The sequence below is a fragment of the Ixodes scapularis genome, unplaced genomic scaffold (assembly GCF_016920785.2).
Source record: "Ixodes scapularis isolate PalLabHiFi unplaced genomic scaffold, ASM1692078v2 PGA_scaffold0__279_contigs__length_252992795, whole genome shotgun sequence".
NCBI classification, from domain to species: Eukaryota; Metazoa; Arthropoda; class Arachnida; order Ixodida; family Ixodidae; genus Ixodes; species Ixodes scapularis.
Window position 1 is genome coordinate 62,929,273 of NW_024609835.1, and position 72,089 is coordinate 63,001,361.

General features: G+C 44.8%; 1 pseudogene; it reads right to left on the minus strand.

The window, feature by feature from the left end:
• Positions 1-23,027: 23,027 nt before the first annotated feature.
• Positions 23,028-51,481, minus strand: LOC120840575 (annotated as a pseudogene).
• Between the last annotated feature and the right edge of the window lie 20,608 nt (positions 51,482-72,089).

Here is a 72,089-nt window from a genome sequence, read left to right on the forward strand (position 1 = left end):
ATTTCAGAGTTCTCGAACTGAACTAAAAGCCGGAGTACCACAGGGGTCTATTCTATCACCTCTTTTGTTTAACATCTTTGTCAATGACATCGCCACCATGGTACCGGGATGTAAGCTATATCAATACGCGGACGACACTGTAATTATGACCCAACACATCAACTATGCCAATTCCATCAGCCAGTTACAATCTCAAGCAATAGCAATTATGGACTGGTTCAAAAAAAACCTTCTTGATATTAATGTTAAAAAGACAAAACTAGTATGCTTCTGTAATCCACACAAAGCAGTCACTCTCAACATTCCATTAGTTCTGCACTCTTCTTTCTGCCATCAATGCAACTGCATTCCGGTTGAGTATACAGATAGCGTGAAGTATCTAGGCATATATTTTGATAGTGGTCTGAAATGGAATGTTCATTTTACATACATCTGTAAAAAACTGAGAAGCATTAGTTGCCTATTATATAATACAAAACATTTTTTTCCTGTATCTGTTCGAAGAATGATTGCCCATTCGCTTGCATATAGCGTCCTTCGCTACTCGATCACCGTTTTCGGCCATTCTTCTGACTATTGGAAAACCAAGGTGGACTGCATCCTGAAAGCTATCCTGAAAAGTATCTCTTATAAACTTAAAATACCTGACAACGCTAATCTTTTCGAATATTTGCAACTACCCAACTTCCAAACCCTTTATGTTCACTCAGTGGTATTGCGGCACTTTTGGAATTCTGATTTCAAAATCTTAAGCCCACCCACACGTGATCTTCGACATACTCACCCTTTTCACATACCTTTTTCCCGCACTCGTTATGGCGAAAGTACGCGTGCGTTTTATGTGCCATATATTTTTTCTCACTTACCACCTGAACTTCTAAACCAAACATCCCTGGGCAAAGTTAAAAAGATGCTTAGAGGTATTTCGTTTTAATAGCGAACTATTGGTTTCGTTTTAGTAGCGAACTATCGCAGACTCATTTTGCTAAGTAATGTGTGCCAATATTAAGCGCCTGCCTTTCTGGAACATTAATGAATATTTTGCTGTTTGTAGGACATTTTAACAGAAGACCTTCCGTGATTTTTTTTGTGCATATTTTCCAGTTTTGTGGTATTTCATTTTGCTTTGACATTGCTATTGATTTCCGTTTTAGTCTGTACATAATATCTTTTCGCGTAAAATCTTCAAGTTATAACTAGAGTGACTAACTTCATGGAATTATGTTTAAATTTTTTTTGTCTGTTTTATATTATTGTATTTTGAGTAACTACCCATGCTACATATCGTTTTTTTTTTTTTTTGGGGGGGGGGGATGGCGTCGCACAAGCCACGTGTTGGCTTTGATGCATCCGCAATACCAAACTTTTCTATGATGGTAGCAATAAACACTTATTATTATTATTATTATTATCAGGAGACGAGATGCCGACCTTCCCTCTATACAGTATGATACAACGGCAATCAACACACCCACAATGGAGCATGTGGCAACCAGCACACTCCTGGGAGAGCAAAGGCTACATATAATCAACAGTTACTGGCTACCTAACCAACCTACTGCACGCCTCCCGCCCCTGGACATGAAACTAGGACCCAACAAAGATAAGGACACGGTGGTAACGCTGGGAGATTTCAATTGTCAACACCCATCCTGGGGATATGCGGTCACGTCGCCACTAGGAAGAAAGCTACAGAACTTCTCAACCAATCAAGGTATGACCCTCCTAAATGATACGACGCAGCCAACGCGCACTGGTGGACCGCACCAAACGGACACCTCTCCGGACTTAACGTGGATTCAGGGCCCACTCAGGGCGACGTGGGAGAACACAGGAGACGCGCTCGGCAGCGATCACCAAATAATAGAAATAAAAATCACTCCAAGGAAGAGGGGACGGAAAGAACGTCTCAGAACGACGAAGCTGACGGCATGGCACAAGGTCAGAGAGGAACTTCAAGGGGTGGATTGGAAGCACCTCGGATGCAAAGATTGGACAGAAGCGATCCAAGAGACGGTCAACCGTCACACCAAACACATTGCGAACACAGAAGACCACCCAACGGTCGATCAACACCTAATGACTCTATGGACCAAGCGACGAAACCTCACAAAACGCCTCAAAAAGAGAAAGAACAACAGAACCCTCAAGGCGAGAATACTGGCCTTAACTCAGGAGAGCCAGGAATACGCGGAAAAATTGGCCAGCCAAAACTGGATGCAACTCTGCGATGACATGAACGGTCAATTACACACGGTCAGAGCCTGGCACATATTACGCGCGATCATGGGGCACCGTAAACCCAGGAACACGCTCAAGAAACTTATGCTGAGCACAGGAGCCACCGTGAAGGACCTCATAGGAGAAATCAGGGACACATTCTACCCAAACGAAACGCAGACAATGGCACAGCAATTACCAACGGCAGAAACCCGCTTAGATCGAGAAGTCCAAACCGCGCAAGAAAGCGAAGAGATCAAAGGGATAGACTCGGACTTCACCGATGCAGAACTACAAACGGCCTTATTCCAGCTGAAGCGCAACACGGCGCCGGGGCCGGACAAAATAACATACGGAATGCTCAGAAACATCCCTGACAACAAGCTCGACGAGCTCCTACGACACATCAACGAGGTGTGGGCAACGGGAGAGCTACCAGAAGAATGGAAAGAAGCGCACGTAATCATGCTTCCCAAACCAGGCAAACTTCCCAACACGCCAGCAAATCTCCGACCCATATCCAAGACGTCATGCATGGGGAAACTAATGGAAAAGATGGCATTAAACAGGCTAGAATGGCACTTGGAAGCCACGAATCAGCTGGCGCACACCCTAGTGGGGTTCAGAAAGCACGTCAGTACACAAGACGTAGCAAAAATGATCAAAGAACAGGTGTACGACAACCCCAGCACGGTTCAACAGCGCACCATAGTTGCGGTGGACCTAAAAAGAGCCTTCGATAACGTCACGCACGAGGCTATCCTCAGAAACCTTCGCGAAACGAACCCTGGAAATAGAATGCACAGATACGTAAAGAACTTCCTCAAGGACAGAACGGTGAGAATACTGGATCCTGAGGGTCAACCCTCTGAACCGTATCCCCTATGTAGAGGAACACCACAGGGCTCCATACTATCGCCGATGCTCTTTAATATAACAATGAAGAACCTCCCGGCTAAACTCAACGCCATCCCAAATCTCCACCACGCTATATACGCGGATGACATTTCCATCTGGTGTACGACAGGCAACCCGGGACAACAAGAAGAAACAATACAAACGGGGCTAAACATCATCCACGAACACGCAAACGCCATAGGGCTCCAGTGCTCACCGGACAAATCGGAATATGTTGTAGTCATAAACCACCCACGACAGAAAATGGCAGAGGAACAGCGTAAACTTATGAGCCTCCACATAGGAGGCACGTTAATACCCCGTCGGCCAACTATAAAAATACTAGGATTTATCTGGCAACAGGACGGCAAAAGCACGGAGTGGACCGCAAAGACGGTAAAACAACTCAATCAGATCTACAACATGATAGCACGTATCACGCGCTACAATCGCGGAATGAAGGAGCACGAACTCAGGAAAATAGTTGAAGCGACGGCGTACTCCAGAGTCATGTACTCTTATCCATACACACAACTAACCCAAACGCAAAAGAGGAAGATTAAAGCAGTGCTGCGGAAATGTCACCGTCTAGAACTAGGAACGCCCAAGTACGCAGCAACTGCACTAGTGAATGCCACAGCTATCCACAACACCCTTGAGGAAAAGTCCGAAATCCAACAAGAGGCTCAGAGACGCAGACTGACCACATCCCAACAAGGGCGGAAAATCTTGAGCAGTCTTGGATACTCAACTGAGCGACTCCCAGAGATCCCCACCCCGCCACCACCGTGGGAGTCCATCCCACATCTTACAGTACGCCCCATCCCCAAACATATGCACCCAGAAGTAGACTCAGAAAGAAGAAAGAGCAGAGCGACGCATCTAAAAGACCCTTGCCATGACATCTACTACACGGACGCAAGCTTCACGAACAGTAATGCCACCACCGCATCGGTGGGTCCCAAAGGCCACGTCGTCAGGCGTCATGCCAACGTCCCATCGGTGACAGCAGCCGAAATACAGGCGATCGCCGAAGCCGCAACCCTCCACTCACACACAACGAATGAGCTCACGATTAGAACGGACAGCCAGGACGCGCTCAGGGCTTACGCTAAAAACGACTTACCTGAACACATATTAGGACTCCTCACCCAATACATGACCAATCACCCCCACTTGCGCATCTACCTCGAGTGGGTACCAGGCCACCAGGCAATCGAAGGGAACGAAAGGGCGCACGCCCTGTCTCGAGATAACACAGAACCGAGCATACCAATCGGTTGGCCGCAGGCCTACGACCCAAGAGAAGACAGAGCGGAGCAGAGAAAAAAACGAAGGACCTTCCTCAAGGAGATGAGAGAGGAGCAGCGCAAATTTCCCACTCCACTACACAGTACACCGCGCAGACAAGCCACGTTCATACGGCAAGCACAAACAAACTCACTCCCGTGTGACATGACGCTACACTACATACACAACCTCGGAGGACTGCCCAGATGTCAAGTGTGCGGAGCACAACCTCCCGATAACAGGCATACATACTGGGAGTGCCCGAGGGCACAGAACTCGCCATATATTCTTGAAGAAACTCAGCTACCACTCCACATCCCCCACACGTGGGAGAGCTGGGCAGCACCGCCACAGGACCTGCAAGCTACCTTATGGAAACAACTGCAGAACCATGTCGAACATGTCCTCGGATTAACATCATGCAACAACAACGAGCATGCAAGCTAGGACGGACACTTCTCGTAACCTGACTACAAACACCATATAGAAGCGGTAAAACCAAAAAACGCGGCTCGGACCATGAGCTGCTGTAAATAAAGTATGTTCCTTCCTTCCTTCCCATTTAAATGATCTACCGGAAGGTACGTGGGCTATACACGACACAAACAATTATTTTTTTTTGGCCCAGATATCCAAACTTAGAAATATACTAATTTTTTCTACTGCTGTCGCACAAATAGGTGGCTTAATTTCAACTGCAGCCCGTCCACCACGGGAGGGGCGGTCTCGGCGAAACACGTGATAGGAATAGGGAAACATTTCACCACCAGACACAATATTATTAAGCCAGGTTTCTGTGATCACTGGAACATGAAGCTCATGATTCAATAAAACTAGTTCGAGCCAATATGCATTATTGACAATACTGCGTGCGTCCATGTTCATAGACGCAACTGTTTATCCGTGGGTGACGACTCCTGCCAAGGATCGGCAGGGTTTCATTTGACGAAGATAACACGGACATTTTTAGATTTGCTCCATTCATAGAGATGATTACCCACTCGAAGTTTGTCGTTCACAAGAACACTTTTAACTTATTTGCTCTCACGTCGCGTTCGCTGTTCCACAGTGACTTTCTATTTTTAAGTGTTTCTTATAATAATCGTTTTGAATATAATTGTCTGCACCGTTAAGTTTTTTGGTATTCCATAGAATAGCTGCATTTTCATTGAAATCCTTAAAGTATGAAATAAACGACCACTTTTCTAAGTGTATTCCAAGGCGATGAATTCACGCGGTGGAGTGTCACACTGTTAGCAAAAATAACACGCCCAGACGTGTAAACCGTTGTCCCATAGCGGACACGTCGAAACGTGTTCGTTTTGCACGAGGCCATCTGTGTTTTTCGTCTACACATGAGGTGCTGTGTAAACTTAACACGCCACACCGTGTCTGCCTTCCGCAAAACCGTTTCGAGCGTGTTCCTTATGAAACATGGCGGCCAGCGGCCGAGAACAGGCGAGAGACGAGCCCAGCGAGCCGCGCGCCTTTCAGCCGAATTGAAAGCACACAGGGCGCGTTAGTTCTCGTTCGATGTATTTTATACACAGTAAAGTCTCCAAGCGGCGGACGTAACTACTTGCAAAGGTACGTACGTGCGTTGTCGGCGGTCGGCAGCGTCGGTAGCTTCAACAAACCGCTAGACAAAAAAAAAAAAAAAAAAAAAAAAAAAAAAAAAAAAAAAAACACGAATGCCGAACTTACATGGATAAATAACTTGAGCAAACTATTTAGAATCGGGCGGTAACTTGCGCCACCTATTGAGATTTCTAGAAGCCTGTTTAAAAAAAAAAAAAGACGAGTCTGTTAACAGTGCGAATGACCACACAGCAACCCTACATACAACGCAGGCAACACAGCACACAGCCACACAGCACCGACGTGTATACAAACACAACAACCGACACAACGCCGGACACTTCCTACTCGATATCCACGTCTCCCCGCGTCGCATATAAGCTTGACATGTGCGGGTGTGCTCTTTGGTCGCTGACCATTACAGATTTATAGAAGAATACACAAAACACGGCGCAATGGACAGCCGTGTGTTAGAACTGTTTGCATTTAAAAGGTATGGAGGCAAAATCTATAATGTTAGTCCGTTGCAATAAATAACGATATGTTAACAATAAATCTTAAACCGGTCATGAAAAAGTTCAAATTTTTGTTATTTTCTTGCTTGACCAGTGTTATGAGCAGTGCGACTAGCTTGAATCAGATAGGAAAACAAATTATTGGGATTTTGTCATTACGTATACAATAATAAATGAAAATGATCCTTGCGCAAAGCATTTTTTATATATTTTTGTGAAGGACATCTGGACATCCGCCCAACACTTCACTTCCGCTAGTTGCAGCAGTTGCAGTACGGGAGCAGACGCCTTCACTTTTGGGGAGTTTTGATGCAGTTGGTTGTCGTATGTCGTGTCGGTGTCGAGAAGAGCCGGAAGAGCGGTGGGGCTTGGGAGTTTGTGACCGGTGTTATTCGTGAACACTGGTGTGGGGCGCTGATGCGTCTTTTTTTTATACTGCCACCACCCCGAACTTTGAAGATACACGGGCACGTAGCAGTGCGTTATGCTGAATCGCGAGCTCCTTCTCTGTTGACGTCGCTTTCCTGGTACCACTCATGGATACTGCAAGCGTTTAAACAGTGTGCACTGTCTCGCCTACATCCCCGGTGACGTACTCGACCTGTTGAAACTTATTGCTTCCGTCATTTTAGAGTACGCAAGGCAGTTATCTCGTTGGTCTGGTTTCGGTTATAAAAGCAAGGCAAAACGCTCGTAGTTCCCGCCCTCAGTACACGTTGGACATCTTCCACACTTTGACACCGGATAACTGAATGAACGAGGATTTACATTCACTTCCGAGGTTACTCTCGCCGCTTCCTCACCGTTGAGCAGCAGGATGAGCTGGTGACAAACCGCGGATGAAAGGCTTGAGCATCAACAGCCCAAGCGCACTCGGTGCCGATGCGGGCAACGCGGGTTTCGGTCAACCGGGAGGCCAGCACAAACCGTGACCGTTCCAGCTCTTCGTCATGACACGGTGTTGCAGAGAGCAGGGTAAAATACAGCTACACGGATCACCGAAGCAAACGACTGCTATCTTAAATCTTGGCTTGTGATTGCGCCTTTGTAGTAGATCATCTTATTTGTTTTGCTGGAGAGACGCAAACGACGGGCATAACAAAATCGCTTGCATATTCCGCATATCTCACAAAAGCATTTACCCTGTCACCTTGCGAAAAGCGCGAAACACGGAGTCCGCACCGTCCTAAGCTTCCCGTTTTTTACCTGCTTTAGAGCAGTTTGTACCTGCTAGTAGATATGCCTACTGAAACTGAAACAGGGCAGTGCCAGAGAGAAAGAGACAAAGTTGGGAAAGCTTGCTCGCTCTCCAATTTCTCAACCCTCAAGTGATTGTATCATAATAAATGCACCAACGCGTCTTCCAAAATAAAGAAAGAGCACTACGTTCACAACATAAAAAAATGGTCTCAGTACATGCATCTGTGGGCAGGTAGGAAACCTTGCCCTAATTTATTCACGCCGCATGATTGGCGCAACAAACTCGTTGCAGGACCGAATCATCTACTCGAGCGGTGTGCGTCGCTATGCAAACGCAGTCCAACACGAAGCATAAAAAACGGCAGATTTAAGACAACAATCCGGAGTCCATTATTCAATTAAAACAACGTAATTTTGCTGAAAACGCCCGCTGCTTCTTACTCACGGTATGTGTCGGGATACTTCCACAGTTTGAAACGGAACGAAGGAAGATTTACTCATAAAAACGCTCGCTGCGTCCTCCCGGACCAGCTGGACCGGATCAGCTGACGACGACGGGACTGTACCCGTTGAACCTCCACCACGGAACAAACAATTTGCGCTCCGTGTTAAAAGCGTGGTTCAAACAGACCCGGAATACAAAGCACCGCACCACACACGACGAATGTTTCAGCTCTTTTTCGCATCGCTGGGTTGCACGAAACAGAACGAGATCGCCGAAGTCAACGCCGCGCTGTCGTGAACCTTGGCTTGTGGTTGCGAACTCGTGGACCCTGTGACTCCCTTCGCTTTCAAAGCACACAGGACGATTACGAATGCTACTTTCCGTCTTCCAGGAACATCACCGGGGCACTTCTCCGGTCACGTCTTCACTATGTACTCGCAAACTCCGAAGCTCTATGCGAAGCTTCTCGCGTCCCGTCAAACCAAAACAGTAGCGGCGCCATGCGTACTTGCCAGATTTTCTCCGGTCAAACAAAAACAACAAAAGCCAACCGGCGCTTGCTTCCAGCGTACATCGGCGTTGCGCTTGCGCTGTGGCCAGATCGCTTGCAGTTGAAGGTTGAAGCAAACACGAAACCAACTGCAATGTCACGTGTTCACATCGAGGACACGCTTTTTATATTCATTTTAACTGTTTGGAAAGAATAATTAGACCCATGACTTTATTTGTGGTGTCTAAGAAACTGTTATCAGGACCCCTAAACTAAATACAAACATGGGCGACATGAGGGAAGCCGCATTGGCCGCATTGCCATCGACAAGAAGATGGCGGCGAGCACGGTAAGCGCGGGTTTCGCCGACGTCCTGCGACATGGCGCAATTGCTTCTGATGCATATCTGTCTCCTAGACATGTTTCTTTCCGCGGCATTTGTCTCGACGGTCCTTTCTAAGTGTGTCCCCAAGCATTCCGGTGCTTCGATAGCCGGGAATGCCGCGGTCGTCGCCGGAGGCGATGCGTGTTATCGAGGTCGGCTACACGGTTATGCGTGTATGACCGAACCAAAACACGTTTTTTACAACCTCGCATGATTTCTGAACGAGTTATCCGTTACTCATCGTGTAAATTTATGGTAATTTGTGTAAATAGCGTGTTTTTCACCCAAAATATTCGCCAAATACACGGGACTTGCTAACAGTGCAGGAAATACCCATCTGACACACAGAAATATTATTTACTTCGTCTCTCAATTCTCGCTCAAACTCCGCAGCTGCGTCGGGTATTCCGAAAATGACGAGATTGGAACGCCTACTCCGGTCTTCTATATTAGCCAACTTGGAGGTTTGTCTATTGTCTGCTCGAGTGTGTGGACTGTTTTTTTTTAAGAGTATCAATATCAAGGGATTTAGCACTTAACTCAAACAAGTCTTTGTCTACTCCTGTGAATATTGACAAAACTTCAGCAATTGATTTCTCGGTTTCGGACTGCTTGAATACTAAATCAGATACCTCCCTTTGGATTTGAACTTGACCTTCCATTATCGACTAAAATTTTTTTTTATAGGTCCCCGGATGTCTCAATGTCACAACATACTAACAGCTCACATACACTGGCACAATGAGCAGCAATTTCACAGTGTGCGTGGGCCAAGCACAACGGCAAGAAAATTAAAATCACTTTTAAAGCGTGATACAGAATGACTAACTTGTACAAAAAAAAGATGGTAAATTACATGCTCTCGATGGCTTCGCCGCGGCCACTGCAGTAGTAGTTTTGAATATCCCCTTTATAGACGATAAAGAAGTTGACGGCACGAACCCGGACTCTCTTCTACTTGCGTTTCAAGGTTTTTCTTCATGCTCAAAGCTAACGTCACACGTCACTGAGGCATATATTTTTATTACCAGTACCCGCAATACTACACCATAAATATGTGACGAATAAAACTAAGTCAACATTTGGTTAGCTGCTTACTGTCTTAAAAGGTAACTCTTGAGTACATTCCAGACATCATATAACAGTTAATTCTTGCTTTTTTTATAAAAAGGTCCAAATGCAAAGCTTGTGATCGTGCAAATAATATGTATGTTATTAGATGGACCTTTAAGTTACGGTTTTAGAAGAGAATAACATACAGGACGAAAACCGGACGACACGTCCTCTATAATATTTTCCTCTAACACCGTAACTTAACCAGAATGCTCCATTTTTACAAAGCTTTAAGTCCCTGCAGAAGATTCCAGTAAAAAAAAAAGAGATGTTTCTAGAAATCTTTAATACTCTTTCCAGGAGCGAAACTCAAACAAGTTCAAACTACAGAGTTCAATCAGTGCCGAAGTCCCGTTATCCCGCGTGCGACGCACGCCAGAAACAAGAAAGCTCGTCAATTTCTGGCTGTGCTCTCCCTGTGTCTCGAACCATGTCCTTCCCACGAGCAGAAAAAAGAGCTTCAGCTTGCGCAGACCAACGGCCACAGTTTTCTGGAAAGGGTTCTGATTGGAAAGCCTTCCATTGTTTGCACGCATCGAGCGCACTTTCTCGCAAAGGCCGTGAACACCCGGTGTTGGAGATGGATACCCGGGCATGATGAGCGCGTAAGCCGCGTCGTTCTGCAATCCACCGTCCCGGGCTGCTCTCACGCACCGCTTGCTTCGGCTCCCGCAGCTGTTGCCTGCCAGATTTAGCATAACAATGCGCAAGTTTCGGAGCAATTCAAGGAAAGCCGGGATGCAGCTTTGTTCGCGATTAAACCACGCCGAATGGAGAAGAAAGGAAAAGTGACGGCTGGTGAAAGTTGGCCCGGTTTTGTTTGTGCGTTGTGAAAATTCAAAACATTTTACGAAGAATTCAATGGCGTGCAGAAAACAAAAATAGAATAAATCAATGACGTACAAGGCGAAAAATTTTGATTCAAAGTTACACACAAATGAACAAAAATATAATTTGAAAGACGAACACAAAACACACAATTCACGTGAAAGGGCGTACTGGTGTATACAATGATTCTGATTTGTCTTCTTTTCTAAACAAGTTTTGTCTGTCTAACTTTTTGTAAACAGTTTTAAATAAGTAAATGTAAAGGATTACACTTCAGGTCATCCACAAGCCCTAAAATAATAGACGTATGAATTGGCCATTTACCTTGTAAGAGGTGCGCGGTGGTGAATGGTACCTGAAAAGTTTTAAACAGAAGATGAATTGAAATAAATACAGGATTAACTTTGCACAAAAATATATTTTTAATTCCAAACAGCTTTGTCGCAGCGGCGGACTGCAGTGCGCAACTAGTAATTAGCGAATTCATGAAACATTTACAGGGTGATTCAAGGAGACGCCAGGCTCTTTAAATCGACCGGAAAATTCGGTTTCTTAACCTATCGCGCTACGACTTTGTGCAGCGTTGCCCACAGATGGTGCATTTTTTTTTTGTAAAATTTGCAAAGAGCGAACTTACTTGAGGAAAAAGTAAAGAAAGAAAAAGGCTTAGCTCCTATGGAAACGCAGCGACGCCACCGGTCTGCAAACAACACGGCACCGTTTCGTACGGGAGACAAGAGATAGCGCAAGGAACGCCGCCAACAAACGAGCATACGGGCGCCGAGAGCCGGCCTCTTTAGCAGACGATCTTTTCGACTCAGAAGCGGCGAGTGTTCCGCAGGTGGTGACAGTCGCAGAAACAAAAAACAGGCGCGGCTATTGGCGTCGTATGCTCGTTCGTTGGCGGCAGTTGGCGTCGCGACCGCCTGCACCATCTCTTGTCTCCCGTGCGAAACAGCGCTGTGTTGTTTGCAGACCGGTGGCGTCGCTGCGTTTCCATAAGAGCTAAGCCTTTTTCTTTCTTTACTTTTTTTTAGGTAAATTCGCTCCTTGCAAATTTTACAAAAAAAAAAAAAAAAGCACCATCTGTGGGCAACGCTGTACAAAGTCGTAGCGCGACAGGTTAAGAAACCGAATATTGCGGTCGATTTAAAGAGCCTGGCGTCTCCTTGAATCACCCTCTACTAGTTAACGGTTGAATTATTTCTCCTAGCTCGTATGTTTTCTGACGTGTCGTCAAAATAGTGACAGTAGTCGTTATGTTAAAAAAAAAGAGATTACGCCTTGTGCCGCTTAAGTTTGGCTCATAATGCTTACACCATCACACAAAAGACGGTCTACATACAGATTCGAACATGAGTTGCCGCGAGATCCGTGCATCGAATGCCGCATTGGAATGAGTTCAAGGAGAAAACTTAGCATTTGGCTTTTGAACCACGGATATTGCTGTGACTCGTGTCTGGAGACTGTATTTTTGTGCGATTTATGAGCAGTGTGACCCTGGCTATAGGGTCGAATTAACGTCACTCCGCACAGCATGAACATTTTTATTTCTGCGAGCCCGTACAGAAATATTTATCCGCAGTCGAATACGTTTGTTGTCAAGCTATATAGCTACGCCAGCTGCGCTAGCAAACAGAAACACAGACTGTATTTAAATGGCATGGAGTGGGTTTGTTATAGTGCAGCGATACTAGAGAGTTTTAGTAGACCGTTCCGATAACTCCAATAGCGAGACCCGATACTCTATTGATGCCTTTGCACAAGCAAAATACCGTTATGGGATATCCTTACCCGAGTTATTTGAACTATCTACTAAAACTCTTTACTAGCAAACGTGAAAAATGGAATATACAGCTTAATTGCAAAAGCACAAAGGACAAGGCCAGAACATGGTTACAAATAGGGATGTCGCGAACCAGCCTAGGCTCGATTTCGAAAGGTTTCGATATTTTCGAAGCGAACTGAGGTTCGAAATCGAAAATCTTCGATATTTCCGTACCGACTGAGGTTCGAAATCGAAACATTCGCAACTTTCGATCACAGTGGAGTTTCGAATTAAAAAAATTTGAAGCTTTCGCGGTTTCTAAAATTTCGGGTTCGAATATTCGAATATGTTTTTTACTTGAGGTTCGATAAATTCGAAGTTTTCGAACATTCCGAACTTGAAAAGTCGAGATATTCGAATATTTCGGATTTCCTCGGATCTTAAAAATCAAAAAAAATCGGACATTTCGAAATTCTTTGGATATAAAATTCGAAAAATTCGAACGCTTCGAATTTGTATAAACATAAAGTTCGACAAATATGATTAGTTCGAACTGCTGTCTACATTAAGTTCGAAAAGTTCATAGGTCTCGATTCTTTTTTAACGCTAAATTAAAAAAAAAATTTGAAGGTTTTGAATTTCTTTTGGGTCCAAGTTTTCAAAGTTTGAAGTCCTGTTTTCATGTTCCTCCACAGTTTCAGTTTCAAATAATGTTTTCACGACTCACTGTTTTTCACGAAATCAGGTTTAGAAAAGATAGAGTGTAATATTTATACTCCGCGAAGTTGGGTCAGGCAATTAAATGAGAGGACGAGTGTCCCGGATGTGCTGGAATATTTGCTAGTGCAGATGCAGAGTGACGTGTGACCATAGATCAACAATTGTGACTGCCAGCCCCAGGGGGGGGGGGGGGGGGGGGAGGGAGGGAAGGGGGGAGGTTTTTTAGCGTGCATCACACAGTAGTGATCACACAAACGCACTGTTTTACGATACTCATCCTGTTCGAAACGTCCAGGGGCGGGCAGGAGGTTGAAGCTGTGGGTTTCTTTACGGAGGTCCACTACTATCAATCGCCGCCCGATCGGTATGCGTTCCGCCCGTCACCCAGGGAATCACACATTGCAACGAGAAGACAGCGAATGGGTTAACTGTACCTCTCGATTGCCCGTCGTCGAGAGCCGGTAGTCCAGGCCCGCCGACCTTTGTTGTCGCCCGTCGATCAGAGCTCACAGTCGGGGTCCGTGTCCAGGCCTGCGGATCGCCTTTCCCACGCCAGCGCTGCGTAGGCTGTCTGTCCCGGGCTATCAATGCCCGAGTCTCGCTGCGGAACCACACCGGGATCGTCATAGCCCAGGTCGTATGGCCCGGGCTCGCCGTTTACACCGGTCTTGCTCCAGACCTCGCTGGCGGACCGCTCCGGGGTTCGATGGGCCAGGTCAGGCAGCCCCGGCTCCGTCGTTCTTGTCCAGCTTAGCTCCAGCCTCGCTCAGCACGCACTGTCTCGTGCCAGCACGTGTCTTCTCCGCCGGCCGCCTGTCACGTGCCCTCTGCCTCGTCTTTCACCCCCGGCTCCCACAAAGCTCAGAAAAACCTTGAAGCGACTTGGCAAACTACCTCCCCTTGCACACTGGTAGTAATCCGATCGAACACCGCCCGAGTGACGCTGACATATAGTAAATTAAGTTTGTAATTGTGGTTTATTTTCCGGGACGGAGGTAACGCCTCGCAAAAAAGCAAAGAAGCCGACATACCTCGACGTCGAGGAGCGCTCTACCATACAAGCAGAGGTCGGCATTTTAGGTCGCCCTCACTCACCCTCACCCTCACAGCTACACTCACCCTCAGCCCCTCACTCATCCTCACCCTCACAGTCACACTCACCTTCAGCCCTTCACTCACCCTCACTGAACCTCACGGCCCTCACGCACTCACCGCCCTCACGGCCCTCACGGCCCTCACGGCCCTCACGCCCCTCACTCACTCATGGCCCTCACGCCACTCACCGCCCTCACGCCACTCACCGCCCTCACGGCCCTCACGCACTCATAGCCCTCACGCCACTCACCGCCCTCACCGCCCTCACCGCCCTCACGGCCCTCACGCACTCATAGCCCTCACGCCTCACGGCACTCACCGCCCTCACCGCCCTCACCGCCCTCACGGCCCTCACCGCATTCACGGCCCTCACCGCATTCACGGCCCTCACCGCCCTCACAGCCCTCACGGCCCTCACGGCCCTCACGGCCCTCACGGCCCTCACGGCCCTCACGGCCCTCACCGCCCTCACCGCCCTCACGGCCCTCACCGCCCTCACCGCCCTCACGGCCCTCACCGCCCTCACGGCCCTCACCGCCCTCACGGCCCTCACCGCCCTCACAGCCCTCACGGCCCTCACGGCCCTCACTCACCCTCACTCACCCTCACGCTCATGAATCTTCCTGGTTCAGAAACTCACTCACCCTCACCTCACCTGTGAAGATGAGGGTGAGTGAGGGTGAGTGAGGGCCCTCATGAGTGAGGTTTGCCGAGGTATGCATACAAGTGGCGTCGGAAGAAGAAAAACGGGAAGGGGGGGGGGGGGATGGGGGGGAGGGGGGGGGAGGGGGGCTGCGGCCTTCCTTTCCCCCTTCCAGATATTTCGGACTGTTAAAGAAAATATACGGGGAAAGAGGGCGTGGTCAAGGTTATTTTAATCTGAAATTATTTATGCATATGTATAGCTACTCTCGCTCTTCACTGCATAAAAGATCGAGTAGATGGCCATTCTCGAAAACACGTTGTCAGAAGGCACTACTTGTCACATGCTTAGTGGTTCGGAAGTTCACAGCTATTTCTTTTTGACCTGAATAACTGCGCCATTGATAAAACGAAATTAAGAAATAAACATAACAGTAAATGCGGGGATAAAAAGCTGAAGAAAAAAAAAAAAAAACTACTATCAAGGATTCGCCGGAAGTGTTGTATTCTTGCATATTCAGAAGCTCAGAACTTCGAAACAAGTTTCTCCTACCAAAATGTGTGCAGGCTAAAAGAAACACGTCCCAAGAACGTGAAGCGATAAAACAAATGTTTATTTTTTAATGACGTACTGAACTTGAACAATATTAGATATCTTCTCCCTTAAGTTAATTTAATCCTGAACGTGAAAGAACAACAAATACATTGTTTTGTATTCTGCAGATGGCAATGATATGTACTGTCTGTAGTGTTTATTTAAATGCGATACCTGAAACAACTTAGACGAAAAAAAAACCAAATTTAGGGCATAACTACCCATAATACATGTTTGGACATTTCTTCGAAACTTATCTTTAATAACAATAATCACATCTTAAGACGACTCTTACCTAGGCTATACATAGATCATTCTTAAAAAAGTTTAACATCTCTACCATAAATAGCTTCGGCTATAGCGCGCTTCAAAAATGGCACAAACGACAATCGTCGAAAAACTGTCGTCCTTCCTCGCCCCTTCGGGAATTTATTTGTTTAAAACTAAGCCCGCCAGAACATTGAAATAAACGGCATTGTCTTTCGTAAGGAACGCAGCACCGAATGTAATAATTCGAGAAAAAAAAAAAGAATTACGAATGTACCTCACTACTTGAATTCAAATGAACCGTCCGCCGGTCTTTCGAAGTTCGACGAATGTCGAACTTTTACCCTAAAAGTTTGAAGTTCGCCGACCTTTTGGCATGTCAGGATTTGAAAATCCGAAACTTTTCGAATTCTCGTGATATATAAGTTCGAAAGTTCGAAAATTATCGATTTGCTTAACGTAGGAAATCCGAAAGTTTCGAAAAGCTTCGAACTTTTAGTGCAAGAAGTTCGAAAGTTCGAAAATCATCGATATTTTGGTATATCAAGTTCGAAAGTTCGACAAGCATCAATTTTTGCAGAGCAATAGTTCGAAAGTTTGAAAAGGATCGAATTTTTTAGCGTCATAAGTTCGACGTTTCGGAAAGCGTCGAACCTCTTAGTTTAACAAGTTCGAAAATTCGACTTCCGTCGAATTTTACAATATAGCAAGTCGAAAATCGAAATCTTTCGAACCATTCGAACCGCTTGATTCGATAGTCGAAACTTCGATTCGAAAAAAGTTCGCGGCATCCCTAGTTACAAACAGGACGAGCGCTTACTAGGGAGTTTTCGTGGACCGCGTCTCCCACTCCGCTAAAGGCCCATACGCACATTCGCGTTTGAACGCGTTTGAGTGCGTTGCGGCGTCCTTGCGCCCAGGAGCGGTCGCTTGCGGTGCGACGCGCGCCTACCCGCAACGCTCCGTAGCGCGTCGCAAGCGAGTAGAGACTCGTTCAACTTTCTGAAGCGTTGCGGTGCGGTCGACCAATCAGCAGCCGAAAGAGGAGAGGGGGTGACGTGTTCGCTCGCCCCACCCGGCCGACTCGGCGAGAGGTATCCGGTTCTCCGCCCGCAGTGCTTGCTTTTTCGTTTTGGGGAGCGGTGGGGACTGTATTTTCCAAGGCTGCGATGGTTCAAGCTTGACAAAACTTCGGGGAAGCCGGCGGGATTGTACCAAGATCGAACACTTCGACGCTGTCGCTGTGCGCCGCCATGTTGCCTTGGATTTCGTTTACTATTGGTGAGCCGCTAGCGACGATAGCACGTTCTTATTGGCTCTTGACTGCGGTTGACTGCGTGTCAACGCAACTGTGCGTACACGTTTGGCGCAAGCGCTCTTCGCAACGCAACGCGTCCGCTTGCCGCTATGGAACGCACCGCGCTCAAACGCGAATGTGCGTATGGGCCTTAAGCCCTCCGCAACGAAGCAGCCGCTACTGCGACGGCGCGTCAATGGCCTTGACTGTAGGGTTCCGGCTCGCGTAACTGGTTGAGGAGAGCGTTGCGGGAGAGCGGAAACGATCTACGAAAACTCCCTATTATCAACGGATTGTTTAATGCATGATGAGAGAAAGAAGAAAGTGAGAGGTGTACTATTAACTTAAAATGCTACATGCATTTGTACAAAAAAATTAAGAAATGATATAAAAATTTTAGAAAAAATAAAAATGAACAAATTGAATTGAAAAAGAAGAGTGATAGAAAAATAAAACCAGCCGGAGTAACCGCTCATTCACTCTGGAAGCGAACCCGCGTTCGCAAAGCGGTTGCGAACGCGGTTGTATAAAGATCCGGTACAATTGCACGCGCATTTGATGTCATCAAGTGCGCGTGAAATTGTACTGGATCTTTATTAGCGGCGAGAAGTTTTAGTGACGCCCTCATATGGTTATATTTCGTGACGTCATTACTTTGCGAACAACAAGTTCGATGGTGTTAGTAAGGAGCATGGTGGAAGCTTGAAATCATTGCGCTCGTAAAGCAACACTACCAACACCGTCGAAATTTAAGTTCTTCAATTCCTATTATTTACGTCGATGAGAAATCTTTTGCTGACATCATAGTCAGCATTCGGCCAATCGTGGAAGGCCACAGCGACGCTTTCGATCGCGCACGTCGCCAATGCAACAGCGTTCGCAACCGCTTTGCGAACGCGTATTCACTTCCAGTGTGAATGAGCGGTTAGAAACGAGGTTGAGGTCGTCTATCTTTTTCTCAGACAGTGATATTGATGGTGTGCTAATGCACGTGTCTCCTTTTTCTATTATGGTTTCTGCCTAAAACATTTCTCTGGCTTTCTTTCTCTGAAAGCGATTGAGCACTTTTCTGTGATTAAATAGAGGAGTGCATTTACTGTCTCTGACATGTATGGCTAGATGTCCTGATGGTGACGAATGTAGGGAAAGGTCATGCTCTTGTAGTCGTACACTAACGCAGCGGCCAGATTTACCATTGACCAGTATTACTCCCCTTACTTTCGTCTTTCTCTTAGCATGCATTAGACAATCAGTTGATAGTAAGTGCTTGTCCTGTTCGTATCTTTGTTCTGTCGTTGTCTTTTGCGCTTTTGTACTTTAGATGTTTACCCAACTAACCCAACAGTTAATTTTAATTCTGGAAATACAGCCACAGCTTTTTCACTACTTCAATTTCCGTGCTGTTTTGCTTCATTCGCGATGTAGAAATTGGACGGCTTCACTGCATGGTGAATGTTTCTCAAAACCTAAAAGGATGATACTGCATTGTATTTGGTTGTAGTAAGTGAGCACGATGCACGTTTGCGGTCAAGCTTGTATACCATGTAAAATGAAGGTATCAACGTATCTAAAGCTTCTGAACGAACGAATTCCTCTCTCGTAATGCTTGCCTCCAATATATGCCATCTCACATACAAAATGTGCATGATTAATAAAGTCGAAGCCTGAAGCTTGTAGCTCTCTCTCTCATATTACCGATTTCCCGCTTTCACAGGCTCTTGCATAATCAGTAAATTTTATAAAACCGCGCATTTTTGTTCAAGTATAGTTGCGAGTTTTTTGCGGCAGGAAAATGTCCAGTTTTTCATTTTTAAACTTCTATAAAGCAATACACCTATTATCCGAGGCGTATAAGCAATATACGTCTTGGCGCAGAAGCCCCAAGACGTGGAATTTTTTTGTTTTTTGTGACCGGGTACGCCCATAGGCCTGTTCATCATCTTGTGCACAACACACCGTGGGCGTTTTAATATTTGATCACATACTCGTTATACACATCTATCCGAAACTGCACAATATATAAATTTAGAAATCAAAAGTATTCCGCTACACAGGAAAAACAAGGCTAGAAAGAAAACAAAAAGGCGGAGTCCTGGTTTGTTTCTGGATATTGGAGCCCCAGTTGGAGGCCTGGACGAAAGCAAGTCAGTGGAGGCGAGATGGGGCGAGAAAGCGGACTGGTGCTAACGGAGCGTTTTAGCACTTAGCGGACGTCTGACGCCGTTAATGCATCCGAGGGAAGAGGCTAATGTGTGCCAGGAGTTTATGTTGCAATTTCTTACTCGTCATCTCTTCGCTTTCCCCTTTTTTTCACCCTGGTGTGAGCGCACGCCTAGTCTTCTCTCCCCTCCCGTTCTCGTTTTGAGCGTACCCTGCACATTCTGTTCACTGGTAGGGGAAGGGAAATTATTTTTAACGCCAGGCGACCTAATACACGATAAGATGTTGCAGGATTGGATTTCTTTCTCCAAAATGCACCCTTTTTAGTACCTCCGTTCAACATAGTGCTCACGTAGTAGTAGGCGCATCACTAACGTCAGGATGTCTTTGCTCATTGCGCTGCAGTGTCCTATTAAGTTGCGCGTGTGTATTTGCTTATTGTGTTATAAAAACAGCTGAATATGTTGTTAAAAAAATGAGTTAGAGGGAAATTATAGAGTATTTTTGTCTCGTGAATTTGAATAGCACGTTAGTTTTCTAAGCTGATGTAACTAAACGCGAGAAAACACGAAAAATCTCCGACCGGTCGTTGGGTCGTCCTATAACCTTTCGGCCGCCAAGCGCGTGTCGCTCGTGTGGGCTGCGCGTGTGGTTGCAAACTTGCCATTTATATTTCACCGCACTATATATTTCACCCCCCCCCCCCCCCCAAAAAAAAAAAAAAAAAAAAATCTGGTCGAAAAAGATTTTTTGGGGTTTTTCGGCTTGTTCATATTTCGCAACCTAAAAAAATAGCTCCCCCTGAAGGGACGTTCGTGAAAAACCTATAAGCGGTCCTTTTGAGCTTCTTTTTTTGATGCGAAAGTCCGTTGTGAAAAACCTTCAAAAAGTTATTTTGAGCTTTTTTGTGATAAAGCAGTTCTTTATGAACAACCATTCAAGACTCGTTTTAAGCACTTTTTTTTATAAAACGGTTCTTCATAAATAACTTTCGCGGAGTTTTTATTTCCTCGTTTTTCGATTAATCAGTTCACCATAAAGATCCCTTATTCAGTTCTAAGATATTTTTAGAAAAAGACTGCTTTTCATAATGGACCGTTGAAGAGTTCCTTTACGCTCTTTTTGCAATAAGTCAGTTTTATGAGGCACATTTGAAGATATATTTTAATCAGGAGACTATAGATAAAAAAGAAGCCATACGCAACGCGTCTAAAATGGGTACCCCTTTTTTATTTGTTGTCTCTCGTGTTAAACCTCTGCAAAGGTACCTCACAAAAGTTCACGTATTAATAAAAATCTTAAAAATAACTCTTTCAAAAAGTACCCTTCGTGATGATTTTTCTTCAAGATTTTACGCATCAATAACTGAATAAAACTTAGCCTTTTAATATCTCAAATACGGCTAAACAGAAGATTGGAACAATGGGGCTTCTCTTCTAGTGCTCTACCTCTATTAAAAAATTACTGGCTACGATGGTGCTTCAGGGGCACATTTATAGTGGCTGATTGTGTCAAGATTAAGTATTGAGGTGTAGGGAAATATATGTAAAGGAAACAAGAGGTGCCCTAAATCTTCAACTTATTACGGGCCATAGATGAAACTAACAAACATACAGTCTAGGAGAAGTATGGTGACGCTTATTGAATATTATTGTAATAAGCCTGGGTACAAAACTAAAGTGTTTATCTAACAAAATTTAAAAAAAATTGGTTTCCTGAAATGACAGGTTTGAAAGAGTCACAACCGTTGACCTTTGTCCATGTAACTTTGAAAATTTGACCTATTTACATGCAACACCAAGGGATTTCGAAGTCCGCAACAAATGTGTAGTTTACCTAAAAGAGTAACGCCAACAAAAAATGCTCATGACGAAGAAAAAGAACTGTTGTGCACTGAAGTTGGAATATTAATAAAAATCCAAGGCCACCTTGGAAGGCTGAAGCTTGATATTTAATTTTTGCAAGAAGCTGAAAACCACGTGCGCATACGAGTCTTTACTAAACGATTATTTTATCTGTTAGTATTCCAGTCAAAATACGATAGTCTTAACACATCACATGCTAGTTTTGATGGAATTCAAAGGCTGTTCAAAGGAAAAATGAGACACATCTTCAATAAAAGCATGGAAATATTTGGGTAAGAGGGGCGTTTCCCTCCAGTTGCGTCGGATCGTTTGCTAGGAATTTCAAAATGCCTTGGGCGGGGGATTGGGGGGGGGGGGGGGGGGGGTGTGGTTCAATTGCACCACATTCTTAGACGTCACACTTAAATATTAAATTACCTACTCATACAAAATTGCTAAAGTGTAATTTTTTTTGTAGTGCTCAGAGCAACGAAAAGTTGTCTGCAAATAACCACTTATCAGTATTCTTATATATTAAAAAATTAAATATTAAAACCCGAACTTTCAAGATGACCATGGTGGGACCCCTGCGAAGACACGAAAAAGCTGGCCTAATCGTTAACCATCTAGAGCACCTTGGCAGGCAGTTCAATAGACTAAAAAAGATTTGTATCCACGAAGAGCAATGTCTTCTCTGAACCTCGGCAGTATGCGATGTCTATCACATAGTAGCCGGACAAAAGACAGGAAGCAGGACACGTGATGTGGCTAATACCTTCCTCCAGCACTAATTCGTCCATACAAATTTCGAATAACGGAGGGTCGAAAATATTTTGTCCTCCTTTGGTAGATAAGAAAACAGTTGGATGGGGTAGGGGAGGATCCTAGGAAAAAAGCACACATTACTTCCTGATTACAAGTAGCTGTATGATGGAAACACCACCAGAAAACAGATAAAACAAATTGCATTGTTTTAGTGACTACTGACCACAGCTACGGTACCATTATTCAAGAGGTTTTAAGGAGGGCAAGGCAGATGCTCTACTATCGTTTCTACAGCAGCAAAATTTAATAATTATTAGAAAATAGACTGTTCATTTCATAAACACAATTATTACTGCTAAACAACCGGATATCTTTCCTTCTTTGGTTTCTTGGGTTGAAGTTGTTGGTTGACGTAGGTCTAAGTACTGTCAATCAAACTGCCATGCTGACGTGAAAAAAATCCTGGAAGCTCTGGCTTACCGTGTCCACAATAAAAAACGCTTAGTGTTCATCGTTGGACAGAAGGAAAAGGAAAGAGCATGCTGGGGGGACTAGACCTCTGATAGGAAAACAAAATAAGAAAAACATATGTTCCCTGGCTCCTTTTAATTCCAAAATAGCATACATTGTGGCTCAATGCAAATGGGAACAAAGCGAACTAATAAGTAAAATGTTTCAAGCAGTTTGCATAAGTTGTTTTAAATGACGCTCTACAACCCGTGCGAATAACGAATGTAGTAGGCACAATACCAAAACGCAAATGATAAAATTGCTCTAACATGCACAACTATGTGTTGTAGATTCTGTGCGCAGCCGAGTCAAAGTCCATGTTTAGTCTAGTGGCTTCGCTTTTCCAAGGTCTTTCCACAGTCGTGCTCAAAATAGGGCTTTCACCTTCTTCTCTCAAATATATTTATCCGACTGCAAAACAATATAATGTTATTAAATAACATTTACTTGGTTCGATCTCGACAACTCACTATGACCTCCTAAAGTAATAAATACGGTACAAAAATGCTAAACAGGAATTTTCGCACTTGGCCCCGTTTTAAACTAAATAAATAAATTGGAACCTTGCAGCTTGTGCCTCTGTGCAAGTTTCTTCAGATCCCTTCAGTTGTTGAATGCACAAAGACAAAGGGTGATACTTCGATATCGGTTCAAACAGGTCACCCGTTGTATTTCTTTCGCCAATAAAACTGCAACTCGTCTCTTTTATGACATAGAACTCTTGCTGCAGGTAAATTATTCCCGTTAAGATAATCACAACAATTCAATATTATTTTGCTAAGGAGTAAGGAAATAATACTACACTTTAAACAAACAATAAGTACTGTCAAGCTGGAAAGGTCACTAAGGTCTAGCTTCAATGGCCTTAGTGATCTACAACTGCTTATATACTCCTTACATCAGTCTTCTGATACGTTTTGAAACATTGGCAATTTTGGCTCAGAGAAAACATTGGCCGCATTTTTGTTTTTACATTTAATTTTAGATGTGTCACATTACCAAGCCTAGATTTGTTTTGTGATCACCCTTCTACTGCACCTGACACGAGAATAAAAAAGAGAACTTGAAAAACTTCTGATTTCTTTCTTGTCGAGGTATGCTTTAAACTCTACAATTTCCACTTGGGGGGGGGGGGGGGGGGGGGGAGGCAAATACCCGTGCATGGAAAGAGAAAAAATGGGGAGGCCAGCTGGAGAAAATGCTCTCTGCCTGTCCCGCTTGCCCCCCCTCCCTCCTTATGACGCACTCTCCAAACTTGTCTGCATATATTCTTGGCATTAACATCTTCAACCCAGTCAAAGGGCAAAAAGGTGTCGCAAGTAAACAGTTTCAAACAGAGCTAGCGTGCGTGTTATTTGAATTTAGGCAGGTTTATTAGTACCGTTTGTAGTCTTGTTTGTTTTATGCAATATAAAAATAGATTGAGTCATCTGTAAGCCCCCCCCCCCTCCTTTTTTCTTGTGTGCGGTATAGGGTTGCAAGTCCACTGAGACCAGACAAAGAGGAATTTAAAACTATAAAAAAGAGCTGTACTTCAACTGTTTTGTGCATTAATAAAAATAATTTTTTCAAGATGTTAAAAGGTGTTAAAATAACCAGTTTTGGAATTCAGAGGATGAGGTACAGCTCAGTAGTTTCAGTAGTCTTTCCGGCGATGAATAACCCTCTTGCCCAGGACGTTTAATCTTTTTGTTAAGAGGTTTCCCATTTGGCGCAGCCTTAGAGCACTCAACAGTCACAGCCTTCCATGAACTACAATGCCATTGTCCTCATCTCCTGTTATGATCTGGAAACTAAAATATACAATGCAATACAGATCAAATAAAATTCAAAAAACGAAGTTGTGTGCAATATTAAATCGTGTAAAATGTATTTATGTCATGTAAGAAATTGTAATTGAAATACTGGGTGTTAGGGCTAAATAGACAAGTTATTTGCTCAATATGTAGTAGTGATGAATAAGGTCTTCCACATATAGCACTAGTCTACATAGACCATTAGAGTATCTGGTATATATCTATACCTTGAAAGAGCAACTAAGTCAATTCCAAAGTGTAGGCATTTAGCTGAATATCTCTATTTCAGAAGAGTGCCACTGTTTCTTCCAGGTTAGTTTTATATCTCTCAATTATATCACAATTATGTTGCAAAACTCACCTAAGTCCATTTGCTCTTTTTGATGAAATAACGGGGGGGGGGGGGGGGGTTCTTTATTTCAATATCTCACACCCCCTTGTTTCGCATTGTTTTGCTCAACTTCCTGCAGATGTGTAAGCAATGACGTCTCTTTTTTCAGCTTGTTAATGTGGTATGCCACAACAAATTCTCCAATGGTAGTGTCCATATAGGGCTACAGTAAGTCTGATAGAATACTCGTATCAAGATAGGATATAATCAATAGCAATATCAGAATAACTCAAAACATTTTCTTAACCTTAGAGTCCAGTTGAGTCGACCAGGAAAGTGTAGCGTGCATGAAAGGCACACATGTCATCATCTAATTGCGAAATATTTGGTATTCTGAAAAAAAGAAAAGAAAAAAACTTTTATCCTTCAACAATTTAATTAACTTGTGCAGCTTGACTCGCAATTCCATAATAAACAACAATTCCTCAAGTATTCTCCCTGCCCAGTTCAGAAATATCTCTATCAACCTCTTCATCTGTGAAAAAAAAAATCGTTGATATAACGTATACTAAATACCATAAACATGTAAATTTTAAGAGGGCGACGACAATGACGGGGCAGGGGCATGCACCAACAAAGCAGGTCAGGCTACATCAGTGACCTGGCCGCCAGTAAACCATTATGTGTTCAATCATCATCAAAACATACATATTCGTACACCAAGAGACAAAATGTGCATGTACAAGAGAAGCTTGTAATAGTCATAATACAAGAGACTCTGAAATGCCCGGATAAAACCCCAGAAGTAGCAGCAGTGTCCACGATGTTTTGGAGCCCTCGTCAATCGAGATGCCATGTCCCGAAACTCTTCTGGTCACTGCTGCGGTGCTTCCGGGTATAGGGCATTCCACAGCCTCTCGGTATTATCCGTACATCATTGGAAGTCAGGAAAACACTGTGTTACTGATGTCATACTGGCACTGAAAGAACTATCAGTCAACACAATGACCTTTGGCTCAGTGCAGTGATAAGAACCGTATTTCCTCTTGGATGGGTCGGTTCTATGAGTCCCTATAAACTGGTCTTTTCACAAAACATTTGGCTTATAAATCGTACTCAGACATGTACGGAACACGTCACTAGTAACGAGATAATTCTGCCTCGTTACTTTTTTAGGTAGCGGGTAATGTATCTAGTTACTATTATAAAAAAATTTCGAGTAACGTGCTTAGTTACATTTAAGGCCAAGTAACGAGTAACGGTATTTCGTTACTTTTAAAAGACGAACGTGTATAACGCCGTTTCAATAGCCTCGTTTTAATTCTAACCTAAGTATGCGTCTATTGCGACAAAGGCAGATGGACAACTCGAAAAGAGCTAAACAGTATGAAAGTATAACAACGTTTATCACTGAATACGTTAGTCGAACTCTGCAACGGAGGATGTGCTTCACCCATCAAACACCATAAGGTACGTTCGAGGAACTACTGCGTGATGCACGTTAAAGACCCCGGGCTAACGGTTGTACTGCACTGGCTAAATTTCAAATCTACAGTTGGGAGACAAGCCGCCCGTCGAGGCAGATTAAGTTCTAGGCTGTATAAACAAATACACACTCAACTTTTTTTTAACCTTTCCAAAATCGTGTACAGACCAAATCTAAACCCGGGGCTTACCAACACGGGAAGGTACAAATCCCATTGTCAACTTCGAACTTTATAAGCGTAGAGAGTAATAGAGTGAGGGGAATCCCAGATTCACCAGCTCTTCCTGAAGCACAACACAGCCTTTCCTTCGAGCGTGCCATAAGAAAGAGCGACTGTTCAGCGTCGCCAGAGATCTATTCTCAAGCAAGCGGGAAAGCATAACCAATAGGAACTTTGAGAGGCAGCTGCTGCTTAAGAGCAACGACTACCGAAAAGAAAACTATAAACCACAAAACAAAAGCAGGTGTATTCGGCCGTCAGAGTAACGAGAAAAGCTTTTGAGAATCGGTGACGGTATTTAGTTACTTTTTGTGCCAGTGACGAGTAATGGCATTCAGTTTCTTTTTTTGGTAACGTGTACATGGGAGGTCGCACTATGCACGGTGTTTCACGAAAAAGTGATAAATTCGATATTACGAAAACTACGTGTCGCAACAAAAAAAGGCTTGTGTCGTTTTGGTCCTGGGCTAGGGTCCTACTTAGGAAAATTATTAAAGTCAGGGATACTTAGATTGTTAATCATGTTTGCATAATTAACTTTTTTAATATTGAGTTTAAAGGGCAACTCTGCTCAATTCCGAAAAATTTAGGCTTACATGGGATTCCATTTCGCAAATCGCAACTAAACAGCTCAACGGCCTCGGATCCGCGAAATGTGGGATATTATTTGTGTAATCTTAATTTAAACATCAGCTGATACTGAAACCGAAAGTTCGGTTACGTCAGGCAACATCGGTCTCGAGTCGTCAGAGTCATGGCCATGTCACGTCGAACCACGTGGTCTTGTGACGTTCGTGGGGCCGAGATACAGGACACGCGACGCGGGTATGCGAGGTACAGGACAAACGCCGCAGGTCGTTTCGCATGGCGTGGACGTTGATGGCCCGGGGGAGAGGGGGAATGGAAGAAGACGAAAGGGGAGAGGGGAGCGGAGAAGCAGACCGATAAGCGCGCAGGGCAGCGCAAACTAGCGCATCCGCGTTACGGTCATCACGTGGACGCCGTTGATAATAGCGGGTGGAGAAACTCATGACGTCATCGTTCAATTTCGCTTTGAGAAGTAAAAACAAACAAAACGTGAGAATGACTCATGCCTCTGATGTAGTGGTTCAACGTTGGCCGCTTCAACTGCATTGCACTGACGATTGCGCCTCACGTCGCACGCTAGAGTTGGCCGATTTCGGCGACTTGGCTCATTTGAAAATTTGCTAGCCAGTTTATTAAATATATAGACGGAATTAGATTGTAATATTTGAAATGGGGTCTTCCTATATAATACTGAAGGGGGCTGCATAGTTTTCTAACTATCAAAAATGAAGCGGAGTTGCCCTTTAAGGGCATGGTTTCAATTAGAAAATTGCTCAGCATCATCAAAAAACCCTAAATCGACAAATTGCAGAACGATAGAAGGCACGTGAAGCATATTACGGCTTTCTGAAAAACCGCGCAAATTCGAAGGGTTTATATAAGTATAAGTTGAACACGATGGTAGACCTGAGACTGCCCAGGATAAAAACAAATGTAATGGGTGAAAGAAAAAGAAGGGGCAAAGTTTTTTTTTTAATATATTATGCGCAACATGCAAGAAAATAAACCGACCCAAACAAGTGACAAATCCAACACCGTAATTTTCCATCGGTTGCTTACTACCCATATGGACCGGTTTCGCAAGGTCACACAAATCAACAGTCATAAAGAAATTCGCGTCTACATTTTAAACATCTAGAATTTGTTCAAGGGAGGACGCTTTAGCTGTCTGTAATTTACTGACTTATGGGTGTCGAATTTTGAGGATGTCCTCAGCAGCATGCTGCCATTAGTCTGGGATACAGCTTTTGAGTTTGCTTTGTTTAGTTTTCTTTTTTTACTCCAGATATGATTCTCAATACACACAGCAAGCTGCGGCAAGCGGTCGCTGCAACATGACTGTGTGGGGCATGATGACCTTTGATGATTTAGGTTTACTCCACAGGCTCGACGGGTCCTTTACTGCAGATGTCTACACTGATGTTCTGCAGCACATCATGCTAAAAAGGTCTCTCCAAGAGACGCGTGGCAGACTCATCGCTCAACGCGCTATGGCAGGCCGTTCAGGAAGGGTGGGCTTCCCTTGCTCAGCGCGACAACCTGACCAAGTCATTGTACGCGTCAATGCTGCAAAGGCTGAACAAAGTTGTAGCCAGAAGGGGGGACACAGCCATTATTGAATGCTTCGATCTACATTTTGCCACACAGTTTAAGCGGTGTCTTGCTTGAATAAAGTCTGTGACACCGTATTTACTCCTGGTCTTTAGAGGGAATGTAAAGAGAAAGCTAGACACGCTCACATTTTCTTTTGTGATCTCGCAGAACAATAATGATCCTAAAAAATAAGGCTACAAATTGCAGACTGCGTTCATTATCAATTATTCACAAGGAAATATTCATTTTGTGGCAGTGACAAATTGTATTAAGGTTTGAGTAAAGTTCTCAAATACGTATCCCTTACTTTCAAAGAGACACTGCGCGACGCGGAGAAAGCGCGCTCTGCCGCCAAACCGAAATCAAAATTTAAGCACGTCTCGACGCGGCTCGCCAGCTGGCGCGGCTGAGCACCGAGTGAGGCCTCCCCTCTGAGCGACATGGAATTGCCCAAAGCGCGAGCAGCGCTCCCCTCAGCCACCGCCTCTGCCACAAGACAATTCCATTTAGCGCTCTCTGGGCGGCGCCCTCTATATACATCCGGGAAATTCAGCGGGTTCGGCGGGGTAAAACGAGAGAGAGGGCACGCGCCCGACTCCGCTAGCAGACGACAAAACGGGAGGTTGACATTCTCCATCTTTGGGCTGTATCGGCGGGCTGTACGGAACATCGAACTCTCGCTCGTGGCTGCCGTTGTGAAGTGGTTCGCGTTCTTAGAATAGTAATGGCTACTCCAAAATCAGCCTAGAGCTCTCTGTTGTTTTACTTCGGTAAATGATCAACTCATATATCTTTTTTCCGTTAATTAAATATCAGTTGAGTCAGCCGGCAGTACTACCCTCAACTACTGCGTGTATTGCGGCAGGAGAGCACGTTTTTATTTATTATTTCAGACATCCACTCATGGTCGCTAAAGGCCTACACCAGTACGAACTTTGTATAGTAAAAAAGGTACAGCCACCGGATTTACTTTTCGCCGGAGAGACCGGCCAGTCTGACACAGTTTTCCCCATTTTGGTTTTTATTTGCACGTAGATAACAGCGCAATTGGACTCTGTTAGTCTTTTTTATCTAGCATAGTAATACACGATAACTGGCATACCAAAATCTGCGCTTGTAATTCCCAAAATGACGCGATTTCAAACAGAGTTTGTACGCCAGCCGGATGCTAGGTACTGACCACTCGGCGGAGCAGACGACAAACGGGCGAGAGGGAGAGGGCATTTTTTTCTCTTTTTACCTTCTCTGCTATGACCCTAATGGAACGGTCTATAGCCGAAGAGTGTACCTTTGCACGTAGCTACGTCCAGCGCTTTGAGACTGTTACTGTGTATAAAATACATCGAACGAGAACAAGCGCGTCCTGTGTGCTTCCACTTCGGCAAACAGGCGCGCGGCTCGCTGGGCTCGACTCTCACCTGTTCTCGGCTTCTGGCCGCCATGTTTTATAATGAACACGCTGATCCGTGTATCGCGGAAGGCAAACATGGTGTATCGTGTTAAGTTTACACGGCACCTCATGTGTGGACGAATAACACACATGGCTGCGTGTAAAACGAACACGCTTTAGTATGTCCGCTATGGGACAACGGTTTACACGTCTAGGCCTGTTATTTTTGCTAACAGTGCGCTATGCTCCCTCCAGCTCCGAAAATCTGGTTTTGACAGTTAGTTTTAAACGAAAAACAAAAACTTTAGCGTCGTGCGAATAGCCATTTCCGGTCGAGGTGCACGACGTCGTTCGTGAAGCCTTAAATCAAACGTTAAAGTATTTATTTTTCTAAAAAAATATAAGACTGATCTTAATTTTTGGTTAATATCGGAACATATGTTCCTTTGATACTACAGCACAGACTTGTGACACTACCTGAATTATCCACAAGCGTTACTAAAGTCCCTGTCACTGTGAGCTATCTTCACAAGCTTTTTGCGATGACTAACGTTTAGGCAGCAACGGAAACACTGCACTAGCGTTCGCTGAAGCTGGGATCACACAGGACCATGAAGAGTATCCTAAAATGCCGAAAAAGTCGCTTGTCCTCCAGCGCCACGAAGCACGTGCGAAATTCCGCATTACACAAGAACGAAAAATTCACTTGCAATTAGAGGGTAGGATAGCGGCAGTGCATACAAATCAAAACAGCTTTGCTTGCCGCTTTGCACCCGGTGCAGCCGGCCACCAGTACGAAGAGCCGCCGATGCGTGCATTATTGGCGGCTGAAACCAACCCGACTCAACTAAAACCAGAAGAGCTATAGAAGCTGCTTTTTGCTTACCTTTAGTCTTCGATTCTCTGGCAGAAGTTTTCAAAGTTATCTTCTGTCAGTCAATCCGGCACGTTTCGAGCATAAAGAGATCGAGCTCTGACGTCTTCAACACTCGAACCGCTTCCACTACTTCCACTTCGAACGTAACTTCTACCAAATGCTTCTACGTTTCAAATGTCAACCGCTTCAAACGCTTTAAAGTCTTCAACTTGAAAGCACTCCTCGATGATGTCATCCTTTCCGTTTCAGAAATAGTTGAATCTTTAGCCATAGCTATTAATACTTTACAGATAAAACTCAATAAAAAATACATTCATTTTTGGACAATGATTTTTAGGCAGGTGTTGGATCGAGTCTCGGGTCGACTAAAGTCGAGTAACCAAAGCGTCAGTGGAGTCCGCTGCACGTGGTCACATCTCGCAAACGTCGCGAAACTCCCTGTCGCTTCGCTCGCGTCTCTATCGGTGGCTGGGTTGCTCAGGACGACCGAGAAATAAGGTTATGATGAACCTTCTCTAATAGCCTCGGCCCAGCGATTTTACCCGTCGACACCACAAAGTTCTGTGTCGCTGATGCTGTCCCACTGTGACGACCAACACCCGCAACAAACGCCGACAGGCGCCGACAAATGATCGACGACGGACGAGTTCTTGTCTGTCGTTGAACTGAAGCGCAGCAAGCAGTCCCACCGAGGAACATCTCTCGGAGACGAACTTATCCTCCTCACTCGCTTGTATCTTCTGTTTCCTCTCTTCCAACCCTTCTACCCTTTAAATTAAACGCGAGGAAGATACATGGAAAGGGGGGACGAACAACAATGATTACATTGTTGTCAGCCCCCCTCCCCCCCTTTCTATGCATCTTCCTCATGTTTAATTACTGTTACCAACGCGCTCGTTTTGTACTTACCCTTCGTCCCGTTTCTCCCGTGGCTCGCTCCGCCACTCGACCTTCAGAGAAGTCCTTGGCGGCCACTGATCAAACACGAGGAAGATACATAGAAAGGGGGGACGGACAACGAAGACTTCCCGCAGTTCCGGTCCCTCGATTGCTCGTAGTGGCCGCGGGCGCGGCGTGCTAGCTGGCGGTCTTGTTGCAAAAGGGAATCTGCTGTGGCTGGTTTTGCTCGTGAAAACTTTTTGCGCGAGTTGGTGGTTCAGGACGTCGAGGTCTACGCCCCTGCATCAGGATGGATACACCATTGTTCGAGGACTGATCAAAGTAAGACCGCTCACTACGAGTTTGGTCATGATGTTCCGCGGCAAGTCATTCCGACAGACGAGAGACTTGTCATCACGTTATATGATAACCGTGATGCCTTATGGTCCCCCCAAAACGCGTGCCCTCGATCATTCGGATATGAAGTTATAAATATCCTCAAAATCGGCGTGAAATTCCGTGGCGCTCACCTAGAATGCCCCGGACGACACAAAAAAGGTACGATTCGGGAATTCTAGTTCAGAAAAAGTTTGGCGTTGATTGTCATGACTGTTCGCGGAAAGTAGCCAACGGCAAATGAAGACAGGCGGAAGCTTTTATTAAGAAATAAAGTAATCGTCTCCACTTTCACCGTGTTTATCGGCGTGTTTTATGCCCAAAGAGCAAAACTCGAAAGCCGCGTCGCCAGACTCTGTCTGTGTGTGTTGAAGTGTTTTCTTGGCAACTCAAGTCCCACTAGGAAACAAGTTTTCTTTTCCTCTTGTTTTGTGCCGCGTCCGCCAGGCGGGACGGCGGTCTGTGACAAACAGGCTTTCCACCGGTGTCGTCTGTCGCTCGTTGTCATATTTCGCATGCGGCTCGCGAGCCGCATGCGGCTCTTCGCGTCTTAAAGTGTGAAGGGATATAGCTGGTAAGCTTGCAATTGCACGAGCTGTCCACTCGAGCGACACGCGCTTGGCGCCCGAAAGATCTGCGTATGACGTAACGACTGGTCGGAGGACTTTTGTGTTTTCTCGCGTTTAGTTACATCTTCGGGAAAAACAAACGTGATATTCATATTCACGGGACAGAAGTACTCTAAAATTCACATCTAACCCATTTTTTTAAGGCGAAAGCCTTACTTTTCGCATTGAGCGACAAATCAAAGCAAAATGGGCATGAAATGGCGATTGAGCGGCACGCGGCGCTCAATCGTATGCTCAAGGATGACCCTCGTCCTTGCAGTCGTCGGAGAAGTCGTCCTATACCTCTAGAACGACCTCACTTGTCACAGTACGTAAAATAAAAAAAGATGAAAGACGTCTACAATTCCTCGTGATGCCGAATTAGAGTCCAGCTTTTGAGGAGGAGGAGGGAAGGGTATGGAGGAGGGGGAGGAACGTGCCCCGCTCTCCTGCTCCTCTGCCATTTAGCGGAAAATCTTCGATAAATTTCCCGCTCCTGAGGACGAGGAGGGGAGGGTACCGAGAGAAGGGTGTGCCTCTTCTTTTCCTCTGTATCCTTTCTTCTTCCTCTGCTCCTCCTCCTCCCCTTGTTTCCTGCTCCTCCTCCTTCTCTCTTAGTGTATTTCGATCTTGTGATATACCATGCCAAACACTCTGAGAAAGATATATATATATATATATATATATATATATATAAAAGTAGATGTCACCGAAGGGTCAAACAAACTTGGACGATTTAATTGAACATGAATAATTCATACATAAACCGCGACGTTTCGAAGGGGGACCCATGTATGAATTATACATGTTCAATTAAATCGTCCAAGTTTGTTTGACCCTTCGGTGGCATCTACTTTTATAAAAATACGCCTACAGCCTACTTAGCCCCAAGATGTCATTATATATATATATATATATATATATATATATATATATATATACAGGGTGTTTTTTTTTTAAACTTAACAGATTTATTTTAAAAAAGCCGTGAAAGGTGCACTTATGCCGCTTCGGGAGGTGAGTTATACGGCCAAGGGGGACATATAATAGAAGGCTAATTGTAACGATCAGTCGGCTAATTAATTAAAATTCGTTAATAAACTTTTTAATTAATGAAAATAGACATATGGTTTCAATTAGAAACTTGCCCAGCGTCATCGAAAACCACTAAATCAGTCATTTTCAGAAAGACTTTGAGCGCGTGAGAAGCGTAGTAGTGCACTAAAGTTACCGCTCTTTGAGCAGATACAAAGCTAGCGGTTGCGGTAAGGCGCCCGCGCGATTTTTGTGTCTCTTATCTAGCCCCATATATATATATATATATATCAACAAACTGCAGAACGATAGAAGGCGCACGAAGCTTTTTACGGCTTTCTGAAAAACCGCACAAATTCGACGGGTGTTTAAGTTTCGGTTTGTTATCGGAGCGCATCTCCGCCCCGACGGCACGGCGCCCCGCGAAAAGATAGTGCAACCAACCTCTGCTGCGCTGTCATCGCGTGACGCAGTAGTCCGTGGAGTTATAGTGCAACCAGACTCTGCTGCGTCGCGCGATGACAGCGCAGCAGAGGTTGGTTGCACTATCTCTTCGCGTGGCGCGGTGCCGTCGGGGCGGAGATGCGCTCCGATAACAAACCGAAACTTAAACACCCGTCGAATTTGTGCGGTTTTTCAGAAAGCCGTAAAAAGCTTTGCGTGCCTTCTATCGTTCTGGAATTTGTTGATTTAGTGGTTTTCGATGATGTTGAGCAATTTTCTAATTTAAACCATGCCCTTAAACACTATATTAAAAAGTTAATTACGCAAAAATAATTAACAAGTTAAATATCCGGGACTTTAATAATTTTCTTAAATGGGCCCCTGGCCCAGGACCAAAACTCAACAAGACTTTTTTCGTTGCGATGAGTAGGTTTTGCAGGAGCGATTTGGCCTGCGTTCTCTGAAACACCCTCTATATATATAGTCAAACCTCGATGTAACGAAGCAGGTAAAATTCGGAATTTACTTCGTTACATTGAAATTTCGCTAAATAGAAAGTCGGGGCTAACCTTAAAGAAAGTTGCCACAAATGTTTCTCGTGTGCACACAACTTACCAAGGACACCTTTATTTCGGTTGAAAGTAGTGCGTCACCTTTATCTGGGCCACTCTTGGCTTTATTATTGGCAACACGCGACGTTCACCTAGCCAGACGGCCTGCATTGCGTCTTCCTGTTGCTGCGTGCTTGCGAACCGCCTTAAGACATCGATCGCGTCCACCACTTCTCGGGTACTGTTCACATCGCAGGTGTCTTGCTCATCAGGCTCGAAGTCGTCCCCGTCTTCAGAGTTGCCACGAACATCGCTAGCTATCGCCTCGTTGGTCCTTTCCTCCGTTGAAACCACAGCAGCGTCGGCTTATAAAAAGTTCTCGAGGCCGACGTTGTCGGGGGCGGCTCCATCGCCTTCAAAGTTAAAGCTCCATCACCCAGGACAACGAGACACGCACATTTTTAGTTAGGCCTCGAAACGAACTACGCAGCGCGAACGGAGCCGACGGACGAAACGGCGGCGGCTCCAGAGTCCTCTAGTGGCCGTTCTGTACACCACACTCGCCAGATACGGCCCGTTTCACCGTTGCGCTTTATCGGGGGCCCGTTTCAGCGCATGTGCTTTCCAAAATATCCTTTGCGATCCGAAAGTTTCTGACGAATTGTCCATGAAACTTCGTTACATCGAAATTTCGGCGAACGGTACTCCGTCACATAGAGGTCAAAAATACGTGGCGTGCATACACTTGCGGTTAGAAAAAGTTATGTACTTTGTTACATCGGGGGTTTCGTTACATTGAAGTTTGTTACATCGAGGTTTGACGTATTGAGGTATTCTCACTCACACAAAGAACGAGAAAACGTTAGAGCAACACTTTGACAAAGCGCGTGATTCTCTCAATGTCATCCTACTTGCTCTCGGCTGTGTCGAAGACTGCTCGGCGTTTTTTATTTCTTCAGCATAAGTCTTGAGCGTGCTCCCCCGAGATGGCACAGCAGAACAGCGAGCGCACATCCCTCGGGGCCAATGACATGTTTTTCTGCATGACTGGTATGAAGCTCTTTGTCTTGCACGAAGTACTTGGTGAGTGCTTTAGGCAAGTAATAGAGAGCTACCACGAGCACGCCGTTGTCGACCTTGGCGCCTCACAATTTACCAACTTTATCTGACATGCCACAGAGATCGATCGAATATTCAGACCAGTTCCCACGTAAATGGCCACTTAACTAACGGGTACACTACGTTTTCAAACGTGCCTCCCTGTGCTTTGTGAATGGTGAAAACACTTGGCTGCACAACGGGTAGCTGGCATCTTCCCTCTTCCTCCTCCTCTACTCCTCCTTCACATTTCTGCCTCCTCTTCCCCTCCTCCTCTCCTCCTCTCCCCGTTCTCCTCCCCTCCTCCTCTCTTGTGACGACACTGGTTACGTCACGCGTGACGTCATTATGGGAAACAACCCATAATGCAACGCGCGATTACGCTGAAGCCGACGCCGGTCAAGCCGGAAACAAGCGCCTTAGAGCTGCGCTCTAAAACAAGCGGCGTCCGTCGGCGCTGTGTCCGAAAGATGGCCTTAAAAAATACGTCATCAAGCGTCATCAGCCCGATGTCATCAAGCGTCCTCATACGTCATCAGCGTGATGTCACCGCCGTAGCGCCGTGTGCAAAAGGTGTCCTTCGGACTTCATCTGTGCTCGTTGTGTGCTTCGTGCAGTGGACTGTGAGGTGATCGCGCCTACATCTACGGCGTCGACATCGGCAGCAGCGTCTACATCTAAGGCGGCTTCCGCAGGCAAACGTGGCTGTCCACGCAAATACGCCACAGCCTCCTTAAGTATCATCCTCTAGGTGTCGTTGTCGACGTCGTTCTAAGTATCATCCTCTAGGCATCGTGCTCGGCGCCATCCTAGATGTCTTCCTTAAGGTCGTCCTGGAGGTCGTCCTTGACGTCGTTCTTGACGACGTCCTGGAAGTCGTCCTAGAAGTTTTCCTTGACGTCGTTTTTGACGTCGTCCTAGAGGTCGTCCTATACGTCGTCCCCTAGGCGTCGTTCTCGACGTCGTCCCGGTCGTCGTCCTTAAGGTCGTCCTAGGGGTCAGCCTAGAAATCGTCCAAGAAGTCGTCCTTAAGGTCTTCCAAGAGGACGACTTGGACGCCGTCCTCGACGTCGTCCTAACCGCTGTCCTTGACGTTGTCTTCAACGTCGTTCTAGAGGTCGTGTTAGACGCTGTACTTGGCATCGATCTCTAGAAGTCGTCCTCGACGTCGTCCTATACTTCGTCCTAAACTTTCAAAACTGTCGAAACATTACTCGGAAACATTTTTTCCGCGGGACTAAGATGCTTTCGCCTTTTTACACGTAAGCAGTCTTAAATGTACGCGTGTAATTTTGTTCAAAAACCTCTTCAGCTTCTTTTTAAAGGGGCTGTGCAATGATATTGGGTAGGAACGTTTCTCATTTTACTCCGGTTTTCTGGCACTAGTGGGATACAAGAATACTTAAACGCAACGCCACTGAACAAGAAGCGTTTTCGTCACGGTAGAATTCCAAGGATAAAATCGGACATTTTCTTTCAGTTTCTCCTTCGCAAAGCGTAATGGCGGAGCTGCGGGAACGGTGCCAACAGTGCGATACCCCGAAGTGCGTCGTCAGGGTTCCCGATATCCCCGATGTGACGATATTTAAACGCTGCTTATACTGTGGACAAGAGGACTGCGTAGGCATTCAATTTTCGCTCGTGACAATCAGTGCATCGACAGGCATTCGTGTAGTGGCTCGTGCCCCATTGCTGGCATGACGGGATTACTTTAAAACCCTTTATTTTTGCGGCCCATCTTTTTTGCGAATCGGTGACCTCTAAATTTAGTGAGTTTCATTTAAACTCTTGAGGATCGAAATGTTCGCGTGCGCTTAAATTTCGCGAACTTTTATTCGCAAAATTCGCGAAAATTAAGGGCTCGCGAACATTAAGGGTTGACCCGAACTTTGACAATGCGTGGAACTCAGCGTGCGCCCTGTGCTCTGTTAAAAACATTGGCGGCATATCATCGGCTCAAGATCACGTGGCCGCTTTCTCTGGCCGCGAATCGAGGGGGTAAGCGGTGTTCGTTTTTCTCTGATTTTATCTACGACTGCCATTGCGTAGAGAAAAAAGCGACGTGTGTTTCGTAGGTCATAAATGTCAAAGAAATATTCTAAGCTGTATATATCGCGAGTAGAAAAATTGTTGCACCGCCCCTTTAAAAGGACAATGACAGTGTAGTTATGCTCGCCGAGGTTTTTATTTGAACATGACCTATAAGGTCCCAACTACCCAGAACACAATTTGCGGCTCAAAATTCGTTTTCCTTTCCGCGCGAAAACAGCCGGTCGAGAATTGGCCGGATTCAGTCGCGCTCACTCTTTTTCGTTTTTCTGAGGGAGTTTTTCTGAGGCATCTCCAAATACCCCTTCGCGCGTCCAGGACTTCGAAACACGTCGAAGTTTGCTCGACCAGGACTATGGTTGTGCGATGCCTTGGCAGAGTGAAGCTAGTGGCGTTTTGCGCTAAACCTATATCATGGTGTTCTCTCTCGCTCGGTGGGTAACAACGGCACACAACAATTCTGGTTTCGCGGTAGCGGCAAACATCGGTTTCAATCTTGGACAACGGTGCCACAGTGCGATGTTGTCGTTCTACGACACTGGGGTCTCCAACAGTCCGGTCTGTCCTCGTGGTTGTCTTCTTGTCGTCTTCTCCGCGTGGTTGCGCCCGGGATACGGTCAATCCGCGGATCTGTCCTCGCGTAATCAATCCATCCGCGGATCAGTCCGCCGTATGAATCGGCCGAAAGCGACGATTGGAAGTCATTCATGTTGATCCCGATCGCCCAGTGGCGGACGCGCGCTCCAAATAGGGCGATCCTGGAGAGTTGAAATCGTCATTAGGCAAGTGATAACTGGGAGAATAAGATGGCAATCCCGTCTCTACACTTTCTGTTCAGTATGACTTGGGTGACCGAATATCTTTAGATGCGTGTAGGACAGGGCGAAAGAAGTTTGCATGACAGTTACTCACAAAACTAAACCCAGTGTGTTTGTATATGAGCCAGAAGGAAACCCGATTGAAAGGGTTATCAAACACCAATATCTGGGTGGGACCATTTTACGCGGGGGTACGCACATAGATAATGTTGTTAAAAAAAGCGAACGCCAAATTATGGTACTTAAGACGGTCCCTAAAACTGAGTTCAGTCAACACAAAACTTTTGGCATATAAAACGCTTGTCAGGCCGGTCATGGAATATGCATGCGAAATCTGGGACCCCCACACTAAGCAAGATGCCCTTAAATTAGAGAGAGTGCAGAGGCTCGCTTTGCGCTCTATAATTTCTAAATATCGTCGATTAGATTCGACAACGGCTTTGTAATCGAGAGCAAAACTTTCGCTACTAAAGGCTAGGTGTAAAGAGAAAAGGCTAAAATGTTTTTACATAGTTCTTAATGATTATTTACAGATAGACAAGATAGCTTACTTAATTCCTGATGCGTCTGGAATTACACGTAACAAACATAGTCGTGCCCTTCACCAGCTTTGCTGCTTCAAAGACTTTTTAAGTATTCTTTTTTCCCCTAACGATAAGCGAGTGAAACTCTCTCCCAGAACAAGCAGTATCGTGTCAATCGCTGGAATCTTTTTGTTCTCATCTTGCATTTGATGAGGTGGGCAGCAATACTTGAAATTACATGTTTATTTAGTTACTATTCCCTCTTTTTGTCGCGTCATGACTTCCAGCCAGCGTCATTCTTCTATTGTTGTATTTATTTTACATTTTTTCCCCTGTGCCGAATGATTCTTCTGTAATATATTTTTAGGACGGGTTTGCAATGAACGCAGATGTCAAGTTTTTGTTGTTTGTTCTTGTTTCCTTGTGTTTTTTCCAGACCAAGCTTTTAATGTTCTTTTCATTTTGTTTTATTTTTTACCTTCAGTGTTTATCAAGTTTTTTGTTCATGCCCTCCCTATCATAGTCCCATGTAGAGACTGATAGTATTTTGAAAAAAAATAAAAAAGAAGAAAAAAACATAAAATCAATAGTTGATAATGCGTCATCACCACATTGCCAATAACAAACACAATTTACAAAATATAAGAAAAACAGGAACACATCAAGGATATATAAGAAGACAATATTTTCTGAACGCTTAAACTTTCGACTGAACGAAGTTGAACAAAAAAAAAAAAAAGATCTAATACACCTTGTCAACGACGAAGAGTTTCTACCGTCTGCTACATTCTTAGATATATATTATATGTACCCTCCTTAGCCCCAGTCCCAGCTTACTACAGTACACAAACAAATGTCGGGGTCAGGCCGGAAAATGCATAACAAGATGGGAACGGCAGATGCAGACTCCCTTAGCTTCCGTTTTATGCTCCTATTAAATCCATCTTAGACATTCGGAATCCCCTAAACTTGTCGCATAACAAGTGGATCCGAAATAGAGCCTTAGCGATGGATTCGTTCTTTTCCTTCGATGCTCTTGTCAATACCACCGGCAGCAGCTCAGCTTTATGGATTGTCCGCTCTCTCGTGCAGCGTCGAGTTCCTCCATCGCCTGCAGAATTACAAAACAACAACGGCAACCGACGGGGTTCAGCGTTTCTTCTTCACTTTCTGCCGTAGCTCGGCAATAGAATCCTGGCGAGACGTGGGAGGATAGGAAGCGCTTTTAAGAGCATTTCCTTCCCTCTTGCCGTCTTTCGTCTGTTTCGAAATCTCGAGAAGGTACAGACAACAATCTCGCAGGAGTTACGGGGGAAACGGGGTCGCGGCAACGAGGGTAAGATGTGGAAAATGCTTCGAAAATTGGCATCCCAGTCAGAGCTTCGAGTCGATTTTCAGTTTCGATAATAAGGTGCCCATCTTTGCTGTTTCTTTTGAGAATCGCAACAATAACAACCTTTGGCTCTGCGAACCTTCTTTTTTATTTTTATATTGCTCAGGAAGTTAAGGAGTGTTTCGAGCGGGAGGCTTCTTGTTTTCAGATACTCAATTATTTTCACTTTTCGTTTTTGTTTAGCTTTTAATGCGTGTGTCAAAGGGAGTATGAGGACGCAACGTGGGGAATTGATCTGTTTCATGCGCTAAGCTCACGCCGTTTTTCTTTTTTTTACCTTTCCCTATTTAGGTTATTGTAAGCGTGAAATTGTATTCTGAAGAATCGATGTTTCTTTCTCCCACTTTCCTATATAAAAAACCTTTTACCTGCAAAAAAGTGAATAAATAAAATAAAAACGTCACAAAGGCTTAGTAGACAAAGGAACGCCAAAGCGTGTTGGGAACCCGAAATGGAATCAGTGACATTTCAACCGATCCAAACAGGATCGAAACCGATTGAGAACGAAGCCTGTTTGTGACGATAACAGAAGATCAGCTTGAAACTTTTTTTTTTTTTTTAAGTTTTTCTAGCCAGCATTTGAAAGCGAGTTTTGTTTCTGAGCCAAAGTTCAGAAGTATGCACGCTTGAAGAAGCGGAAGTCAAGAAAGAGATGAACTCGTGCGAATTATCATTACTTTTCTAAAAATATCATGCCACCAAAATTGGAATAGAAAAAGCATGCAGGGGCTGCAATAGGCAGTACAAGACAGTTTTGTTTTGGTGCAGATGACAAGTTGAGAGGTTTTTTTTTTACGCTTGAACATGACTACTTGCACCGTGGTTGGTTGATTTTGTGTATTTACACTTCATAGAAGAAAATCGAAAGGGAGTGTGAAAGAAGGTACTACCAGTGAAAAGACGGTGAGAGTGCAGGCGAGCTGGTGGTAGCTAATCATGTCGTATTACACCTGAGACTGCGGTGGAAGAAATCGGAAGAACTTTCAGTAGAAGGAACAGACACAGAGAACGTCTCAGTACTACCAGTGAAAGCACAGTAAACCATTCACGGACGACGCCTTTCCTCCCATGACTTAAATTGCATAAAAAAATATAAAGCGGCAATAGATGTCACTTCAAAGTGCTTTAAAAAGCAGGAAGCTCGTGGATCGAACTGTCAGCGGATGTTCTCATTGATGCTCCTGCTCGTAAAATCAGCGGGCGTAAGAACTAAATTCGGAGTAAAGTTCTCCACAAGCGCTAGCTGTTCGCGCATTCCAAAACAGCTGCGGCGCAAGCGTGAGCAACCACCAGAATAACACTGAATTTCCAAGCAAGTATAATGCTGGAAGCCGCAGAGTGGCGCACAAAGATCCATTCTGAATGTGCTCGCGTGCCTGCAGCCTTGGTAGTATTTTTTTCAGAGAGAAACACACTGTTTAAAACAAGGCGGCCTTGCCTCTCCATTTCAGAACTCGCGCTTTAGGAGAGCTCTTGTCGGAAAAGGTTCATTTTCGATGGACGATAGAGGTCAATGACATAACTAACTCTGCTACAATAACTTTTTAGCTCTTTTGTCGGAGGATGATTATATTCGGGGTTACATACTGCGTGTCCCAAATAGTGTCCAGGCTCTTTGAATCGACCGCAAAAATTGGTTTCCTAACCTTTCGCGTTCCGATTTTGTACAGTGTTGGCCACAGGTGGGGCATATTTTCTATGAAATTCGAAAAGAGGGAAGGAAAAATTGAAAAAAGAAAAAGGCTTAACTTTCATGAAAACGCAGCGAAGGCACCGGTCGTCAAACCATAGGGCGCCCTTTGGTTCGAAGACCGGTGGTTTCGCTGTGTTTTCATAGGAGTTAAGCCTTTTTCTTTTTTGACTTTTTCCTCGGGTAAGCTCGCTCTTTGCGAAATTTATAGAAAAAATGCACCACCTGTGGCCAACGCTCTACAAAATCGGAACGCGATAGGTTAAGAGACCGAATTTTGCGGTCGATTTGAAGGGCCTGGCCGCTATTTGGGACACAGGGTAGAATAACTTTCCTGAAGCACGTTTTAAATGCAGTAATATTTCTGAGTGAGTTCTCCGCAGTTTTGTGTTTGTCCTTCCGTTTGTAATCAGCGAAACCGAAATTGGCTCCTGCGGAGAGACCACGTAATTCGCAGGGCCTCCACTCTGCGGGCGAGAAGCTGCTTCCATTGTTGTAAGCATTTCGCCGAGGCGCGAGAGCGACAGCGACGTGCCGAGGAGACTTCGGAACAACGTGAGATGCGTTTGCATAAGGTTTGAGAGACAAGAAGAGACAAAGATGCCAGTGAAACGTACCAAAGACGGCAATTTCGGCTGCAACGCAATCAAGGTGCCAAGCAGGTGAAGACGTCTCGCGAAACGAACTAAGGACATACATTTTGGGCTGCAACGCAAGTGAGCCGCCAATCAGGCGAAGATGTCTCAAAAACGGTTGAAGGGAAGCACCTTCAACTACAACGCCAGCAGGGCGTCAAGCAGGTGAGACGAGTATCGGCAACGAAACGGCGCAACGACATGCGAACACAAACTTACGTGATATCCAACAAGTACTTTGAGAAGCATTTTCACAATGACTCGTTTGGCGTGGCGTGCAGTGTGTGCGACCGCCTATAGTTCCAGTCGGGCACGGGATTAGTGAGGGACCTCTTCGCAGAATGGCCTTTAGTGGCGTCCCCCAGAGGTCGATAGAAAACTTCGCGGTTCGCACAACGCGCAAGACGATCCTCAGCCTCGGTAAGATCTGTCCCACAGCAACGCACTACAAGACGGTGGAACATGCGATCGCATATCGACGGCAATCTGCGCAGCGATTTCGGTAACATTTGTACTAGGAAAAACTGAAGAAGGTCGCCGTTTTATATTGCTGATAAACATGGACGGAAACCTTGTTCATTAGAGGTGTAGACACGTCACATGCATGGGTGGCATCGGTTTTCTACGAATATTGCACATATAATCTAATTATGCAACTCAACGGAGAGTGCGCCACGTTACTGTAAATAATTGTTAGCAGCAAGAATCTCAGGATGACCTTTGGACCATGGAGTGCAAGTACGCCGCTGGTCACGTGAGCCAAAACGCTGTGACGCGGTGGTGGCTTCGAAATCTGCTCTCAATATAGCGCATAAATCCCCGATGCATCGCGTCACAATTTCTTTGCCCGACATGACCGCCATAATAGTTGCGCTCCCCGGTCCGCAGCGGCCATCTCGAGATCTCACTTCCCAGAATTCGAAACCAAAACAGAATACTGCATGGGCAAAGTTAACAGGCATCTCATTTTACACTCTGTTTAAGCATTTCTTGAAGAAGAGCGAACCCTGAGCCAATTAGAGCGACGGAGCGAAACTAGTGACTTCTCTCCGCCAGTGGGCTGTCCCCTATACTCCGCTCTCAAGACACGTAGTCATGTGACACGTTCCAGCGTTCTGATTGGCTGGCTTGAGCTGCTCCATGGGGTGGCTGCGCGTGTTGGTGACTTGAACACGAAAACAGAAGAGGAAGATAGAATACAATAAGACGACACGGGTAAGGTGTACGGGAATGGGGAGGTGTGCCGTCCGGCGGCTGTGAGTACGTCGCGATGTGCAAGCACGCCGGTGAGGGCGCTGTGGGGCAGAGCGCGGCCATCCGACGGCTGGCAGAGGCCTGGCGGTCGCAGCAAAGATGCTTTGTTCGGCATGAAAATGGTCGTATCCTGCGTTTGTTTTTCTCTGTTCAGTTGGGAGAAAGAATAGTTTCTATCCTATCTCAAACTCGTATCTCAAACGCGTGTAAAAAGCGTGACTTGCGTGAGCGGAAGAAGCTTATTCAAAGCGCAAACGCCGTTTGAGGGCTGTCGGTTACTTCCATAGTCTCCTTTCTTTAAGTTTCTGTTTGTGCGATGCTTTCGTCTTCAATTTGGGGTCAAAGATATTTTAATTATATTTTTGGCAGCTGCACATTTTGCAGACCTTTATATAGCTAGTTTTTGTTCCGTTGTTAACCTATTTTGTTTTTGTGAAGCATGGATTAATGAAATTGAGCGTGTTCTTGACTTCTGCAGTCTCGACCAAAGCTGAGGATGCAGGAAATGTCTGAATTGATTTCATTTATAGTCGGTGACAGGTTAAGAGTAAAGGGGAAGCTCCCCAACCCCCTTCCCACTTCAGCAGATCGAATACTCGGCTAAAGTGTCACCAACTGTAGTGAGCATGAATCATATAAAAATGGACACCAAGACCGGCAAGAGACACGGAGCAACTTCAACTGCTGTCTTTATTGAAGAGCAATCCCAATTGAAGAAATTTGTTTCCTCGGGCATATCACACAGAAGAAATTTGTTTCCTCGGACATATCACACAGTTCACACGTTCTTCTTAGACATTTTTTTTTCTCTACATCACTTTGTTCACTTGGAATCAGGTCAACAGAGAGGCGTCGCTCGGCGTCCGACACGAGGAGTCTTTTCTCTTTGCATGTGTTGTAACCCACGTTGCACCCCGGCACAAGACAACACCGCTCCGTCTTTTTCTTCGTTGTATTTGACATCGTTGGGAGTGCTTTGTCTTTTCGGCACAGATAGCAGCAACACAATATTGCATTTCTTCAGACACAACACAGGTCAGGAATATATAGTCACGCGAACACGCCCCAAGCCAGCCTCGCTAAACGCTGCCTGACCGGCCTCCTGGCTCCGCTGTGACTGGCAGCGCCACCCCAGGCCTTTGCGGCAGAACTGGGCCCCAAAACGCTCAACTCTTATGAAGGTGCCGATGCGGTTCAGTTCCAGTACACCCTAACACGGGGTTTCAACTTTCAAGGAAGATGTTTACTGGCGTGAACTTTCGCCGTTTTGTGAGGTTATCTTGAAACAAAGTAGAAGTTTCACAGACCCCAGTGAGAAGGTACGAGTAGAATGACGTAAAGATAACACATTCTAGATGCCTGGGTGCTATGTTCTGTCAAGCGGTCCGGTTACAAGATGACCAATCTTCGCATATCCACAAGTGCGCGCTCGTGAACACTACATGTTCCATAATAAAATATATATAATTGAATAACATCTGGTAACCTTTATGGTGTATTTCTGTTGTACGTACACTTCCCTACAGAGCAATGCGAACACAATATTCGTTTTTTTTTGTTTTGTTTTGTTTTGTATATTGCTCAGCACCAAACTTTACCGATTAGTTTGGCTCCCCGAACGATGATAGCTTTTTAGTCGACTCCAGTAGTTTTGATGAGAGTTGGTCATTCCTACGAGGAAAACGTGAAACAAATCGGTGATTTCCTGTTTGTGGTAAAAGTGTTGGACTCTGCCAATAGCCAACTTCATTCTTTCTGAAAAAAAAAAAAAAAACTATTGACCTTTTACCTTTTTTCAACACGTCTCTTTTAGTTGTTCTTTTCGGAACTGTGGGTCCAGGCATTTCGATTCGCCATTCTGAGGGACAACCCTGGAGATATTCACCGTTATTGCGCCACTGGCGGGGTGGTAGTGTAGCACGGCGTAAGCGACCATGAAGGACCCGTTACCGATCGATAGGGGCATGCGAGTGTTTCGCTTTACTGTTTTTACCCGGGATTGACCTTTTCGTCGTTTGTCCGTTGCGAGCCAGGCCTCCCTAACGTTTCTGAGGAACGACCCTGGAAACGGGCGGATTTGTCTCCACCATTTCACGCTTGAGGAAATGTTATCGACGGCCAACTCTCGGAATCGGGAAAAAGGCTCGCAACAGCAAAAAAGAGGAGTGCCGGCCTTTAGTTTGAGCAGGTTGCCATCGGCAGGCCGAAAAGGTTGGCTCTCAGCCGGGGACTAAGTTGATCCAGGCTGGGCCTCGGCGAAAAAAAGGGCTAAGCTCCTTGGCAGTCGGGCGAGCGAGAACGGGAGGGCCTGCTCCTTGCCCTGCTGCTAGTGGCAGTCCAGCTTTCTTTTGATGTTGCTGTTGGAAGACTCGTGGCAATCAACAACAGGCGCATGGCTGCCGCTCTTTGTGCCAGTCGTCGTTGTTGTGTACGACCTGATTCGAGGAATAGCGATTCCAGGCTAGCAGCCGGAGCAACCCGAAGAATTGTGTTGCTACACAAATCAGAATTTGGGACTTTGCTAAAAAGTTCAATGTTACTTCGCGAGGATTTATTTTTTATTTCTTGTTAAACGCGCTAATCTATTTTGAGCGCACAGGGAAATGAGTAAAGAAAAAAGTTTATATCGTTCCCACCAATCAGTCATTGTCGAGAATCCCTCCATGACTCCGTATTTCCGGTTCATATATTTAGAACACTTAACATGGCAGTCACATTAATTCCGTATATAATAATAATAATAATAATAATAATAATAATTTCATTTTCATTTCATTTCATTTCATGTATTTAGATACCTTCATAACACTATAATGTGACGGGTCGGTCGAAGCCAGTAGAGGCTTGAAGGACAGAACCCAGCAAATGGAATGTCACAGATAGCACAGAAGTCCGTAGAGCACACAATTAAAATATGTATCGCACTATGTGAAAATCAGAAAATAATCACCCCACAATATCCCAACAAACATATTAGATACAACATATAACACAACAATACATTATTGGAATTGTACAATGAATTAAAGCGTAAAACTGTTTAATAGATTTTTCAATTTTCTCCTATTTGTAGCTTCAAAGAAGTGGTCGGGGAGTCGGTTAAAAATGTATGGCACATAATAAGAGCGCTCTCGCGTACCATATCTTGTGAAACACCGGGGGATTATGAAGCGATCACAGGTACGTAAATCTCTGCGAGGCACAAAGAGATGTTTAAATTCGTTACACCAGAAATGAGAAAGCACAACACATTGCAAAAAAAGTGAATGGAAGTTAGGTAGTTGTACAGCCTCAAAGATGTCAGCTTCTGGTGCAAGATCATAATGATAACCAAGACTTGTTAACCAATTCCTAAGAATGTGGTCAATTTTAGTTTGCCATATTTCTGCACAGTTACCAAATAATGTGATGCCATACCTTAGTATACTATAAGCAAGAGCAGTAGCAATTGATTTTCTAACGGCAAATGGCATAAACACCCTATTATTGTAAAGTAAGCAACACATGCTGCGAAGCTTGCCAAAAACATGGGTTAAATGCGTTGACCACGACAAATCTGAATCAAAGAATATGCCTAAGTACTTAACAGTGTAAACATATTTCAGGAAGCTACATGTACAATCAAGGCAGCTGGATCTGTGTAACACTAATGATGAATCCAATTCTACACTCTTCAGCGGATACCTGAAGCAAACAAGTCTGGTTTTGGATGTGTTAAAAGTAATATAATTGTCATAAAACCAGTCCATTAGACGTGCAGAATCACGTTGCAATAACTGCACAGCTTGGCGGTAATTAATGGGACTAGAGACAAGTAAAGTATCATCCGCATACTGAAACATTTTGCAACCAGTGAGCCTTGTTGAGATATCATTAACAAAAAGATTAAATAACAATGGAGACAAAACCGATCCCTGGGGCACACCGGCTTTTAGCATCAGCCGAGCACTTTTGAAATTTCCTATAGATACGATTTGGGAGCGGTCAAGAAAGAAATTTGTAAGCAATGCAATAAATGGTCCACGGAAACCGTAATTCTGCAGTTTAAAAAGAAGCATCTTATGGCTGACCGTGTTAAAGGCCTTGGCAACATCAAGAAACATTGCACATGAACATAAGTTTCGATCCAAAGCACTGTGTAGTAGGTCAGAAAAATCTTCCAGAAGTGGTTGAGTGCCCTTTCCAACAACAAAACCATACTGGTTAGGCGACATGATGTTGGAAGTTTCAATGAAGCTGAACATTACAAGATACAAATGCTTTTCCAAAATCTCTCCAATGCAAGGTAATATAGATATAGGGCGATAGTACTCAGGCTTGCTAGGCGATCCTCCCTTGAAGACAGGCTTCACAAGTGCCGTTTTGAGTTCAATTGGGATGACGCCAGAGACCAAGAACTCATTTATCATGGTGAGAAGTACGTGCTGAACATGTTCAAAGTTTCGGCAGAGATTATTAATACGAATTGTATCAACACCAGGAGATTTATTGCGTTTTAATGAAAACAAAATGGAGTGTAATTCTTCTATTGTGAGAAGAGGAAGAAACGCTGAGTTTGATATACTAATACTTGCGCTCGCGGCAAGCGGTTTGAAATCGCTGTTTCGCGCAAAGCCCGATGACGCTGCAAAAAGTTTGTTAAAGTCGTTCACTACTGATTGCAGATCTGTGCCGAAGTGTTTTTGAAGGGAGTCAAGAAGCGAAGCCTTTTCTCCGCGCCCTGTAAAAGAATTAATCAACTTCCATGTTTCACGTGGATTCGATCTTGCCTCAAAGATGCTTCGCTGAAAGTAGCATCGTTTGGCAGACCGTATAATTGCATTAGCTTTGTTCCGAGCACTTCGATACTCTGCTTTTAACTGCAAATTGTTTGGTGAACGACAGGAACGTGACCACAACGTATCTTTTTCTTTGACTGCAGTCATAATATTAAAATTAAACCATGGCTTATAAGACCGTTGTTTAAAATTAACCTTTTTCTTGGCGGCACAATAAAAGGATTGAAAAACCTCGACGAAAGCCTTGTAAACATTGGAAGGTTCTATGGACACCGAGAGTTCGTTCCAGTCAAAGGCAGCGACCACTGCATCGAATTTTACCGTATCCGTTATTGAAATCCACGAGCAATCGCGCCTGGTTCCTTGCTCTTCGGGTACCTGAGCGTCTAAACGACATCCAACAAAGTAATGATCCGATATTTTCTTAGTAATTACAGCAGATTTTACAGACATATCCGAAGCACGAATATTGATATGGTCAATACAGGAAACTACTAATTTTTCAACCAAAAGTTCTTCCCTTTTGGGTAAGGTGATAATATTTTCAATGCCATATTTTGAGAGTAGAGTAAGATAATGAAAAACTACCGATTGATTAGGTTTAAGAGTATCAATATTTAAATCGCCAATGACGCAAAATTGTACTTCCGAACGAAACTGGTTAACCACAACATCTAGTTCAGCAAGAAAGAGCGAAACATTCTCTGAGGGAGGCCTGTAGACCGCTAACAAAAATAAAGAAAAACCTGACAAAGAAATTTCAACAGCCAGTGTTTCTGCATGGACAAGAGATATGCTCAGAGGCGATAGTAACCATTTATCTTAAACGTATATAGCAATCCCACCACCTCTACCATGATCACGGGTGTAAAATGACTCCTTACATCCATCGAGAATAAATTGATTGCATTGCAAAGATGACACACCAATTTCAGTTAGAACGAAAACATCTATCGACGCGGTAAAGGTATTAATTACTGCACGAAACTCATCCCAGTGTTTACGCAAACTTCGAATATTTACATGAATAAGTGTTAAAGAGTTATTAGAAAGAGGGCCCAAAAGCTGAATAAATGAACTAATGTCTGGAACAGAAAAACAAGTTTTCATGTTTTACACCAGTAGCAGAAGGTCGTTTTTTGTGTTGACTCAAATGGTTGGTGCGCCTTCGGCTTTCCTAGCAACAATCTTAGAGTTCTTAGTCCACACAAAACGGTATCCTCTTTCTTTAGCCCCCGTCCTCGCCAGCCAAAAAAGCTCCTTATTCGCAGATGTAAGGTTGTCGTTGAAGAATAACTTTGGTTGGTTTTCTGACTGGCACAGCCTGGGAAGTCTACCACGTGCCGCCATCCAAGCATCTTTTAGGGTGACAGAGGCGAAGCGAATCAAAATAACCGGAACTGAGTCCGGCTTTTTGGTCAGACGGTGAATTGCTAGGATATCTGACGACTGAGGTGTTGGAAGGTTAAGTGGCCTAGCGAGATCGCTTATGACCTTCATTAGATCCTCACCATGAGAGAGCGGAAGACCATGCACTTCCATGTTGGAACGACGGCTGTATTGTTGCATGTCATTAAGCTCGTCTCTCAGTCTCTCAGTGGTCTCCGACTGCTCTCTCATTGTTGCCTTAACCGTGTTAACCTCCTTTTGAAGTTCTTTAACTGCTTCCTCATTTGTCATAGCCAGAGCGAGCACGGAATCGTACTTCAAGCTAAAAGAGTCAACGTTCTTTGTAACCCTTGGACCGTGTTGCGAAGCTCTTCGACAGCTGGTTTTAAGGCCAACAACTGATCATCCTTAGATGGAAGAGGCAACAGCGCCTCCACACTTGTCCTCAATGAAAGGAGCTGGTTAAAAGTGGCATTGATTGATGCCACTTGACTGGTGAAAGGTGCATAATCTACAATCTCCTCCCTGGTGCCGTCGGTACGGGACGAGTCATCTACTGAAACGTCACCGCTAAGATCGGATGGTCTGAGGGTGACGCCGGTGCGGCAAGTGGAACACTTCCAAGTGTCTCGCCTGACAGCGCCCATCCCCGCGTACGTCCCATCTGCGACGCCGGAACAGGACTTACCAAGATGGTAACCTCTTCGGCAAGACGCACACGTCAGGGATCTGCCATCTGCCGGCAGAGCACGAGCACATTTGGCACAATCCATTATTAGGGAAGGCGAGTACACAGCGGCAAGCCAACACAGACACCAGTCAATACGCACTTCTCGAACAAGTGTAGAACGAGATGAGTCAAGGTTGTATGCGAACACTCCACGTGGCAGTTTTGTGCTGAGCTCGAGCGCAGTTGCCTCTCGTGAAACTGCACGACACAGAGAATCAATAGGTGATACACGAAGGAACGGGCTTGCGGTCCTCACAGATCCTGCCAGCCGTAATGAGAACGGTTGCCGTACTTCTCACCGCCATATCTTCTTGTCACTCAGGTCGAACTCGGGCGTGAAGCTTCAACAAGAAGAGTTCCAGTCGGAGAGAACTGCCGTAGAGCGTGACGCCAAGGGACGTGGTGGATGCTTGCCTGTGAAGTCGATGGTCAGATCAAGACGATAGGGGCCTTGGCGCGGGAAATGACTGACCCCGGAGTGACACGGTGCTTGATAAGCAGCATGGATAGCTTGCCCGTCGTAATGATGCTTTAGAAGTATTGATTACAGGGGAAAATATGAAGAGCTCTTGAAGCGAACGACCGCCCTGTTGGACTTCTTCTTCATAATAATAATAATAATAATAATAATAATAATAATTTTATTTCCACAAACAATCAAAACACAAAACACAATACAAGATACTGGTCTGCCCAAGCCAAATGAGGCTTGTAGGGCAAGGCCTGGCAAGTAGCGCGGCGCAGGGAGAAAAAAAAAGAGGAAAGGAAACGTCAAAAGGTAGCAGAAAAACCAATACTACTATAAATATCAAAAAACCGATACGGCGATACTACAGTGATATATTTGTCAACATTTTTTTCAACTTTCTCCGCGTATTTGCATTGAAGATGTCCTCGGGAAGCTTGTTGAAAATAAAAGGCACATAATATGAGCGCACTCTTTTCCCATAGCGCGTAAAACATTGGGGGGTCACAAATCGCGCAGTATGACGAAGACTTCTACCAGGGATGAAAGGGCGCTTAAATTTGTTAGACCAATAATGGCGGAGCACAACACTTTGCACAAAAAGGGAAGAGAAATTCGGAACTCGTAAAAATGTGAACATATCGTCTTCAGATGAAGTCACCAAATTGTACCCAACGCTCTTTAATAAACCCTTCAAAATACGATCAACTTTGATGTGCCACAGCTCGGAGCAGTTTGCAAATATTGTAATTCCATATATAAGAATGCTGTAGCCAAGGGCGTGCGCAACAGATTTCCTTATAGCAAACGGCATATAGGTTCTATTATTAAAAATAATACAACTAACGCTTCGAAGTTTAACACACACGTAAGATAAATGTGAATTTCACGACATGTCGAAGTCAAAAAACACTCCTAAATACTTTACACAATCAACATACTCTAACATAGTGCATGCACAATTGACACACCCTGGCCTGTGTAATGGAAACGACAACACATGGTGCACCCTGAGTTGTCGTTTCCCTGAGTTGTCGTATAATAATAATAATAATAGTAATAATGTTTTTATCATTAGTAATATTATTATTATTATGATTTTATTTACAAATTTAACTATCTTCAAGTTGATTTTCGAGTCAGGTGAAAGCCAGCAGGGGCTTTTGGGACCTGATACAGCAATAAAAATAAAGTGCGGCCGTGCAGTTCATGAAGTGGCCGCCGCGAGAGAAATGGCAGCGTTGCGATCGCCATTAGCTTGGTACTGAGATAAGGATCGGCGCCGCTTTTTCAGAGCAGGTTCTATGGCAGTTTCCCAACTGAGTGGTTCTAGTAACGTTGGCTCCAACGTTCGCTTTTATGGAATGGCTTGTATGTTCCACGATGTCACTTGTTCCACCATTGTGCAGGGGTTCCGACCTTCTAATATTCGACACGCGAGTTTCGAAAAGGGTTTATAAATGCGCACGTGTGCCTTATTTCGGTAAAGGTGCTGTCCTAGGCAAACACAAGGAAAAAACAAGAGAGTTTATAGAAGCATTCTTCATTTCCAGTTTGGAGGACCTATGTGTCAGCACTTCGTCGGTGGCTCTTTCAGATAAAGAGGTTTGCTTTTTGCAAGCGAACAGGGGGTATTCACTGGCGGCCATATCCGTGTGCGCTGCTGCTGAGCGCGTTCTGACGGCGAGCTTCCGCAGTCCTTTTGGGGCGTAAATTTAGCACCATCAAGGTTGCCGGTCTTAGCAGGCTATTAATGTGAGCTCGTTCTGAGCATGCGCTCTAAACATCGCCCTCAAATATGGCGTCTAGTGAATACCCCCCATTGGAACATCGCTTTTTGAAGTGTTCCAGCACCGAAGCTAGTGTGGTGCTTGATAGATGAGTAGGTCCTTGATGTTATCTGTATTGACTATGTTATTTTCCTTATATCGTTTTCACAAATAAAGCTTTAGTGGTGAGTACAGCTTCGTCTTGTCGTGTATGTTTCTTCACTTTGGTTTCGTTGTTTGAGCTGTTTTCATAATGTATAATACATTAGTCTTTTTATCTTCACTCTTGTCTCCAGCGGCTCAACATTAGCTTTTGGAAGCCAACTTGATACAGAAGGGTTAAATGTAAAATCATTCCATATAAATCGCTTAGCATGCTTTGCACACTATTCAAATTGTTAATTCCTACTGTTCTATGCGGATACACTAGAGTAACCGCGTATTGCAGGATAGGTATACGCAGTTCTTTTAAGTCCAAAGCCTTACTTGCCCCATTACGCGAAAAGCCGGCAACGTTGTGCCCCACAACAAAAAAACAACAAAAAAACAAAAACAAAAAAAAAAACGTCAAGCACGACATTAACCACGCCATCGGAAGTAAAACACAAAGAAATGCACAGCAATGCAGATGCTTCGTTACGGCAGCCTGCGGGGCGCTAAAGGTCAAAGCGGACGCGCCAAATAAATAAAATACAAATTGAAGCACAGCAACGTAAATGCTTCGTCATTGAAGCCGTGGAGCCGGCAAGGGCGCCGCGCCTGCGCAGTGGGAGGAGGGGGGGGGGGGGTGGTCACATAGTTGCAGAGCTGGATCCGGCAGACGCCTGTTTTTCTGTAGGTCACTCTGCAGCCGGACAGTCCATGGAAGTAAAAGAACACGCGAGACGCCGCAAGAACAGCAACCGTCACTCTCGCTCGCCTTTTCGCCATAATTTCTACACCAAACACACCAAACAACCAGGGTCGCGGAATCCGACAGCATGACACTCCGACTCCTGTCACGCAGTTTGTTTTAACTTCGGGAGTACTTTCGGTACATGTGCGAGCTAAGACGGCAAACACACAACAGTCGAAGATATGCGCTCTAGGCGCAGTATACCCGCATAATCGTCGCAGAAACAGTTGAAACGCAGAATTTTACCATGCGTTTCTTCGCGGTGATGTCGCACAGAACTACTTGGTACACATTTTGTGCCTCAACGGTGTGAGCATTGTCGTGCGCAACTTTTCTGAAAAAAGATCCGCTAAGGCTAGGTGTAGAGTGGGAGTCAAACGCGAATTTTTTTTTTCTGGCGGTTGCACACCTCAGTGTTGAGTCTGCTCTTACGCGACTCCCTGTTTCCTCCTCCCCCCTCCCCCCTCAAGAGCGTGCCATTTCTCTTCCCTTCTCCTACAATACACGCTCTCACCATATGTGCGTGCGCACTCGATCAACACTTCCTATATAAGGAGGTCAACGCGGAACACAGATTGGGCATAAGTGCTGCGTCGACCGTTCGTTGAGATAGGAAGCCAATCGGTGAGGGTACGAGTTCCGACCAAACGCCGACTATCATTCATGTGAAATCAGTTCAAGGTCCAGAATGTAATAGATATTTCAATCAATATCCCAAGTCGCAAAATATTTACAGTGGAGCTGTTAAGGGCCAGTTTCCCGAGTATCGTGTCCACCAGCAAACAAATGTTGACACACAACCCTGGACAGCTACCGCCATCTATGAGCGACGGTGGCAACCAGACAACCGGCTTGCCGGCTGTCTGTTTGCCGCCGTCGCACATAGATGGCGGCAAACTGTCCAGCCTTTCCACTCTGGCTCACCGACTTGCGGCCGGCCATTACTTCATTCCCACCCTAGTACAGCTTCGCTGGTCTTCCTTCTTCACCAGAGTGGAACGGTTGAATGTTTTTTGTATCTTCCTTAATTTCGTATTTTTGATAAACTTGGAAAATGAAGCACTACAGCAGCCGTACCGAAACACAACATCGGCCACAACAACCACAACAACATAAACAAATGAACGAGAACGAGGAACGAGTAGTATGTTCTGTTCACCCCTTTGCTGATACAGTAATGAAAGCTACGAGCTCGTTGGGCCAGTCGCATGTCAGTCTTGTGTAACTTGATTACGCTCTCTCCCATATTCTCGCGCAAAGAGCGGAGTCAGGTGATGAAAGAGAGACAGTTAACGATTAAAACCGTTTGACGAAGGATACATGGAAGATAACTTACACACCGCCGTCTCATGGCTTGCACAGCATACAGCTGTCATTTACCTTCACAACAGACTTTTTCTATGCCATCTTTCATGCAGCGGCAGGCACACCTACTATACAGACAAAGTCTCGAGCACTTGGACACAAGGCTAAAGGCAGTTTCCAGTTGTCAACTGTTCGCTGGAAAAAAAACATTCACAAAATGCACAAACAGCTGTGCCACAACCTACATGGAACTAGGCAGTCAAAAATCCTCAAGTATCGTGGTACAAAGTCGATGAGGGCATGCTAATACAATTTTCGGCTCTGGTGATGCTATTTGTCTCCTTAATCACCCTCTTAAATAATTTTTTTTTTTTTTTACTAAACACGCTAGTCCGCTTCCAATCTGGTAAACAATTGCTACATTCACTCGGGCCCGAGTGAATGTAGCAAGAAAAATCCATCAATGTAACCCTGTTTGGCAGTCAATGTTTTCTAGTGGACCGCTGACTGTGCCTGACTGTACGTCAAGCATGTCTGATTGGCCAACAAGTTACTCTGACCGACAGTCAAACTCCAGTCAGACCCCGCTTGTCGGCTTTCTGATGGTTTCCTGGTGGCAGTCGGCCGCCGCGAAATGCCATCAGGACGTCTTTGTGGTGATTCTGACTGTACATCGATTGTCTCTGACTGTACGTCAGAAAGCTTTGATGTGCAGACAGACGTACGGTCAAAGCACGTAAAGTTCGTTCGGATACCACTATTTCGTCAAATCTATGAATACGAAAAGTAATCTATGCACGAGAAAACGATTTCGGGACATGAGCCCATAAAACCGCTGACGTTAGAGATATGACACGCAACCGACCGACAACCTTGATCAAAAGTCCGCCGAAGCGCCGAACACGACACTTCGCACTTCGCTTCGCCATTAGAGGCTTCGCCGAGCTTTCATGAACGATCGCTTTCGACTCGTTTTGTTTGCCCGCTTGCTCCAACCTGTCGATCCTGCCCGGGCTCTACAATGTCTTATGTTTTACTAGAATTTCTGCTCGACAAGACCCAGCCTGTTGTGTGTTCTGACGACGTAAGGGACTTTAGCGGTGTAGTTGAAGACGACAAGGTGTACCAGGTCTACTGGGCAAGTGACGCGCGAAAAAAAGGATCGTTATACGACGCGAAAGTACTCTACATGGCAGGTGAGTGGAACTGAAGTACGGCGAGTGATGTGCGAGTGCTTTGCATAACATGCTGACGGCTTAACTGCATTTGCAGCCGAAGCATCTCGTATAAAAATAATAATCAAATTGAGTTTCTGTAACGGTGGCGTAACATAGGGGTTAAAGTGTTCGATTTGTACGCAAGTGGTCGCGGGTTCGATGCGCGGTAATCCTGCTTTTTTTTTCTCGAACATTTTGTTTTATCGAGGCATTTGGCGATATTTATGAGTGCGTATAGCTTTACTCTTATATAAATGCTGCCCTTATTGATAAAAATCCCTTGGCAGTGGCAGTCAGACGTCATCTGATGGACCATCAGATGACGTCTGATGGTCCATCTCGTTCCATCAAGACTGGCAGTCAGTGTCCCAAATTACGTAGCTTGATGGAATTTTCAATAGGGGGTGTTTGCGATTTTGAAATTCGCCAAACATGAATTATCAGCTTTTTTGTGCTCTGATATTCGGTTGTTCAGGCAGCGGTCAGTTTGACCAACGAACAAGTTCCCACAGGCCGTTGGTATATCATATAGTACTGCTCAATCAAAAGTAGTTTGCGCATTTTAACGTGTTTTTTTTGGCTGCCTTGTTTACCTCCCGAAAAAAGAGCTAGCCTACTTAATTTAAAATCATTTTTGATAAGACTCTTACACCATGGTTTATGCAAAAGCCATTAGCTTGTGTGAGTAGACATGGAAGAAGGGCACGCATGCCTGCGTATCAGGCTTCTTTCCAGGTTCTGTGGTCTTGTGAACGTATTGAGAAAAAGACTTGTTTAATGCAATCTTGAGGAGAGAACCTACTTGTCCTCTTTTGACTGCTTTCGGGTGGCAACTGTGGAAGGGTGACACCGATGTGGGCGCGACTTTGCAGTATCTCCAACACAATTCTCGGGGTTTAAAGACCTTTAAACATAGAAACTGAACATTTCCAGTTGTGCGTACTTGACTGGTGAAGACAATCTCTGGGGCTTGCTGCCTTATAAAAGAAACCCAATCGAGCACATCGGGTCCTTCAAACACAGTTGGGCAACAATAGGGAGTTTTGGATAACGTACGCAATTATAGCGAACGCTAGCGCTGAATTTAGCGCTTGTAATAGCGCACATGACGCGAGAGAGTTTTAGAATAGCGTTTCTCCGTCACGACGCAAAAGCCCCAGCATCTCGCGCTTGCGACGCCACCAAGATACAGTCACAATTTTCATTTCACACACGAAATGCTGTAACTTTAGAAAAAAACACAAGTTTTTGGTCCAGAGTACCATTTTAGATTTGTTTAAACATGAGAACGCGACGCGAGCGGTTGACCGGTCGTGTCCGCTGCGTCGCCTCGGCAAGAGAGGTCTCGTGTACTGACCTTCGCACATCGTACCTTCGCCGAGAAATGTTTGCGCGTCACATGCATCAAGCTGCCGGTGATCGTTGCCAAACCGAGTACAACGTCGTCCCGTATTGAAAATCGCAGTCGCGAGGATGCCGCCGACGTTGGGCTCACGACACCGCCAAAGCAGCCGCCGACATAATCCTGGGAGCCGCCATTTTTTTAACTCTGCTCGTCTTGGCTTAAGCCAACTTCTCATCACGAATCCTCCTTGGAGAAGCGCAAAGACTCTTTGCGTACGCACGCTATTTTCGAGAAATAGCGCATGCTAAAATTGCGTACGCAAAGCGCAGAACCTGGTTTGCGTTCGGAGCATGCGCAGTGGCGACGACGCTATTCTTTGCGCACGCAAAACTTTAGCGTGCGCTATTCTAAAACTCCCTAATGACTGTACTTTTAAATCCCTAACTCAGTCTAAAACAGCCAGATAAATTTTAAGAACAAACCGTGTCAAGAAGGACTCAATACAACACCTTGTTTTTGTGCTAAACCTTTGACATCAACCTCAACCGCTCTTTATTTTAGATAAAGGTCAAGCAACATTCCATGAAACTTGTGGCATCAATGCCAGAAGTAGCTTGGAATCTGACTAAACTCCCTTCTAACAACTGACGCACCCTATGAAGAAGGACGGGGTTGCCTAAAGTGTAATAAGATATCTAATATATAAAGAGTTAAGATGCACAGTGTAGAATGGAACGAAATAATTAGATCCATCAAGTATTCAGGATTCTTGAGTGAGAAGACATTACCAATCAAAAGAATTTTAAGAGAAGTTTGTTGAACATCGGACAATGCACGCTGCTATATTGCGCTCTCGCTGATGACTTGCGAAGCGGAGTCAGGTTTATAATATTTTACAAAGAACTTAACAGCAGAAGCTTTTTGTTTTGTGGTAGTGATCTTAATTATCAAATCTAATTCCTATTCTTTAAGAGTAGCGATGACATTTTTTCTGAGTATCTGAACATTTTTACTGCAAAGCTTCAACAAAGCACCAAAAAAATTTTGAGCTTTTTGCCTGAAGGAAAGAACTCGATGTACTGCAAACTTTCATGTCTTATCTGTTTCCAACGAAACTAAGTTTTTCTGCTCTAACTCATGTTTACCCAGCCGAATCTTTTTGAAGTTCCTCAAATCGAATGAAACAGAGTCATCAACTATCCTGAGTAGAAGATTAAAGTCCTGGGCTTCAAATAACAAATTTTTGTTCTGCTTACTAATTTTTCTCCGTAATGCATGCACCGAGGAGGTGAGATTAAATCTGGATGGCTTAACATTTGGACAGCATTTTGGTCCATCAGCAAGTAGTACCTGGAAGGGCTCAGAAAGAAAAACGTTTGCCAGGCTTACAAAAGATCGTTCATCTTGACCACAAGCTTCCCGGTAATCACTACAATATTGCCTGGTTCAGCCAAGGGTCTGATTGCTAACCATGTATTGCGTAAAGTCTGTCTTTGCACTTTCCATAAAGTATAAAAATGTTGGGATTTCAACTTTGCACATACAAAATAGTAGGGTTGTGCGAATATTCAAAATTTCGAATAGTAGTTCCGAATAATACACTATTCGATATTCGCTTCGAAAAGAACTGCACTATTCGCGTTTTTCGAAGTGTTGATTGCGGCGGGTTAGCCCCGTTGAGTGCGCTTCTCACCACGCATCAGTGCGCTGCGGAGAAACAATACCCGCGGAAGCGAGCTCTGCGGGTGTTGCTTTTCCGCAGCGCACCGGTGCTTGGTAAGAAGCGCACTGAATGGGGTAAGCTGCCGCGATAAACACTGAAAAGTATGAATATCGTAATTGCGTGCTTGGAAGTAAAGCATACATTCAAAGCGGGAAGGTGCACCTGTGCCGACTGTATTCGAAAATAAATGAAAAGTTTGTGAATTTGTATATCTACATTGTAGTAAAAGTTTCAAAATTACACTGTTATGCAAGAGATGCCCTTACAATTTGCGTTCATCATGGACGATTCATTCTTTTTTAACTCGAGATTAAAGAAATAATATTTTATATAGCAAGATTTCTAAATTCACTCCTTTGGCTATAGTTGGCCATCTCTACAGAAATTATTTTATGTCAAATCCGTTGTTTACTTGCCATCCCAAGACACCAGACCTTCTGATGTCACAGTTCATAATTACAGATGGATTAAACTTAGTTTACAAATAAACAAGTGGAACAATCTTCACAATTTTAGCTGGGTTTTCGTCTAAGTATTATGCAATGGCAGTGAAAGGCGTGGAAAAACTATTCGACATTCGAATCGTAAATATTCGGGTAAAACCAATATTTAAAATCCACTATTCGCACAAGACTACAACATAGTCAAAAGACCTTCTAGATCATTGCCTCTATACTTTGTCCAGATTCACACAATTGTCGGATCTGCCTGATATGTAGTAACAGCACATTTCCGTTTGCTTGGAGAATTTTATTCTTTGACATCCAGTAACTGTTAAGGAATGATAGGTACGTGAATATTTCGGAAAGGAGGCACTTCTTTGTAAGGCACCAACTGATGAGACATGCTTCGCACTCTAGTTGTCCAAGCTTTTGTCCCAACATGCTGAGAAAAAACGCAATGCACACTTCCAAGGACGAAGGCGGAAATTCCGACAAAAAAGATACTGAACACGAATCATAACATGAAGATGGCCAGTAGTGAAATAAAACTCAAAACGCAGGAGAGATGGTCCCCAATCATGATTAGAAACTTTGAGACAATCATGATTAAAAACCTTGTTTACCTTCAATCAAGGAAAATGCCTTCAGACCTGTGTCCAAATGTTCGATACTTTTTCGTTGTAGTTGGTGTGCCTGCCGCTTGGATGTGTGTCGTAATGACGAAGGATGACAAAGAAGGAGAGTGTTACGAACGTAAATGATAGTGGTATTCTGTGCTGATTATAAGACGGTGGTATGTAAGTTCTCCTTAATGTTTCCTTTGTCTCAAGGTTTTTAACCTTGATTGTGCACCAGCTCGCCGGTGTTTTGACTCTTTTTTCAGAGATACGGTTGATTTGTCTGGCGAACACGTATTGTTAAAATTGCCTTGTCAGCTTGAGGGCTAAATGAGTATAGCAGTATGTTACTTTCAGAAGCTATGTAAGCGATCCTAACAATTGTTATGTCGCGATGTTTGTGGATGATGAATCGTGTGAGACATACTAAACTGCAGCACAGCAGCCATGTTGTGAGGAAGTGTGTCCCAGTTTTAGCTTGCTGCCCTGTGCAGTTGGGAGGAACATTTATTAACAACATAGGTGACCCTAGTAGCTTACAACATCTCATGCCGCCATAGATGCATTAAGCTAATGTATCTGACTGGACTTAGAGCATATATCTCGATGGAACCCTCATGGGTCTTCCCGAGCGCGTTGCGTCGGGTCATGCCGGCTTGGCACACATCTTGTGTGTGGCCTGTCATCTGGCATACCGGGTTTGACAATAGTGGCCACATGATAGTAATCTCCTGCAGTCACCTCGGGGCCCCCCAGGCTGGTCCTCCCGCAAATGTAATGTCGGCTGCATGTGTAGGTTTGTCCGTTGGACGCAGTCACCTTTCATCCCCGCGGTTTCGAACCCACTTGTGTCACCACGACTTTTCGCTAACCTTTCGTGTGCCAAAACCAAGCTGATGGCTTCTTGTGGAACGGAGGTAGTATTCAGGCATGTTGGTCCCACGTTTATACGGTGCCTGCTTCTTTGCCTTAAGGTTCATCTGGCACAATTTGTGTGGGTAGTGAGGCAGCAGCGAGCTGGACTGCGCTGGGATGAATGTTCTGATCCTTCTTCCCAGGAGCATTTCTGCGGATCATGGGAGTTCGTTTATCGGCGTTTCTCTGTAGCTCATCAAGACCACCGAGAGTTCTTTCCCTTCAGAGAGTGTTTTAGTCATTGTGGCCTTGGTAGTCTAAATGGTCCTCTTTACTTGTCCGTTTGATTGGGGGAATAACGGCGATGTCGGTTTATGAACGATGCCCTACTGCTTGTTGAAATTTCGGGATTTCGTTGAGTCGAACGGAGGGCCCTGGTCACTGACTACATCGCTTGGTATGCCGTAACGTGCATGCATATCCTTGAGTACTGCTGTAACAGCAGATGCCGTAGTCGTCATTTTCTTAACATCGACAAACTTCGAGTAGTCATCTGCCAAGATGAGGTAGGTAGCAGCACTGTGATGAAAGAAGTCTATCGCCACCTTCTTCCATAGACATTTTGGAAGTTCTTTGTTCACGAGAGGTTCCCGCGCTGATTGGAACGGTGATGGCGGTGGGAAATCTCGAAGTTAGCTATCATCTCCTCGATGTCCTTGTAGAGTCTGGGCCGCTTACGCTGTAGAGGGCCATGTTCTTGCACGAGACTATGCCATGGTGTGTAGCGTGTAATCTTGAGCGGACATCTAACCGGCATGCTTGAGGCACAAGTCGTTCGCCATAGCAGTCGAAGCCACCCGTAGGGTAGAGTTAATTCCTGATCGAGTAGAAAGTTTTAATCAACGGGAGACCGTTAGAGATGTGGTCCGGCCATCCTTTCTGTATGTATGAAGTTACACGCTGAAGTGCGTCATAAGCAGCTATACTGTTTCGCATCTCAGCTTGTCTCAGTGTGGACGCCTGAACCTAGGTGCAGACAAAATCCCATGGTCTTCATCAGCTGTCTCAGTGGATTCTGCCGAATCGGGTGCGTAGAATAGGGCGTCCAGGACTGTCAAGTACTTTATCAGGGACGTACGCCAACTTGATTGTGAACCGTTGGACCCGGGGCAAATCATTGCAGTGCAGAAAAAATAAGGGGCTTGTGAGTGGTCTGGAACCCAATGCTGCGACCAAAGATGTATTAGTAAAACTTTTCTCAGGGAAACACTGCGGCCAAACGTTGCTTTTCATTTTGTGTGTAGCGCTGTTTTTTTCTTCTTTATTTGTTTTGTGGATTTGTTTCCGTAGTGGGAGCAGATAAAGGCACAATGCCTGACATAGCCTGTACCACCCCCTCCTCCCCATCGTACAGTCCAACATAGGAGCAACAAATGTTTCCACCAAACAAATAAAATAACCGCTGTAATGAAAGGAAACACGCTATGAACAGAGAGCATAAATGATAGTGTCAGGAATAAACACAAAATAAAACGTATACAAAACTGGTCAAACAATTATTTGAAGATAAAAACATATGCAGACTTTGTTAATAGTTGACAACATTTGCAAAAGGTCAGAGAGATACTGGTATGCAAATTCTTGAATACTGTAGGGCAAAAATCAAACAACTTTGCACCTAATGAAAAAGGGTTTTTATACCAAAGAAAATGCCACATCGCTTAGCATCTTTCTGCAAAAATTGTTTGAAGCTACCAAACGGCTGGTCAAAATTTATGTTTATATCTTTTCTATTTAACATTTTAGTGGTCTGAAAATGTGGTGCTTGTCGATCATTGTTCGTTCTTAGGTATGCCGTTTTTGGCTTTGGGTTCCGTAATAGGTATGGATTAGAACTGTTAATGGGCGTCCAGTGGAGTCTATTTCTATGTATCTATTGAAAGAGTTTGAAATAATATATTTGATTTGTTTTTAGAATATTACAATTGATAAAAAGTGGCTGCTTTCTAAAAATCCTTATGTCGTCTTTATAATTTTCACATATCCGTAGTATTTGTTTTGCAAAATGATTAGTTTATTGTGGTTTGTAGCTATTGTGGTACCGCACACCACGATGATGTAATTGATTCTAGGCTAAAACAGGAATTAATATAACGTAGCTTAAGCCAGGTAGGAATTAGATTTTGAATTTTATTAAAAATGCCACTAACTCGGGACAAGGTGGCTTTTAGTTTGTTGACGTGCGTATTCCAAGGAAGGTCCTCAGTGAACCAAACACAGCAACCTTTGTTCAACCACCTGCTCCAGTATACCGTGCCTTCAAATTTGATGTTAACAATGCTGTCATCTCGATTCCTCGTTGAGCTGTGAGCGCTGCCGATGCGTAGGCTAAAGGATTTCTGTTCTGAAGGAGGACGCTGCCGATCCCGTAAGAGCTTGCATCTGTTAATAAGATTATTGGCTGCGCTGACTCAAAGTGGTGCAACACTGGAGCATTTGTCAGCTCGTGCTTTATCTCGTGGAACGAATCTGTTATCTTCGGGGTTCAGTCGCTTGTCACGTCAGACTTGAGAAGTTCACGTAGGGATTTTATCTTTGCTGAGAAGTTTGGGACGAATTTTAGGAGGCACGTTGCCATTCCAAGACATTGCAGAAGCTCTGTTAGTTGGCCTTTGCATTGCGTTGATTACCTTCAATTTATCGGGGTCAAGGGTAAATCCCGGTTGGGTAAGTAGGTTACTAAGGTAGGTGACTGATGACAGACCCAGCTTGAGCTTGACACGGTTCAGTTTGAGGTTGTTGCCCCATGCTATAGTAAGCACCTTTCGCAGATGAACTGCGCGCTAACTTGGAGTTCTTGATGGAACCAAAATGTCATCGAAGTATGGCATCACAAGGCCTTGACCCTCGAATACGGTGGGAATGACCTGTTGAAAATGTTCAGGGGCAATGCTGAGTTCAAACGGTACTCTCAGGAACCTGTATCGTGTCAAGGCGTGGCGAATGTTCACATGCGTGAGCTCTCTTCGTCCAGGGCTAGCTGTCAAAAGGCGCTCTTAGCGCCCAGGACCGAAAACACCGTGCTCTCACTTAATTGTGCAACCAGTTCTTCCTGTACAGGAATGTGATAGTGGTGCCGTTTCACTGCTGCATTTAAGTTCCTTGGGTACAGGCAGATTCGCACACTACCATCTATTTTTTTGATGATGATAATGGAACGGACCCAGTCGGTCGGCTCTGTCGCCCTTTTGTTGATGCCATTCGCTTGCATTCGCTCGAGTTCTGCTGTCACTACGTCTTCGAGTGCATTGGAAACCCTTGGGGGGCAGCCACAGTAGGCTTTGCATCGAATTGAGGGTGGATGCTGTACTCTCCCGGCAACCTGCCGATTCCCTTGAAGACGTATGGAAAGTCTTGGAGAACAGTTTCGAACTGTTGTGAAACCAGATGGTTGGGCATGTCATGGCTACTTGTAGCGTTGTTTTTTTTGTTGAGTTGCTACGTTGATGATCCCACTTGTGACACCATGTTACGTCTCGATGCTTATGGATGATGAACCGGGTGAAACATATTAAGCTGCAAAACAGCAGGCATATTGAAAGAAAGTGTGTTCCAGTTCCAGCCTGCAGCCCTGCGCAGCTGGGGGGAATACTTATTAACAACATAGCTGGCTCTACTAACTTACAACATATCAGCCGTTACGTCATTTTTTTTCATTGTGTCAACTAATGAGGCAGAGTCATGTCATGGTATCTAAACTCTATCTCAGAGACACCTGCAGTGCCGACCATGGGCACAGACTTAAGAACATGCGTGCCTTTGAAAAGTGCTTTTTATGAGCTAGTTCTCGTAAAGCCGAAGCATTCTACTGAGACAGGCTTCCGCAACAGTATGAATTTGTGGACACTGTAGAAATCAACCAGACTAGATGTAAAACTTTTTGCGGAACGTATCACTGAAAAAGCCATACAGGTTCACACGGGCTAGAATTTATGTGCTTGCGGAATGCTTTAGTTTAATTATTATTCTATTCATTCACTTCTGACTCTGCTTGGATAGTTCAAAACCTCTGCACAAGCTGATTTACAATTGAGCTTACCACGCGTGTCCTCATTTTATCTACCCAAATTCGCAAAATTCAGCAGTATAAATCAGCTTACATTTTGTATACCTGCCCTTCCTTCTTCGAGTGCTAGTGGAGCGTTTGCTCGCTAAGGCAATCTCGAAAGATATCTATAAGATCTTAAAAGGCCTTTAATAAAGGGGACAACATAAGCATGAACAGAAGAGTAATCGCACAACACTCCAAACCAGCATCTTGTACATATGAAAACAACAACAAGAAGAACAAAAACAACAACAACATCAGGCCTTTGAAGCAAGAGCTTGCCCCCTTTGCTTCAATGGTACTGAAAGGAGCAAGGCAAGAGGGCAAAGGCGCGCGTGACTTGTCAAAACAGCTATTTGTTTGCGCGCGCGATAACGGCGCGCATAGCCAGCGCATATTTACACACAACGATCTGAGCGAGCAAGGCGGAAACGCGTGCTGCTATTAATCAAGAGTGAAATGGCTCCCCGCGCTCTGAGCGGCGATGCTCCGCTTCCTCGCTGTCCCGAGAGCGCCAAGATGACTGGATGATAGCGTCCTCATTAGGGAGAGTGGCGTGCTGCGAGACCCCGGCGGCAAGAAGCGACCCTCGCGAACTTGCGCCTCGTGCGGACGTTTAAATCATGTTCTGCAGCTATTATCTTCCTTTGATTTCTGATTGAGAAACAGTTGTCTTCTCATTGTTTACGAAAGAAACCCTTGTTGTGGAACGTCGAGTTGGGCGTGTTTGGTTTCAACTCATGGTAGCTATCAATGCAAGTACTTTTAGATGACTTGTGGCCAAAGGGTAACGTTATGAGGACTTTACGTTTGCAAGCCTACCTCATTTCACCAGCTGTGTCTAGAACTATCAAAAGAACGGGTGGGAGAGCGAAGCTTTCAGAAACGTTTGGCTTGCACAAGCACAGCAAAATTATATTCTTTTATATGTAACTTCTGAAGAAGTCTTTCAAAAGGCTGTACAAAATATTAATATGGCGTATTAGTCACTCTGCCTTTCTTATGACGCCATTGCACTGTGGGACATTTTGGTAATTAAATGGCGATCTTGAAAAAATATTGCGATTACAAGGTTTATCACAAAACAAGGTGGTGATCAGGGTTAGCTGCATAAGGTAATCGAATAGATTGTTGTTGTTAAGACGTCCTGAGGTGATAGGAGATGCCCAGAGTAGTGGTTTCCCTGCAAGTTCAGGAAACAAGATCAAGGAAAGTCATAGAAGGGTGAATTATAAACAGTATTAACAGTTTATCTAGCTAAATTAACTTTGTGTTGTTGGTTTTTAATTCATGGGTGGTCTGGCCGGTTGTATTCAGTTTTGAATGATGATCAAATAATTTTTGAATAGTTGGAACGCTTGAGTCCTGCGTATTTCTAGGGCTTTGCACTCCCGGAGCATGGGGCTAAGCTTTGTGAACCTGTCAACAGAAATAACAAAACAAACTAAACAAAAAAAAACAAAACTGTTTTTTTTTTGTTTTTTTTGTAACCAAAAATGAAATTTACTGTCTTGTGTTTTGATAAAGTACTTGATGCCAAAGCCCGAATGTATTACCGCACACAAGAGGGGAGAGGCAAGGAATCAACTGCTGACACTGAAATATCGGTCAGCTTCATAGATTTGAGGAATTAATATATTTTATTTGCTATATATATTGCCACCTTATTAGCAAAACGAGTATTCGAAGCTTTCATGACCTATAAGGAGCGCACTGGCGCCTAGCAAAATGTCTGTCATCTGGATGATTGTCCTAACACAGCAGTAGGAGGCTGGGTCTGCGACGCGTAAGTAATTATTGGGTGATTTCAGATAAGATCGACCAAAGGGTGACTGGCCGACATTTTTAAATCAACTGATGTTTTTGTATGCCATTGTATAGTGTCTGGTACAAACGAATTCAAGCTTAGTTTTTGTCCAGAAAAAATATTTGGGGACAGAAAACATCGTAAGGCATGAAGAGGGGACAGTTGCATTAACGCGCACTGATGGAGGGGGCACGTTTGAAAATGAATTACAAAAAAACAATACAATTAGGAGAATTCTAATCTTTTTTTAGAAACAAACTATGGGTTCAGCTTGCTTGTAATATATTGTAATAATATTTATTTAAATATATACTTCCTTTTCTAAAAGTTGTCAAACATGCCTGCTCGAACGACAAATGACAAAAATTTGAGGCCTGTATCTCATGAAACAATTTAATCACAATCATATACTTTTCAGATAGTATTATAATTATATATGGCTATTATTTGAAATATATATTAGGTATTTGAGTGATTCGATAATCACCGTACATTTAGGCAAATGTGGGGACAAAATCAAACAACAAAAAATTCCGATGAAAAAAAAAAACACACATCTTTGATGTATTTTTTTTTTAAATTTGGATACCCTATCATACTCTCTTTCGGAATTTATTTATATTAAGACATGTTGAAATATTTGATTGAGAAAGAAGACGTAACTCCCCAAGGTAGGGTTCTTTTTTCAAAGCCTACACTTAGCAGTGCCGTGTACGAGAACTGACTCTGAGTTCCAGTTTTATGAAACTAACACACATATTGTATATATTTTTATTTAGATGCGGCCATTGATAATTACAGTAATTGTTCACACAGTCAAACTGAGGAGAAATAGTTGTGTACAAAGAGCTATCATATTACGAACTAGTGATCCGAGAAACGATTCTGCAGCCATCGGCCACTGCGAACTTTGTTTACTTTATTTTCCTACGACACTATATGATCCTCTCTCTTCCCCTCGATCTCCATCTATCTCTCTTATATGCATCTCTGACTTATAGCTAGATTAAAAACATATTCAAGCATTCCCTTTCTCCGTGATAGTGGTCTGTGGCTAGCGACAATTATTTCCTCGCGAAGATGACGATTATGGCGCAATAGTTGACGGAAGTAGCAGACGACACTCGTCGCTGGTTCTGGCTAAACGGCCGATACAATATTTTTTTTTTTGCATTTGTTCGATCGGTGTCCAGGGTAAGGGGGTTCGCTTCAACCAGCAAAGTATGGCCGTCAATGCCTGTTTACTGAGGAGTCGTGCCTGTCGCCATCCCACTCGTTAGCGTCATGGGTGATTAGCAGGCACAGTGGGGCACACCGTCAGACAGCAGAATCCCCAAATACTCGAGCCCTGCCTAAATACGATAAAGCGTGTTGGGTTCTCTTCCGATTCCCCGGGCCCCTGTCTCCGGACGAACGTGACACAGCAACGCGTAGCTCTCGGCAGAAGGGGGTTTCGGCATCGGGAGACGTGATCGAGGAAGCCTGGAAGGAGTGCGCCGCCACTGCTCGCTGCATGCCGATCGTCCCTGCGGTGCTACTCCACACCGCTTCCTGGGAACCCCGTCGTCGAGGGTCGAATCCGGGTTCTAAGTCCGGACCATGTCACCGGGCCATCGCCCGAGCCGGCGGCGCGGTCGCCACCAGCGCGAACGTCCGTCGTGGCCCGTTTCCCGTGCAAGAGTCCCCTTCGCCAATCTCCCGTCGTCCGTCGTCCCAGCTTCCCCCGTTCCCGCCGTCGCCGCGCACCAGACTGGCGGGGGCCTCTTGTTTCCCATCGAGGGCGGTCTCTCGCTGGAGCTCCCCGTCTGGCTCTGCCGCGGCACGAGCAGGGCCTCGGGCGCCGACGCTGTCTTTGGAGGGGGGTCCTATGATGTCCACCGCCGACACCGCCAATGTCCTTAAAGGGGCCCTGCAATCATATTTAAGCGTCTACCTTTTTTGCGGTTTCCACGTCTCTCGCGGTCCGGGCAAGCCAGCCGGCACGGAGAGAGTAGCTAAATATCAGTGCGTCATATTTTAACCGGACGACGCGGAAACCACCTCCACCGACGAGGGCGACCCGCGGTACCGAAAGCGCGCAAAATGTGACGTCTTTGGTCCTAGGCTTACTACTGGTCAGAGCCGCTAAAAGCTTTTTCGTAGTCGAAATACAAAATATAACTGGCGCGACCCGTTTCAATTATTTATAAAAGAAGTTTTTGTTCAGTATTTTAGATCAGAAAAGAAACAAATGCAGTTTATAAAGTACGGAAACAAGAAAAGACCCGTTGACGTACCCGTCACCAAGCGGCGGAAAAAACGGCGCATACTAGAAATAACTAGTGGGATGAGGCTACGACGAACGGCCAGCGTAGAAAAGCCCCGGATGTACGCGGCAGCGCTGCGGTCGTATACCGGCTCAACGATCCGACCGGTTCCGAGCGTTCCGAAGGCCTTCGGCGCGGGCCCTACTGGCGATTTGGCCATTTGGCGGCATAGCAGCGCGAAGTGGCTCCCGTTCTGAACTGATCTTTACCCCCTGTTTGCTGTCGTTTGTGGCCAATGAAGTGTTATGCCGAAATAGTCTTTAATCGCGCAGCAAATGCAATGCCGAGCCGCCCCGGCCGCCCGCTTCATAGAGCCTATCCAACATATGCTTTAGTGGCGCCCTCTCGAGCCGTTGACCCGGAGTGCGGCAACCGTGAACGCTCAATGAGCTCACTACCCCTCCTCTAGTTCATGGCCACTCAAGCCAGGACCTACTACGTCATGAAGGAGGTTATTTTTTGCTTGTTTTTGTAATTTTAATTCGCCTACAACTTTTAAAATAATGCGAAATTTGAGAAAAGAAAAGTTTGATTAAGTTACTACGTTCAGTGCGCTCAGGTTCGGTGCAAAATAAAACCAGTCAAAAAGTCATTGCAGGGCCCCTTTAAGATGGGTCTCGAGGGAAGAGGCGCTCGGGAACCAAACCTCAAAGGCGCCGTCCTTGCCACGGAGGGGACCGAAAACGAGTCTCCAGGCGCCGGGGTCCGGTTGTCGACCAGAAGGGGGCTGACGGGACCCCACAAGCGTAAGCACTGTCATCATGTTAACCTAGGAAAGGTTAACATGGCGACAATGTTTGCGCGCTGGGTAAGGAAAAGCATGGCGTGCGGTATGAGCCGGATCCTTACACGAGGTGCAAGATGAGCCCTGAGAACGGGTCTGCTGCCCTAGAGTACTTCACGACATACCAGCTACAATGTTCGCACCAATGTCCCAACCAGAAGGACGTGATCTCTGCCATGCTCAACCGGGAGAAAACGTTCGTGCCAGAGCGCTTCCTGACACGCTTAATCCGAGAGGCCTTTCGTGTATACGAAGACAAGCGTCCTGATTCCGGCGTTGGCCTAACGAAATTTTATTCCTTGCGCCCTAGATGATTCAAATGTATTCCACACCAGGATGTGTACGTTTGTGTGCGCTGCGCCAATTATTGTTCTTATATTGCCACTCTCGAGAACGTTACAGGCTCAACATTCAACACTGGTGAAACTAACTCAGCATTCCTGTGCGACCCACTAACAGGTCTGTGTCTTTAAGCAGACTGTGATCACTGCCCAAAAGGCCAGTCTCTTACACTCGACGAACTCTATATCCCAAAGGATGAAAATATTGTGCTTACAACATAAAAAAAAACCACCAAACCTTGTTAAAAAAAATGGATTTTTGGATTGTTTTAGCAGTCTTTCAGCTAACGGTCGAAAGTTCAATATTTCACATCCATATCGGACAAACGCAAGATAAAGAGATCTACGATGAAAAGCAGTGCATGCAACGCGGCAGGGCTGGGCAGAGATACTCCAAAAAGTATTCGGGAATACAAATACTGAGATACATGTGTTTTATGGCTAAGATACAGATACTGAGATACATTTATCTTTTATGCAACGAGATATCCCTGAGACACTTCCGTAATAACGGCGAAAAAGTAATCCAGAATACAGATACAGATACTTAGAGAAATACATCTGTTCCCAAACGGTGCTACGTCGAGAGGGTGCAGTTCGTGGCGAATGCGAAAGGTAATTTATGCTTGTTGTCCTCCTTTTGTGCAATTTTATGCACTGTCCATGACCTCGAACTCTTTACCTATCATTAATTCCGCTAAAAAAAAACATGTCACCCCCGTTGAACCACATAGTTACATGACGGTAAAGACTGCGTACCATGCTTGACAATATGCGTCTGCCCGAAATGAACCCTGTTTTGCTTTGAGGGTGCATCTCAAACTGTCACAGTAGAAGGTTCTGAGTCACCCATGGTCTAGCTAGAGTGGACAACAGGGCCACACTTTTTATCCACTCAACTTTACAACGTTCACTCCGATAAATTAGAAAGA